Source organism: Lissotriton vulgaris, chromosome 6, assembly GCF_964263255.1.
Source record: "Lissotriton vulgaris chromosome 6, aLisVul1.2, whole genome shotgun sequence".
NCBI classification, from domain to species: Eukaryota; Metazoa; Chordata; class Amphibia; order Caudata; family Salamandridae; genus Lissotriton; species Lissotriton vulgaris.
In genome coordinates this window covers 1,855,350,327-1,855,422,415 of record NC_141694.1, presented here as the reverse complement: position 1 = coordinate 1,855,422,415, position 72,089 = coordinate 1,855,350,327, and positions in this window count along the sequence as shown.

The window sequence follows — 72,089 nt, the reverse complement described above, 5'->3', positions numbered from 1 at the left end:
AACTTAAACGTTGCTGGGTGGGACATGTCTTTCATTCTCCTGCTTTGGGTAAGAAAAATGGCACTGTTATTTTATGTCATAAAAAGTTAAATGTTTCAGTTGTATCCCATGAAAATGATGACAATGGTCGTTGGGTTATTACTAACCTTCTTATTGATAAAATTCCTATTGTTATCTTCAATATTTATGCTCCTACAGGTATTGATAAATTATTTTGGCCTGCTATTTCTGACAAATTAGTTACAATTAATGAGAAATATGTTATTTTTGGTGGTGACTGTAATCAAGTTCTGGACCCCTTTCTTGACAGGAATTCCAAGGTTAAGTTTGTTCCCTCTAAGATGCATTCTCAGTTTATTGCCTCTATTCGGAATTATGCTCTAGTGGACATTTGGAGACTATGTAACCCTGACCTTAAAGAGTACACGTTCTATTCCCCCACCCATCACTCCCAATCCCGTATTGATTACCTTTTCCTCAGCAAACCCCTAGCACAATTAGCCACACAATCAGACATTAGTTCCATTTTAATCTCAGACCATGCTCCCGTTTTTGTTGATATTGACCTTATTCCCTTCTCTCCTCACTCAGGACGTTGGAGATTTAATAACTCTTTACTCCTAGACCCCATATTCTCCACTAAATTTACAGCTTTTACCTCTGAATTCTTTTCACTAAATCATCTCCCTGGGTCTTCCTTTGTTACGGTGTGGGATTCCTTCAAAGCAGCTGCTAGAGGTTTTATCATCGATTTTGTTTCTCAAAAGAAAAAACAATCAATCACCAAATCAACTCAACTATTAGATAAAATAAAGAAACTTGAATACACCTATTATAACTCTTCCTCTGAATCCTCACTTCGCGAACTTATTTCAGCCAAAATTGAATTTAATAAATTTACCACTAATGCGGCATCAAACTCTCTCCTTAAATGTAATTCCCGTTATTACGGAGGACAAAACAAAATGGGCAAACTACTGGCTAATTACCTTAAAATACGCAAAGAAAAAACAAAGATTGAATCTTTACAAGGTCCAACCGGTATTTCCTTCTTCAAAGATAAAGATATATTAGCTCAATTTGTCTCTTTCTACCAAACTCTATACACTCCTGAATCTATCCCTGATCCTGATGATTTTTTGCTTATTTTCGAGATATTCCTTCCCCGCAATCTTCACATGTTGATTTTCAAGCGCTAAATCTAGATATCTCCCCCTCTGAAATCTCTCATGCCGTCTCAATCCTACGTAAAGGTAAAGCCCCGGGACCAGATGGTTTCACCATTGAATTCTATAATCATTTTTCTTCCCTTCTCCTCCCTAAACTTTTCCTGTTATTTCAGTCATTTGTTGATTCTGGTTCCTCTCGAGGGACTTTCCAAGAAGCATTAATCTGTTTAATACCCAAACCAGACAAAGATCATACCCTATGCAAAAACTATCGCCCTATCTCCCTGGTCAATACAGATTATAACATTTTTGCCAAAATTATAGCTCTTAGATTAGATCCTCTATTACCAGAACTTATCGGTCCGGAACAATCTGGATTCGTTAAAGGTCGTTTGTCAACAGATAATTCTCGTGTTTTCTTTAACATTTTGAGTAGAGCCTCTTCTCTTACTTCCCCATTGGCTGCCATTTCTCTCGATGCCGAGAAGGCTTTTGATAGAATTGGCTGGGATTTTATGTTCCAAGCTCTTCGTTGGTTCGGTTTCCCACCTAAATTAATTTCCCTTATCTCTTTACTTTACTCCAGTCCCCATGCCTCCATTTTTGCTAACGGCATCACTTCTGATTATTTTCCCCTCCAAGGAGGAGTTTGTCAAGGATGCCCTCTATCCCCCCTTTTGTTTATTCTAGCTTTAGAACCCTTTTTAACCAAAATTAGACGCGACGAGAATATTTCCGGCTTTCAATATGGTCCCCAACAACAACAAGTTAAATTATCGGTATACGCTGACGACATTTTATTTTACTGCTCAGACCCTCAAACAACTCTTCCTTCCTTCCTAAACCAAGTCTCCACTTTTTCTAATGTATCTGGCTATAGACTTAACACGGACAAATGTGAAATACTACCCCTGAATCCCTTATGTCTAAAACATCTATTTGACACCTCTGGATTCTCCTGGCAACCCTCTAAGATTAAATACCTAGGTGTTTGGTTCGCCCCTCGTATTTCTGACACCCTCAAATTTAACTCCGAATCCCTTTCTACTAAGCTCACTTCTTCCATCAATCGTTGGAACCCTCTCTTTCTTTCCTGGTGGGGTCGCCTGGATTCCATAAAAATGATGCTAGCTCCTTTGGTCCTATACACTATTTCTATGATTCCCATTCGCATCCCCAATCACCATTTCAAATCAATAGATTCTATTTTATTGAAGTTTTTATGGAAAGACAAAAAATCCAGAATGGCCCTCTCTGCTTTAAAGAAAGACAAATCTTTGGGTGGAGTCAAATTTCCCAATTTTAAATCATATCATACTGCTTTCTCCTTAAAACAAGCCTTACGTTGGCTTTCTTCGGATCTTCCGTATTATCCTCCGCTTTGGTTGACACTAGAATCATCTTTCCTTCACCCTTATGAATTTAACGAAGTTCTTTCCTTCTCATCTGACGTCACCTCTCTTCGATCTCCCATCATTTCTCATACACGTTCTCTTCTTCAACCATATTTGATATCCACTTATCCCTCTGCATCTTCTACTTCTTCCCAACCTATTTGGCATAATAAACTTATTAAAATTCATAATCGTTCAATCTATTGGAAATCCTGGCATTCCCGAGGTTTAAAATGGGTTTCTCAACTCGTCTCTGACTCTTCCCCTCTCCCTTTCCACTTACTCCAGACCCAATTTTCGTTACCTTCCTCTTCTCGCAAACAATACCTATCTCTTCTTCCCTCCCTTACCCAATATCTTTCCTCTCTCCCTACCACCAACACTATTCCTATACTTCACCTTTCCATCTCAAATGCTCTTGACCAATCCCCATCTGCATCTTTTCTTTATAAATCCCTTCAAACATCTGTTGAACGCACTAAATCCAAAGTTGAGTTGGCATGGGAGGATGATTTGTCTCAAAATTGGCCCCCTATTCTTTGGGATAAAGTTTGGTCTAAAATTCAGAGTACATCTAGAGCTGCCAATACTACCCAAACCTTATTTTTTATCTATAATCGTACGTTATACACTCCCGTAATTTTGTCTTCTTTCTCTCCAGACACTTCTCCCACTTGTTGGTCCTGTCCCTGCCCTTTGGCTGATTTGAAACACATGCTCTTTGAATGCCCTCCCATTCTCCATTTCTGGCATTTAGTTTGGTCTCAAATACAAAAACTTTTTAAACTCACTTTCCCCTTTTCTGCCCTTCATGTTTTCCTAGGCTCCCTTTCCCCTTACCTTTCTGGACCCCACCATAAACACAAACTACTTGATCTCCTGATAGCCATTGCTTTCCATCACATTACATCACATTGGAAACAGGCTAAGGATGTTTCTTTCTCTGCATGGTGGAATGCAGTTTGTTTTAATCACCTCCTAGACACCAATTTTGTTTCCCCTATTTCCCTAGCAATTAAACGCGATCTTCTATGGCTTCCCCTCACCGAGTATTTATCTAAAATTGCCAGACCATCTCCCCTTTCTCCACCACGTACTGTTGAAGTTCAAAAACCACCGTGAACTGTTTTTATCTTAGTATATGTAAATTTATTAATGCATCCTAATTTCTTTTTCTTTTTTATCACTTCTATGATGTATGCTTCTCATGTTTTTTCCCCCAACCCTCACTATTTCTGCAATTTTAAATTCCATTGTTTTTGTTTCACATTCTTTCTTTGATCAATATTATTCTGATGTAAGAGAGTTTTATTGTTTTTATAACTTCTGATTGTTTCTTCATGAACTGTCTTTTCTTCTTTATGCCTTAATAAACTTCAAACTTAAAAAAAAAAAAAACAATACCAAATCGATTGCATCTCATGGATCAATACCTCAGGGCAATCCTTGACATCGCATATCTGTCTCTGACACTAAAGATCGCACCCAATGGCTATTCATTGTATCTAGCTCCTAGAAACTGCATTGAAGGCGTGGAACGGTGCCCGCAGAGCACCTGGCTGATCCCAATAACGAACAATAACTACAAAAACACCCACTGACCATGGGACTTGGAGCAGCGAGCTGCCCAGCGTAGAAGCACAATGATACCCTCTAAGGGGGAATAAATTCTATGTAATACAATTACAGTACAATATATACGGTAACCTACTTAAAACTGATACCAGATCACTCAGCCGTCAGACAGTCGGTTGTAGTTCATACAGGCTGATGACAACCCCCTTGTACTGCTTGACGCTCTTACACTCACATAACACAAAACTGCTAAGGGTCATATCCGTCACCAAGGACTACAGAGGTCCCCAGCAATAGACCACCCATCACCCACTGCACAGGCACAGAATAGATGAAGAGATCTGCCACATACCCCTGGCCAACAGAGGACTCAACTTCAGCCACCTGTGCAGGTATGTATGTATGCATGTATGTATGTGTGTTCTTATATAGCGCTCGATTTTACCCTTGGGCATCTCGGCGCTTGCCTTGTGAACTCGTCCTGGTTTTTCCCTGTGAGATCACTCGTGCTGGGCATCCCCAAGGTGAAAGCCAGGCATCCCTCCGCAGTGGGGGGGGGGCCGTTGTGGAGATTAAGCAAGCTTGTTGCCCAGAGCTGCATAGAGTGAACCCGTGCTTAGAGTGGGCACCGAAGCGAGAATTATCGAGTCCATGGACAATTGGGTTCAGGACCCTGCCGCGTCGGGAATCGAACCCTGGTCCTGGGTCTGACCTCAGCTTCAGGGTATGCCTCCTCTAACCAGTGAGCCACACTTCTCCACAGGTCCCGCCTAGCAACATACTACGGCCAATCCTGGGCATCACACAATGAGAATGGGATGAGATTAACAAAGTCCACCCCAGAAGATTTATCCACTGTTTATCCCTTTAATCCCTTCACCGCAGGGGGTAATTCCCCCACAGCGCAGGGGGCGGGGGGCCGCGGCACCGCGGGGCTCGTGACGAGACCAGATCGTCATGAGGCACAGTGTTGCTGTGCTCCGCCCACTGATCGATTCTCCCACACAGGCGGGGAATCAATTGCGCGTGGGAGTGCCGCGGCCGTTATGGCGAGGCCAGCTCGTCATGAGCACAGCTCCACTGTGCCTCATGACGAGCTGGGCTCGTCATAAGCATGGAAGGGGTTAACCTATGCCGGCTCAGGACCACAAACTGCACACAATATGTTTCAGAATGGACAACGCAGTGAAGCAGCCAGCTCAGGGACTATGAACATCAGAAATACCTTAAAGGCACCTGCCAGGCTGGTCAATGCTGCCAGCTTCCTGAGAACCATAGACCATGCGTCTGCCTCTCACACTTCTTTATCATCGCACTGCTGAGGACTGCGTCCCCTAACACGATGACCACACCTCGGTGGTCGTTACGCACAACATGGAAACACTTTCCACACAGGTTCAAAACAAAAATAATACCTGTAAAACCTGCACAACCCAAGACCCTACGCCTGTAGTGTGCTACCCATGTAGACAAGTGCTTCAGCGCCCCTCACAGGGGTGGTAAGTGCGATATAAATGTTGCAATACAATACATTACTCAGGAGCAATATATTTATCCACAGCAGCAAATCATACATGGAGCCATAAGACTGGTATGTATTCAGTACCAGTGGCTGGCACGAACAAATGACCCCCCTAAAGATACCCTCACGCCTTTCCTCTCGCAGGCATGGGGTGGCCTTGTGCACAGTGGGGGAGGGGAGGGTTCCATTTGACAGGTGCGGGCCCCTAGAGAGACCTTGGGCACAGTGAGGGCGGGCAGGGGTACCTCTGACACGCACGGGCACCTAGAGAGACCTTGGCACAGTGGGGCGAGGAGGGGTCCATCTGACAGGCACGGGCACCTAGAGAGACCTTGGCACAGTGGGGCGAGGAGGGGTCCCTCGGACAGGCACGGGCACCTAGAGAGACCTTGGATCAGTGGGGCGAGGAGGGGTCCATCTGACAGGCACGGGCACCTAGAGAGACCTTGGCACAGTGGGGCGAGGAGGGGTCCATCTGACAGGCACGGGCACCTAGAGAGACCTTGGGCACAGTGAGGGCGGGGAGGGGTCCCTCTGACAGGCACGGGCACCTAGAGAGACCTTGGCACAGTGGGGCGAGGAGGGGTCCAGGTGACAGGCACGGGCACCTAGAGAGACCTTGGCACAGTGGGGTGGAGGCGTCCCTCTGACAGGCACGGTCACCAAGAGAGACCTTAGCACAGTGGGGCGAGGAGGGGTCCATCTGACAGGCACGGGCACCTAGAGAGACCTTGGCACAGTGGGGTGGAGGGGTCCCTCTGACAGGCACGGGGACCTAGAGAGACCTTGGCACAGTGGGGTGGAGGGGTCCCTCTGACAGGCGCGGGCACCTAGAGATACCTGGCACAGTGGGGTGGAGTCCAGGATATTTTTCTGGCTGGCGGTGAGAGAGGAAGTTGCCTTTTGGGGATGACCAGATGCTTTCGTGCCGCTCGGGAGGGCTCCTCCTCCTCCCTCCTTGCAGCAAACACAATCAACCTTTAAAACACATTTCTAAGTCCTTCTGCGCAGAGATTAAAGCAGGTTAAAAAACTGTGCCAAGACTTAATGGCTGCCACTTTTCCTGTGCCAGTTACTAGCTCACAGCCCTTCCGTGCCAGAAAATAAAAAAAAAACATCAAAATCGATGCCTTTATATGGAAGAATGCTGCGTTCCTGTGCTGGGGCATTCAGCACTGGTGCCATGAAGCTGTTTTTGCAGCAAATGAAAGGCTGACGATGGTGACCCTGCAGGGCACAGAAGGAGCAGGCTGGGGTGACTGGACGGAAAAACACCCCTCTCTGTGGGAAACCCTGGGATATTCCAGCGCCCCAACTAGACGGCAGAGTGTGGAGACCAGCTTTAAACACAGAGGCGACCAGCCAGGCCTCCTTTCACTATGAGGAAAGAGCAGAGCCATTCCTGGTTTTATTCCCTCACCACTAGAGGGTCCCAGTGAGCCAGGCGCTCTCAGACGCTGTTGGTTGGGCGTGCATGAAGAAATAGACAGGCGTACGTACGGCAGCCAAGCGGGCTCAGGCTCTATGCACTGGGCATGTATGAAGGAACAGACAGGGGTAAAACAACCACGCGCTCTCAGACTCTGTTAGCTGGGCGTGAAAGAAGAAGCAGACAGGAGTAAGTCAGGCAGGCGCACTCAGACTTTGTGGCTGGGTGTGTTTCAAATGCAGTTAGAAAAATCTTACTGCTACTGGGCTAAAATTAAAACTCCTAACAGGAAAAAATGGTATGCTAAAAATATATTGTTTAGAACAATGTGAGTAGCAGAGACACTATAAAGGGGAAACAAGCATTGGCAAAGCTAATAGGTTTCGTCTATGTATGATCTATTGGCTTTGTCAATGTTTTTTAAGACTGTTCGGGTTGCTGTGCAGCATGACAAAGTAATGAAAAAAGGTCTATGACACCACCTGCATTGACTGTGTCATAGCACAGTGCTGAAGACTGTAAAGTGTCTGTTTACACCTCACCAGTGCTGAAGACTGGAAAGTGTATCTACCATGACACCTCACCAGTGCTGAAGACTGTAAAGTGTCTGTTTACACCTCACCAGTGCTGAAGACTGAAAAGTGTATCTACCATGACACCTCACCAGTGCTGAAGACTGGAAAGTGTATCTACCATGACACCTCCCCAGTGCTGAAGACTGTAAAGTGTCTGTTTACACCTCACCAGTGCTGAAGACTGAAAAGTGTATCTACCATGACACCTCACCAGTGCTGAAGACTGTAAAGTGTCTGTACCATGACACCTCGCCAGTGCTGAAGAATGTAAAGTGTCTGTACAGTTACACCTCACCAGTGCTGAAGACTGGAAAGTGTATGTACCATTATACCTCACCAATGCTGAAGACTGGAAAGTGTATGTACCATGACACCTCACCAGTGCTGAAGACTGTAAAGTGTATGTACCATGACACCTTTAAAGTGCTGAAGACTGGAAAGTGTATGTACCATGACACCTCACCAGTGCTGAAGACTGGAAAGTGTATGTACCATGACAACTCACCAGTGCTGAAGACTGGAAAGTGCCTGTACCATTACACCTCACCAGTGCTGAAGACTGGAAAGTGTATGTACCATGACACCTTTAAAGTGCTGAAGACTGGAAAGTGTCTGTTCCATGACACCTCACCAATACTGAAGACTGAAAAGTGTATGTACCATGACACCTTTAAAGTGCTGAAGACTGGAAAGTGTCTGTACCATGACACCTCACCGGTACTGAAGACTGTAAAGTGTATGTACTGTGACACCTCACAAGTGCCATTCATCCCCTATGGCCTCCCTCTGACATCCATCAGAGGTGTTACAGAGTTCTAGGCAGACACTCTGAACACCTCTGGTAAGCACAAGCCTAGCTTCCAGCCTGCCCAGTGACTGGTTCATTACGCAGAGAGCAGCCTCCTGTTCTGCAAGTCAATCTATCCTGAGGATGAGCTGTCCTCCTGAAGGCGAGATGTCCCCTACTCGCTGGATGATCTTTGAGGTGAGGGAGGGGTAGGCCATCACTCACCATGAGCCCTTTTTAACACGGCTGCCCCCTGTTGAAGCCTGTAGTTCTCTGCAGTTGGGGGCATTGCGTGTCTACAAGATTTTTTAACCTTCCATGGGCATGTTTTGGACGGTGACTTGAAGGCCCTCATCTTTGGTGGATCTGGCTACATCTTTCAGCATGGTGGCTCTGGGAATGGCCACCACATGATGGTCCTAACAGGTTCTTCCATGTTCTAGTCTTTCTACTGCTGACTAGAGGTGGCCAGGCAAGGGTATCAGAGAGTATTCAGCTGGGTTTTAGGACAGCCCGGTATTTCACAGTGAACTGCTACATTTAAAACTACAAATGCACTTTTCCACTGGGAGCAAAACATATTATGAGTGGATTGCTTGAATTAATCTCAGCCACAGATATCCTGGACTTCTTTTGCTGCTATGCTACTTCAGGCATGAATGAGCCATATGTAAATCAGCGTTGATCCATCTCCAATTAAGAACAGTCCAGCCTGGACTGCCAGGGCAGGTCCCCTCTGACCAGGAACACAAGCAGCCCCAGGCAGGTTTTGGCCTGTAAGCGCCTCATCAGTGAGCTGCATCTTGACTCCTATGGCACAGTGAGCGCGGGACTCACATCTGAGGGTACCCGACGCACTTAGGGTGTCACACTGAGGTTTACAAAAAAGTGATGGGTGGAATGCTTGGATTCATCTCAGCTACTGGTAATTACTCGGGCAGCATTCCAGTCTATCATTTTCAGATGGGCTGTGTAGATGAGGAGGGATTCTGCTGAGTCGCAGGCCTCTGTCTTAGGTGCTCAAGGGATGAAAAACAGAGAGATGGATTACTTCTCAGAGTGATTGGCAGTTACTTAGACTACTTGCAAGCATTCGTCCCATCATATTTTGTGTAAACGAATCCACTTTTCAATGCACTGATAGTGATCAGAGCAGGGGCATTAAAACTGGCCTCGGGGCATACACCCTGAGCCTTCCCCCCCACCATTCGTCTCATAAATAGTACATATGGTTTTGTGGCTAAGCTTTATTTGCTGGACTGGTGGAGGGTGATGGGTGTAAGAAGGCCAAAGCTGTGCTGCAGACTGTAACACCTGCAGATCTCATGCAGACCCCCCGATGTGTCCTGGAGCAAGGGCTTACATACCCGTCCATCTTGCCCTGTGGCTGGAAGGACGTGTGGTGCTGCTCTGTGCTCCCCACCATGTGCTCAGCCACAGGGGCCAAGCAGTGTCCTTATCAGGGCAGCATCTGGCCTGTCAGGGTTCTTGAAGCTAAGAGTAGAAACCAACAGCTGGAACATACTCATTCTAGTGCTTGGCACTGGTGAGGTGTCACAGTACATACTCTTTAAACCCTTTGGCACTGGTAAGGTGTCACAGTACATACTTCTTCCAGGCCTCTTCACTGGTGAAGTGTCAGGATAAATACTCTTTCCAGACCTCAGTACTGGTGAGATGTCACAGTACATATTCTTTCTGGCCCTCTGCACTGGTGAGGGGTCACGATTCATATTCTTTTCAGTGTTTGGCACTGGTGAGGTGTCATGGTACGTACTTTTTCTGGTCTTCCACATTAGTGAGTTGTCGAGGTTCATACTCTTTTTGGTACTCCGTACTGGTGAGATGTCACAGTACATGTTCCTTCCGGTACTCGACAATGGTGGGCTGTCACCCTACATACTACTTCCTATCCTCGTCAGTCATGAGGTGTCACGTTACATACTCTTTCCGGTCTTCCGCAGCAGTGAGGTGTCACAGTACATACTTTTTCCAGTGCTCAGCACTGGTGAGCAGTCACTGTATATACTCTTTCCAGTCCACGGAACTGGTGAGGTGTCAAAGTACATACTCGTTCCAGTCCTCTTCACTGGTGAAGTGTCAGGATACATACTCTTTCCAATCATCTGTACTGGTGAGATGTCACGGTACATACTCCTTCCGGTTCTCTGCACTGCTGAGGTGTCAGGATACATACTCTTTCCAGTGCTTGGCACTGGTGAGGGAGTCATGGTTCATACTCTTTTCAGTCCTCTGCACTGGTGAGGTGTCACAATTCATACTCTTTCCAGTCCTCTGCACGGATGAGGTGTCACGGTACATACTCTTTCAATTGCTTGGCACTGGTGAGTTCCCATGGTACATACTGTTTCCAGTCCTTGGTACTAGAGGGGTGTCACTGTCCATACTCTTTCCAGTTCTATTTCCTGGTAAGGTGTCATGGTACATACTCTTTCCAGTGCTTGGCACTGATGAGGTGTCACGGTAAATGCTCTTTCCGGTCCTTGGCACTGGTGAGGTGTCACAGTACATACTCTTTCCAGTCCTCTGCACTGGTGAGGTGTCACGGTACATACTCTTTCCAGTCCGCTGCACTGGTGAGGTGTCACAGTACATACTCTTTCCAGTCCTCTGCACTGGTGAGGTGTCACGGTACGTACTCTTTCCAGTCCTCTGCACTGGTGAGGTTCCAGTCCTCTGCACTGGTGAGGTGTCACAGTACTCTTTCCAGTCCTCCTCACTGGTGAGGTGTCACAGAACATACTCTTTCCAGTTCTCTGCACTGGTGAGGTGTCATGGTAAATACTATTTCCGGTCCTCTGCACTGGTGAGATGTCATGGTACATGCTCTTTCCGGTGCTGGGCACTGGTGAGGTGTCATGGTTCATACTTTCTCTCGTGCTTGGCACTGTGGAGGTGTCACAGTACATACTCTTTCCAGTCCTCTGCATGGGTGAGGGTTCATGGTCCATACTCTTTCAATTGCTTGGCACTGGTGAGTTCTCATGGTACATACTCTTTCCAGTGCTTGGCACTGATGAGGTGTCACGTTAAATGCTCTTTATGGTCCTCTGCACTGGTGAGGTGTCACAGTACATACTCTTTCCAGTCCTCTGCACTGGTGAGGTGTCACTGTACATACTATTTCCGGTCCTCTGCACTGGTGAGGTATCATGGTACATACTATTTCCGGTCCTCTGCACTGGTGAGCTCTCACGGTACATACTCTTTCCAGTCCTCTGATCTGATGAGGTGTCACGGTACATACTTTTTCAATTGCTTGGCACTGGTGAGTTCTCATGGTACATACTCTTTCCAGTCCGCTGCACTGGTGAGGTGTCATGGTTCATACTCTTTCAATTGCTTGGCACTAGTGAGTTCTCATGGTACATACTCTTTCCAGTCCTCTGCAAGGGTGAGGTGTCACGGTACATACACTTTCCAGTATTCAGCACTGGTGAGTTCTCATGGTACATACTCTTTCCAGTCCTCTGCACTGGTGAGGTGTCACGGTACATACTCTATCAACTCTTTGGCACTGGTGAATGTGTCACAGTACATACTGTCTCCATTCCTCGCCACTGGGGAGGTGTCACAGTATCTTTCCAGTCCTTGGCACTGGTGAAGAGTCACAGCAGTAGTGGCTGGTGCTGTGAAAGAGTGGCATGCATCGGGGGTTGGACAAAATAAAGGTGTTTTTTATTTAAAAAAAACTACCTGCAGCCGGCAACGGGCCTCCCATCTGCTCCTCTTCCCCAGGCACAGGCTCTCAGACTCCACTGCATCCAATCCTGATGCTGCTCTCGTGTGATGGCCCTGAGCGTGGGGGATTTGTGGTCCCAGGGATACTGGGAGCCTGAGCGTGCTGTGCCCAGCAACGCAGCTGGGTTGGAGACAGCTTCAGTGGCCAAACCTTCATGTGCACTGATCACAGTGCACTCCCACTCCTCCTGCGCCTGTTGTCCACCGAGGCCCTGCCTCCAAAGACTCGGCAGGAAAGGAAAAATTAAAACAATAATTAAACGTGTTTATCGCTTTACTTTTACTTTCCTGCTGTTTTGAGGCAGGTGGGGGTGATGCTCCTCCCCCATAGTGGAGAGGTTGCTGCTGATTCACGGTACATACTCTTTCCAGTCACTAGTGAGGTGTCAGCGTACTTGCTCCTTCCAGTCTTCAGCACTGGTGAGGTGTCACGGTACATACTCTTTCCTGTGTTTGGCACTGGTGAGGTGTCACGGTTCATACTCCCTCCAGTCTTCAGCACTGGTGAGGTGCCACGGTACATACTCTTTCCAGTGATTGGTACTGGTGAGGTGTCACGGTACATACTCTTTCCTGTGTTTGACACTGGTGAGGTGTCACGGTACATACACCTTCTGGTCCTCTGCACTGGTGAGTGGTCACAGTACACACTCCTTCCTGTCCTCAGCAGTGATGAGGTGTCACGGTACATACACCTTCCGCTTTTTGTTTCTATATGGTGCCCTCTTGTGGTGGCCCCCTTAGACAATGTCCCCAATGCAGCACCTGCCCTGCCTCTAAGCGCTTTCTTTCACCACTGCCTCCCCAGGATTCTGGGTAGTTCCTCTCTGTAGTTCCTTCAGTTTCCCATCTGCTGCGGTCTGCGCGGTATTCAGACGGCCTGGTTCATCAGCGTGAAGCAGTGAGTGTCCCCGAGCCCTGCTAGAGGCTCTTCCACAGCCCCCATGGGCTCTCATCCGTCCTCCTTAACGCGCTGCCGTGGTGAGATGAGACCCCTGGGAGGCGGAGGGCGGTGCAGGAGAGCAGCTAGAAGAGGCCTTCACCGCACATTAACCAGATTACTCTGAGCCGGTCTGCAGCCCCTCTCCACCCAGAGGAGGGGCTTAGCGTCCCCCCTGGAAGGAGCCTGGCTCATCCCTCATCCATACAAGTGCATCCTGCGAGACGGTTCTGCACTCAGAAAGGGGTGTGCAATTTAAGCAGGCGGTCCATGTGTCATAGAGACAGGGCTCATCCCAGACAGGGCAGGAATTCCATCCATCCCTTGGATAGAAGCCATCCTTCCCAAGGCAGGCGCTCCATCTGTCACAGAGACAGGGTCATCCTTCCCTAGGCACAGGGTACATCGCTTACTAAGAGAGAGGTTGTTAGAAATCAGGCAGAAACAGAAATTATCTTGAAGGATTTATTTCAGGCAATGCAGCACAGCAACTCAGCATCTGGCTGGCAGGCAGGAACAGTGGCAACTGACCTGGTGCCTAGCAGCAGTACAGGTTCTAAGAATGGTGGTAAGAACACTGAAAGATGCAATGCATTTAAAGCGACATAACATACAATGAAAATATGTACAGAATGTAACACATCTCCCTTCCATAAAAGAAAAGAGACAATAAAATAAAAGCCTAAGTAACATAATCAGCCAATCTAGGAGGAGGACATCTAGAGCGAGACGATATCTTAACTCTTGAAGAAATGTCATCATTGGGATGCAATTGTACACAAGGCTCAGAATTATTTGGGAATGAGGGACATTTGGCAACACGTTTTATGTTCCATAACTTGCCATCCTGAGTGATAACACTGTTGGTAAAGACTTTAACAATCTTCATAGGCTTACCAAATTTGTTTGAACACTTGGTGATAAAACCAGGTTTTTTAATCCTGACCCAATCCCCAATGGACAAATTAGGTTCTTTGGTCTTCCATCTGTTGTCATACCATTCTTTAACCTTACGCTGTTTACATTCAACTTTTTGTGCAACATCTTTTAACAAATTCTCGGAAAAAGAAATATTTAAACATTTGTCTTTTAACCACCATGGACAAATTGAGGAAGCTGGATCCCGCCCTTTTAACAGACGGAAGGGACTGACTTCAGTTGTAGAATGGGGAGTTATTCTATATAACCACAATTTTTCTCTTAGTGAATTCTTCCAACTGGAACCAACTTTAATGACATCAGAGACAAAACCTTTCAAGACCCTGTTAAAACGTTCGACCAAACCATTTTCATGTGGTTCATAAACAGAAACTAAAGAATGCTTAATGTTGAGTTGTTTAAGAAAATTTTCCATCTCTACAGAAGTAAGTTGCACCCCGTTATCAGTAACCAGTATTGACGGAGTGCCCTCCCTGGAAAATACCTCCTTGAAGAAATCTATCACAACATTAGTGGAGACTGAAGAAACAAACCTGACCTCAGGCCATTTAGAGTGGTAGTCCACCAGAACCAAAGCATAGCGGGAATCAACTGGAAGACACATAAATGGACCAGAAATATCGAAAGAAATTTTCTTCCAAGGTTCACTTGGCCAAGTAGAACACTTCAAGGGAGGAACATTAACTTTTAACATTCTTTCACTTCCCATACAAACCTCACATTCTCTTACCTTGCGATCTGCCATTCTATCGATACCAGGCCACCAAAAGTAATTTCTTATGAGACGCTTCATAGCCGACATTCCTGGATGCATATTATGTGCCAAATCCAAAATTACCTTCTGTATACCCACAGGAGGAACACATTTGCCAGACTTGAAGATCAAATCATTTTCCAATTCTAGCTCATCCATGACAGAAAACATAGGTAAAACACTATCTGACAAATTCCTTTTTGTCAGGCCAACCTTCCAAAATAAACTTCTTAATACTCTGTAATGTAGCATCCTGTTCATAAGCAAGCTTCCAAGACTGTTCAGAAATGTCATTGAAAGAACCTGACAAAACATCTTGTAAACACATAACAATGTCAGCATCCTCAGCTTTCCCTAGACAACTACTCTTGCAAGGCATGCGAGACATAAAGTCCGCAATAACATTCTTCTTACCAGGAACAAACTCTGGAGTAAAACAGTATTCCTGCAATCTTGAAGTCAGTCTGGCTATGCGAGCAGTAGAACTCCAACCACCCCCGGTAGACAGAATGTTAACGAGGGGTTTATGGTCAGTCCTCAACAGAAACTTACTGCCCCAAATATAGTTGCGAAAATGTTCTATGGCCCAAACACAGGCCAACAATTCTTTTTCAATTACAGCATATCGCCGTTCCGTTTCATTGAGTGTACGTGAAGCAAAGCAAACATTCCACTCCTCCTTCCCAGAAATTTGAGATAAAACAGCACCTAACCCGTACATACTGGCATCCACAGTGATTATGCACATTTTGTTTATACAAAAGGGTCTAAGGGTAGGAGCTTGTAAGATGTCAGACTTAATAAGCTCGAAAGCTGTTTGTTGTTCTTGTCCCCAAACAAAAACTGCATTATTTCTGAGAAGTCGTCTTAAAGGTTCCATCTTAGATGCAAAGTTATATACAAATTTGCTGTAATACTCGCACATACCTGCGAACGAAAGTAATTGTTCCTTATTCTCAGGAGGAGGTGCATTAGTAATACCATCAACATTCGATTTTTTTGGAACTACCCCATCCCCGGATAATGTATGTCCCAGATATTCCACAGAATGTTGGAACATTTTACACTTGCTAGCCTTTAAAGTAAGATTGTAATACTTTATTCGATGAACATACATCATAAAAGTACAAACGTACAAACATATAAAACAAATGATCCATAGTACTGCAATTACATCTCATAAAACAGGAAAAAACAGAAATTATTTTAAGAAATTAACTTCCCCTTTCCCGAAATTTACACATTGTTCACCAATCTAGAGCGTAATATCCACGCACCCCCCAAATATTTGGCCACCCCACAAACAATGTACAAAGAAACCGTGTTGGTTGTAATAATACGTAAGGCTGACATACAATCTTTAACCCCCAACTCCCTACATACAGGTTTCAGCCATTTAGTTCTAACAACTTTATACGTTGGGCAAGCAAATAGGAAATGGGGAAGGGTTTCCTCAGGACATTGGCACCCTGGACATTTTAATTCAGTTCCCCCCTTAGAATTCCATTTTCCCACAAAACCATTAAGGGGCAGGGTGCCATACCTTAATTTCAAATATAATGTTCTATGGCTGGCTATTTGGATGAAATCTAGGAACGGTTCTAGCTTCATGTGTGGTTTATGAGCAAGAAAGTTCGTTGTTAGCGTTCCCAAGTTTGAACTGTTATTAATTTTGGACTCAACCCAATCCCAGTACAATTTTTTTACACTTTCTTTTGGGGGTGGATCCTGTGACGCCCAAAACTCCCCCAGTCCTACTGACACTACTAGTTTTTTGAGGTTGTTAAGCCATTTTATTTGTTTGGAAACATTGAGAGTAATTAGCTCATCCAACACTCGAGCGTACCCCCTTAATTCCTCGGTTCTTCTAAGGCGGACCCAAAATAACAAAGGCCGAAGCCGAACTTTGTCCGCAATTGACTTTTTACCCATGTCAAAAAATAGGGGTAACAAGGGTGAGGAGATCGGGAGTGACACTAAATCTCTGATAAACTTATTTTCAGCAATTACCAGTGGCCTAGTGTTTTCTGCCCCCCAAAGTTCGGCGCCATAAACTGCCGAAGATAAAGCCTTCCCTTCGTAGACTATTAGGGCCGGGGCTACCGGACGGCTTATGGAAAGTCGTTGATTTTTTGTTATTGCACCGGACACCCTTTTTAAATTCAGTACCATCTTAGAAATATGGGAGTCCCAAGTCATACGGTTAGACAGTCTCACCCCCAGGTAGTCAAACTCACTCACAACCTCCAAGGGTGAACCACACAGGGTAACATGTACCTTTCTCAACTTACTATTGGGGGTTAAGACCATTAGTTTAGTCTTCAAAGTGTTGACAGTTAACCCACGGTCCTCACAAAATAAAGAGAAACGGTCAAGAAGCGTTTGTAAACCTTTGGGGGTTTTAGACATCAAGAGGGTGTCGTCAGCAAAGAGGAGGGTCGGGGTTTTCTCCCCGGCAAGAATGGGGGCATCTGCCGGAACCTCCCTCAAATGGTCCACCACCCCATTTATAAAGAGGGAGAATAGTGTTGGCGCCATCACACATCCCTGCCGTACCCCCCTGCTGACTGGAACCCTCTCTGTCAGTTGGCCCTGCTTTCCCCAACGTATTCTTGCATAGGTGTTCTCATGCATTTTAATAACTAATTGGAGTAGAGGGCATGGAAACCCCATAGCTTCAAGAATTTCCCATAACTTAGCCCGAGGGATAACATCGAATGCCGTTTTTAGATCAATGAAAGCCAAGTACAGGCAACCCTTGGTGATTGATACTGACTTCCAGTATACGGCACAAAACCGGAAGACTTGGTCCATAGCACCAACATTCCGCCTAAAACCAGCCTGAAAATGCGTGAGGATGTCATTATCCATTAACCAGGTCTCTACTCGGTTTATGATGACCCTACCAACTACCTTCTGGATAGTGTCAATCAGACTAATGGGTCTGTAGTTAGCCGGGTCCTCTCTATCACCTTTTTTAAAGATTGTAATCACCTCCGCACCTTTCCATGATGCAGGGATTGGGTGGCCTAGCTGGATAAGAGCCAATAAAGTAGCTATATAGTTAGCCCAGAGTGGGGGGTCATGTAGTATAAGATCTCCCGGCAGGCCGTCTGGGCCAGCTGCTTTCCCTGGATACATCTTTAAAATCGCCGCTTTAACTTCTAACTCGGAGAAAGGTAATCCGTTAGTCAACATTTCCGAACCAGATGCAATTTTACTAAACTCCAACAAAGACGGGATGGGAGCCTGAATAACAGGATTACAGTATAGTTTTAAAAAATGGGCATACCATTGCTGATCAGTAATATGATTTACAATTGGGCTACCAGCCCTCCTGTCTAACTTGTTAATCAATTTCCAAATATAATGGAATTTTTACCACTGGCAGCAGTTTTAAGCTTCTGCCAGTGCTCTTCCTCCCAATTTTTTTTTGCCAAGGCAATGGCACCACGGTATTCTTTCCTTGCTAATCTAACTAACAGTGGATCCTTTAATTTTATTGCTGTGCCAATAGCTTTCCTCTTGGCTTTGCATTCTGCTGTAAACCACGGATTCTCTTTAGACAATCCGTTGGTCACTGCGGGTTTCCTTTGCGATGTTTTAACAAAATTTGCTCCTACTTTGTCAATGAAAGTTTGGTATTGGTCCAGAAGTTTTTGGCCCATAGGGGGAGTATTACTTCTTACCATTTCGACAAGGTTGGAAGTAAGACCATTCTCCTCCAACTTCCGACACACACTACGTAGATGTTGTAAATGCTCATCAGTTGTAGTTGAAAAAATTAAAATGTCGTCCTGGAAGCACTTTACAAAGTTATCAAAATCTCTAAACAAATTAAGCATCACCCTCTGAAATACTGAAGCCGCCGAAGCTAAGCCGAACGGCATTCTGGTATACTGGTATAAACCTTGAGGAGTAATAAATGCTGTTAAACATTTTGAGTCATCAGTCAGTGGAACCTGGTGATAGGCTGATCTTAAATCCAAAGTGGAGAAGACTTTCGCCCCCTCCAACATTGATACCACTTCATTTATATTGGGCAGTGGATGACAGTCTACTATAATATTAGCATTCAGGGCTCGAAGGTCCACACACATTCTCAAACTTTTATCCGATTTCCTAACTAAAACGATGGGCGAAACCCATTCTGCAGACTCTATCGGTTCAATAATTTTCTCTGAAACTAAATCATTAAGCATTTTCTTCAGCTCCTCTCTAACATTAATGGGAACGCCTCTCAATTTTTGTTTGAGGGGAATCACATCCAGTTTAAGTTTGATTCTGTGGGAGTAATCTTTAACCATACCCAATTTATCTGAAAAAACATCTTTAAACTCTGTTTTAATTAACGTAGTTAAATTGGTTAATTTATCCTTTTCAACTAAAGCAATGTTACATACTTCCGCATTCACATCCAACATCACTGGATCCACTGCACGAGGATTGAGAGTAATCCCAAACTTCCATTGGTCTCTCCAACCCAGTACATTAATACCTTTGAGAGCTATATACAACTTGACACTCACACATCTTCCTTTGAACGTGAGATCTACAACAAAAAAACCTAACATATCAATTTTGCTTTCATTGAAACTTAAAGCACAAATATCAGGTGGTAAAATGTTTTTAAGATAGAGAACTGCACTTAATTTGATATCAAAATATTCCTTGGTAATAATTGTCCATGGAGAACCTGAATTAGCCATAAGGTCCAATTTGATATTTAACACTTCAACTTCACATAGTGGTTTTTTAATACCAAAAGAATCAGTAGGATCATTAACATTCGACATAGCCTCCTTCAAAAACACAACAAAACCCTTATTATCACCACAATGGTTACCCGCACATTCACACTTACATGCTTTGGAAGTTTCTTCCAGAACAGATGCCATCTTTACCTGTGCATTCGGAACTGATCTTTTTATGTCCTTACACATGTTGGAAAAATGTCCCATCCTACCACATTTCCTACATTCTCTGTTAATAGCAGGGCAACCACCATATGAGGCTAGATGAGTTTTACTACCACATCTAAAACATATATATGTTTTATCAAATTTTCTTACAGTACCATGAAAATTTGTCCTGCTGGAATTAAAATTGGAACTGGGATGAGGCCCTACACTTGAATGGGGCTCTGTGCATTTGAGTGCACAGACTTCATCCACACACTCAGTTTTATGTTCAGTATGTTTTTTAACTGTACTCATCCACTTCTCGGACTGTTCTAACGATTTAGCAATGGCAATAGCTTCGGACAATTTAGGATCTCCTAACTCCCAAAGCCGCTCTTGTGTTTTCTTGTTCTTGACGTGAACAATAATTTGATCACGTAACATCTCATCACACATAGTACCAAAATTGCAATGAATGGATAAGGACCTGAGAGCAGTAATAAAATCATCAAATGATTCAGAATCATGTTGTGCTCTAGTATAAAACTTATATCTATTTAACGCAATATTTGTAACTGGTTTAAACCTTTTCTCTAGTCTCAATAAAGCTTCCTTGTATACATTAGTACCCTCACCCTCACCTTCAGCAGGTGGAATTTGTGGGAGAGCCCTAAAAACCATTTGCCCCTCTGATCCCAAACAGTGTAAAAGAATGCTTTTCTTCCTTTCAGCTCCCATGCGTTCCCCGTCGATTGCCTTCATATAATTAATGAACTCCTCCTTCCAACGTGTCCAAGGTAAAGGAGGGTCCCCTTTATTTTGCAAAAATTTGTCCGGTGGATCGAACTGCATGGCCATGACTTACAGTATGTATACCCTTATATATATACCATGTGAAATAATATTCACTAATATGAATAAATGAAGAAATGGATGGCAAAACACAATCAAAACAACAACAAAAAAAATAGTAAATACACACCAATAGGAATTCAGTGTTGTCTCTTAGTCAATAATACTGAAAAGTCAAATGTAAGCTGAAGAGAAAAAAAAATTGTAAGCGCCACCACTTACTTGAAGTCCATCCAAAAATAAAATTTGTGAAGCAAATCCTAAAAATAGCGTAAGCGCCACCACTTACTTGAAGTCTATCCAAAAATAAAATCTGTGAAGCAAAAACCTGGAAATAGCGGAGATCGAGTCGAAGAAACGAAAGTTAACACTGATCGACTCGGAAACTCGTTGCCGTGGTAACCGCAATAACAAAATGGCCGCACGTAGTTTCCAAAGCACGGAAAGGACGTAGGACGTTCCGTTTTCCTTGCGTCACGACGTCCTAATGAGCAGTGTTCTTCGCGTGAATGCGCGCATGCGTCTTGTTGCTGTTAGAAGTACTCACGCGGGTGATGCAAGCGGAGAGCGTCTTTGTTTACCTTTGAAATGTTCTCGAGTCCCGCGATGACGGAGAGGCTCGCGCTAAGGAAGGCACGCCGAGATCAGGTAAAACAACCTCGCGCTTAAATGCGCTGACGTTTCAAATGGTAACAATAATATTAAAGTACAAATACATATGAAAATGTATTTCTCCAGGATAAAAGATAGTAGCGTTACCGGATTTTCAGTGAAGTAGAAGGAACCGTCCTCTTAAATGGTTCTTCTGGGTTCCAAGTTGCTTGAAAGTTCACAAACGATTTTACTCCACACCTGTGCTGCTTTAAAAGTTGATGGAGTTGAATTAGTTTTCTTGTTGACCCTCGTCGCCAAATTTTGTTAGAAATCAGGCAGAAACAGAAATTATCTTGAAGGATTTATTTCAGGCAATGCAGCACAGCAACTCAGCATCTGGCTGGCAGGCAGGAACAGTGGCAACTGACCTGGTGCCTAGCAGCAGTACAGGTTCTAAGAATGGTGGTAAGAACACTGAAAGATGCAATGCATTTAAAGCGACATAACATACAATGAAAATATGTACAGAATGTAACAGAGGTAATCTCATACAGGGCAGGAGGTCCATTCCTCACTGAGGCAGGTTCATGCCATCAAAGGCAGAGGGTCCATTGCTCACTGAGAGAAAGTCATCACCCCCAAGGCAGAGGCACCATCTGTCACTGAGACAAGGTCATCCCACACAAAGCCAGGGGTCCGTCGCTCATCCAGACAGGATCAACCCTCCCAAGGCAGTGGATCAATCCCTCACTGAGACAGATTCATCCCCACCAAGGCAGATGTTCCATTCCTTTCTGAGAGAGAGTCATCCCTCCCAAGGCAGGGGTCCATCGGTCATTAACCCCTTTAGAGCGGCGTAGAATCCACCACAGTACGGATGTTTCCGTGTGCGGGCGGGGCCGCGTCAGCCAACGGACGTGCACAGCACTATGGAGGTAGTGCTTGCGATGGCCGTTGGCGGACGCAAGCAACGAATGGGTTAAGACTGGGCCATTCCAGCCAATTCTGGGGTCCATTGCTCACTGAGAGTTGTGTCATCCCTCCCAAGGCAGGGGTCTATCGGTCATTAAGACAGAGTCATTCCAGCCAATTCTGGGGTCCTTCACTCACTGAGAGAGGGGTCGTCTCTCCAATGACAGGGGTCCATCGTTCACTGAGGCACTCACTGGGACAAGGTCCTCCCATCCAAGGCAGGGGTGCCATCCCTCACTGAGACAAGGCAGGGGTCCACCGCTCACTGAGAGAGGGATCATCCCTCTCAAGCTAGAGCATCCACCGCTCACTGAAACAGGGTCATCCCATCCAAGGCCAGCGGTCCACAGCTCATTGAGACAGGGCATCACATCCAAAGCTAGCGGTTCAACACTCACTGGGACAGGATCATCCCACCCTGGACCTCTCTGAGAGTTTGACATCCAAACTAAGGCAGGAGTCCTTCACTCACCGAGAGAGAGTCATCTCTCCCAAGGTAGAGGGGATATAGCTCACTGAGAATCAATTGTCCATCCCAAGGTAGAATCCATCTCTCATTGAGACAGAGGCAGCCCATCCAGGATCGACGTTTGATCCTCACCATGACAGGGTCATCCCATCCAAGATCGAGGGTTAATCCTCACCATGACAGGGTCGGTCCATCCAAGATCGAGGGTTGATCCTCACCATGACAGGGTCGGCCCATCTAAGATTGAGGGTTGATCCTCACCATGACAGGGTCGGTCCATCCAAGATCGAGGGTTGATCCTCACCATGACAGGGTCGTCCCATCCAAGATCGAGGGTTGATCCTCACCATGACAGGGTAGGCCCATCCAAGATCGAGGGTTGATCCTCACCATATCAGGGTTGTCCCATCCAAGATCGAGGGTTGATCCTCACCATGACAGGATCGGCCCATCCAAGATCGAGGTTTGATCCTCACCATGACAGGGTCAGCCCATCCAAGATTGAGTGTTGATCCCCACCATGACAGGGTCGTCCCATCCAAGATCGAGGGTTAATCCTCACCATGACAGGGTCGGCCCATCCAAGATCGAGGGTTGATCCTCACCAAGACAGGGTCATCCCATCCAAGATCGAGGGTTGATCCTCACCATGACAGGGTCGGCCCAACCAAGATCGAGGTTTGATCCTCACCATGACAGGGTCAGCCCATCCAAGATCGAGGGTTGATCCTCACCATGACAGGGTCGGCCCATCCAAGATCGTGGGTTGATCCCATCCATGACAGGGTCGTCCCATCCAAGATCAAGGGTTGATCCTCACCATGACATGGTTGTCCCATCCAAGATCGAGGGTTGATCCTCGCCATGACAGGGTAGGCCCATCCAAGATCCGGGGTTGATCCTCACCATATCAGGGTCGTCCCATCCAAGATCGAGGGTTGATCCTCACCAAGACAGGGTCATCCCATCCAAGATCGAGGGCTGATCCTCACCATGACAAGGTCGACCCATCCAAGATCGAGGGTTGATCCTCACCATGACAGGATCTGCCCATCCAAGATCGAGGGTTGATCCTCACCATGACAGGATCGGCCCATCTAAGATCGAGGGTTGATCCCCACCATGACAGGGTCGTCCCATCCAAGATCGAGGGTTAATCCTCACCATGACAGGGTCGGTCCATCCAAGGTAGAGGGCAGTGACGTAACGCAAACTGATGGGGTGGCCCCTTCTGAATATGATAAGTGGCCTGCGTATCTAACATCGCAGAGATATACATTGGCCTAGGGCTCAATGGGGGCGCCCTGAAGGTTTGGGGCCCCCTTGAAGGGCTGGAGTACCCAATGTGCTGCAGACAGATAATTCCTTGATGAGAGCGGGGGCATGCCTCCCAAGGACGGGGGTCCATCGCTCATCGAGACAAGGTGACCCCAATCAATGCCGGGGTTCGTCAGTCACTGTGATGGGTCATCCTTCCCAAGACGGGGTGACCATCCCTAATTGAGACAGTGGTCACGCCTCCCAAAGACGGGGGTCATTCACTCATTTAGACAAGGTCAATCTAGCCAATGTTGGGGGTCATCTGTCACTAAGACTGGGGTCATTCTTCAACCATGCGTGTTGTTCATCTCTGACTGAGGGGTGGGATCATGATTCCCAGCCAATGCCGGGGTTCATCTGTCACTAAGACAAGGATCCTCCTTCCCCACGCGGGGTGTCCATCTCTCATGGAGGGGCCGATTCACAGAATTAACTTAAGACAAAATCCTAAACTTACTACTTTTGGTATTCACAAAAGGCATTTAGTAGTAGTAAAGTTAGGATTTTGTCTTAAGTTTACCTTAAGACAAACTTAAGACAAACGTAAGACAGACTTAAGACAGACTTAAGACAGACTTAAGACAAACTTAAGACAAATCCTAACTTAAGTCTGTCTTAAGTCTGTCTTAAGTCTGTCTTAATTTCGTCTTAAGTTTGTTTTAAGTCAAACTTAAGACAAAATCCTAACTTTACTACTACTAAATGCCTTCTGGAATACCAAGAGTAGTACGTTTAGGATTCTGTGAATCGGCCCTGAGAGAGTAGCATTCTCCCGGTACAAGTTCCTGCCTCCCTGATTTGTACATAACTAGCAGAACATTTGCCACTGAAAAGCAGGCACTTCTTGGACTTTGCTGTTTTTTCACAGAATATGAACATTAACAGAGAAGGGGACACTAAGTAGCACCTGACCCCCTCGAAGCCAATAGTCAATAGCGAACAGACTAGAGGTGCCGGACTAGCGCCATGAATGCTGAATACCGTTGGTTGGCGCTACAAGGGCCTTGGGCAGAGTCTGTTTCTATTGACTCAACCTGTAGGTTTTGAAAGCGGTGACGTGTTCTAATCATCTTGCTGCCTGAGCGGATCGTTTGTTGGGACCTCGGACTTTACACCTCGCGGTACACGCTTCGCGGGTCCCGCATCGCCTGTATTGCCCCTCGCCATCTGGAAGCTGCTGTGGGCGTGGGCAAGGACTGCAGGGCTGCGAGCAACGGGACCGGGACTCTGTTTCCCAGGAGTCCCGGTAAACCTGCGCCCGAGCCACCTGGGCTGCTCTCCCTGACTGCCCCGCCCTCCTCTCCCACAAGGACCAGCCCTACATAAACAAGCTGCACTTACCGCTGTGCGGTAGCGTTCTGGAGCGCCCGGGGCGAAGCCCGGGCAAAGGGCGGGCCCTCTGTGGCCCTCAGAGGCCCGAAGAGACTGGACTGGGCATAGCCCCCTGGCCACCAGCCATTCCCGTTTTATTGCAAAAGAGACCACATTGCTCCATTATTTATAGCGGGTAGTTTTTGATAAATGTCATTCTCACCGTTAAGCTCAGACCTAGCCATGCCAGATAAGCAAGGGGGTTTTCTAAACAGAACTTTGGACAATTATTTTACTAAGTCTGCTGCTGACATCCCTAAGGAAACTGCTTTAGCAGAGCGACGAGCTGAACGTCGCCGCTCTGTAGAAAGTATGAAGAACAGGTCAGTGATTTTATCACCTTTACCTGTCACTTCTATTGATGAGGGCAGTCAGAAATGCAAAGATAGTGTACCTCTGCTGGAAAGCCAGCCCCTGGCATTGAGAGATACCCCGCTCACACCAAATACTTGCCCTAAGCCGGATACGAATGGCCCTCCCTCTATTAATCATACTAGTACTCCTAGCATAACGAAGGCATCGACTGCCTCTGCCCCTATGCTAGGTAAAACAACACGACATAGGGTTAAAAAAATAACGCCTCTGCCTAGAATATATGGTCCACCCCCGAATAAAAAACGGCGGAAAAGGGGGGAATTACTGTTGCGTGCTTATCTAGGTTCCTGATCGATACTGTGACCTTATGCCCCTATTCGGCTATAAATCCATTTATTCCCTATATTGGCATAACCGTTCAAGTGCGATTTTCTGAAAAGTCATCTCTGGCCTCACACGAACAGAGCCACATTCCAGCATGACTCTCTGCTACTTCCTTTGCGACCAATTAGTGCAATGACAGAGCAGCAGTCACTATCTGATATTCCTAGATAACACTCCGAGTTCTTCAACAAGATAAAAACTTAGCAAACTTGGAAATCCCCGCTTGCTATGTTTTGATTAGTAATGGAACTCTAATGAGCAACTGATAACTATCACTTCCTAGTGACATCTTTAATTGACGTCTTATGTCCAGCAAACTTGCGTCAAACCCGGCACCTGTCAGGTATAAATATTACCAACGTTGCCTTAAGCAATGCGAGCGAGAACCTGTTGCTGATGCCAGCTGCCTGCAAGACCCCGTGTTGGTAAAAACTAGCACTCTGTCGCTGCAGCCTGCTATCCTGTGGTGGTGAAGCTGCTGATTACCATTATCGCCGCTACAGCGCGAACTATGGTGCAGTACGCTTAAGGAGCTGAAACAGCCGTCCTCTGCGAAGACATCCAGCCCAGCTGCCCGCGGACGCTGTCCCCCGCCTCCTTCCTCGACGCGCTGAAGAGAAGCCGCTGCCTTTCTCGTGCAGAGAAATCCAGTCCCGGCGCTTCCGGTTTACCCTCGCGGGTGACTGGGATATCAAGAGAGACCCCTGAAGGAGATACCAATCCTCCATCATTCTATTCAGAGGTATGGTGTTGACTAAACCCTTAGACGAGAATTCTTGAAACAAACCTTGGCAAAACCAACTTAACTTAAGCTACTTACTTACTCCCCTTTTCACGTGTTAGGCTTAGGTCAGGCACACTGGGGTAGGCTTAGTTAGAAGCACCAGTTGAGTATGTTAGCCTAATGTATATATGACTGTATATATGTTTTATTACTTTTAAACCATTGTATGGCTAAGAAACCATATCAATGCTTTTACAGTTCTATTTCGCAATACTTATCTTACTGTACGTACTTTTTATAATAACAGTTATTGCAATTGTGGCAATACATTTCTCTTGTACGAGAAGAAAGACTGTTCAATAAATGTTAACCTTTATTGATACACGCCCGTCTCTCTATTCTCTACATACCGTGAAAGTAAACTGCACTAGACTGACTGAGTGAAATCTATGTCTATTGTTTCACACGACCCTAGAGATTGACTCTTGATCTGAGGAGCAAAGTTGTCATGTTGCACGGTTGTTGGAAAACTGAATCCCTTCTTGTCTGTGCCAAGGAAGCTGATCACTTCCTATGCAGAGAAGAAAGTTTCCAGTGACCTCTGAGCTAGTTGGTAACACAACCTAATTAAGTTTAGCATAGTCAGTGGAGGCCTGGAATATCCGCAGTTCCACGTCGATACTACTGTTTATGTTATTCCAATGCGCAGGGCCTAGTGGGAAACTAGGAACTACACTACATGGCGCCCAACGTTTGGTAAGGCGATAAACTAACGCAAGACTTGTAGAGTAACTCAGTCGTGCATATTTCACAGACCCCTTTCTCCCGTAAAAACTCCAATAGACGTCTGGAGTGGGTGAAAGGTTAAAATCCGCCCGACCTTAGTAGGAAGAGATTCCTATGTAAAGCTCCGGTTTATTCAACGTTGAAGGATACAGTGTTCCAAAATATTGTGCACCTAATCTTTGTCTCCTTGGAGACCTACTCTGCAAACCTGCATTTTTTAAAATGTCAGTGGAAACCAACGGAACCTCTGGGACCGCAGTAGATGCGACTCAGCGAGGTCCCGAATACACAGACCCGGGTGCTATTATCATCCCGGTCCAGTTAAGAAAATCTATAACTTTAAAACTTATAGAAAACGGACTGACACCTCAGGGTGGTACAGTAATTTTCGTGATAGAGGCTCACGAGTATCGGCAGACAGAGGTATTCTATTCATGGATAAACTTTCCAGCGGCAAACGCTGCAACACAAGAGTTTCACTATTACAAAATAGAGGAACCTCCGGGAGAGTACGCTCCTTTCGAGGAGATTGAAATCCCACTTAAATTTCAAGAGCACCTTCTCTGGTTTAATGGCGCCCTAAAACACAATGATCACATAACTAGGCTCGGTCCTCTAGGTAGACCAGGAGCCACGTGGCCGGTTCTAGCCAGCTACACACCACATCCTGACATTGCAAAAATGTCTAAGGAAGAGCTGTTAGCACAGCTAAACACACTAATTAAAATACATAGGCAATTAGTCCAATATGTAATGCGGACTGCAACAGTCCAACCAGCTGTTAATTCACACCAGCTGACCCCTCACCAGGGGAACACAAATAAAATTACACCACAGAACATACAGTCATGTCTGGGTAAAACACCCGTAAAACGGGAACAAATTCCTTTCTGGTTAGCCCAGAAAATCACTCAAATAGAGGCAGTATTTCCTGATACTACCCCTATTGAGAAACACAGAATCTTGACCATCTGCCTTCCTATGGGAATCGCACCACACGTGGAGGACTGTGACACTTGGGGTACAGTCTTTGCTTCCATTTACACAAAAACACACGGTGTTCCGTCTATGGCGGTAATACCAGAAGTGCTAAAACAGATTCAAAATGAATTCGGTCCAGAGCCCGCTTTAAATCTAGGTATGAAATTACTGAAAGACTTCAAGCAGGTCACGGCTATATTATTAGCCAACATAAGAGGAGAAGCAGCATCTGTGGCGATCCGCCAGAAGTTGAGGGAAACAGATATAAAAGATCCTGTTGAGCTTGCAAAAATCATAGAAAAATGCTATGAAGAATTAGGTAGAGACAGCTTGGGTGGAAAACCAGTAAAACCCCAACCGCTCGAAAATCCTGAAAAATTATTTATTAAAAATAATTTAAATACTCCTAAAAAGAGCTGGGATGGGAATAAACAATCCTCTCCCAAGGAAAAAGTTTTCCAGACCAGAGGAAGGTCTCCTCGACGGAGGGAAAGAACTCCGACTCGAGAACGCCAGTCTCCCCAGAGGGAGCCCTCTGAGAAAAGATATAACCTTAGAAATAGGGATAATATAAAAAAACCTGATAGATATCAAAGTATTGATACACGTCCCTCTCGATCTTTTCCACAGAATTCGGAAAGAAGAGGACGGTCAGACCCAGGAGAGCACACCAAGTCCAAAGACAAGGAACCTGCTCAAAATAAGAAATCTCAATTTCAGAAAAAGAAGGTAGCCAGTATTAGAGTAATCAACCATGCCGAGAATACTGAGGACACAGTTGAAAAACGGGGAGTGGGCATTGACAATGTTGGACAGTGCAGCAGAAATCAGTATAGCGCGCAAGAACTTGATGAGTCATCTGGAGACAGTGGACACGAATGAATACATTCAGGTTGAAACTGCCGACTCCAGACTTAGCGAGCCCCATAAAATATACGAAATAACATTACGTATGGAGGGTGATAAGACTAGGAAAATTAAGGGTCTATTTTGGGATAAGCTCTCAAAAGGCTATGATATTCTGTTAGCTGAAAAAGATTGGCCCCCGGAGTTTGTCAGGGAGTGCCCTCGTGGCGAAGAAGTGATTATGCCTGCCTTCTCGAATCACATTCCGATTCATAAAAAATATACATATGCACGGAAATGGGCAGTAGCCCAGGCACCTGCATTATATAAAAATCATGTAGGATGGGATGAGGATTCACCGCCTCACAAAATCCAATTAAAAAGTGAACCAACTGCCCAACGGCAGTATCCCATAAAGCAAGAAGCTAAAAAACAGGTCAGGGAGATCTTAGATCAACTTGAGTACCAGGGGGTGATTGAAACATGCACCTCTCAAATGAACAATCCTTTGTTTCCTGTCTCCAAGCCAGACAATTCATATCGTCTAGTTTTGGACAACAGACATCTTAATACATGTTGCAAAACTTTTGCAGTACAAAACTCGCATAGTGCAGCCCTAATGAATAACATAGTTAGGAAAAAATATAAAACGACATTAGACATATCTAACGGTTTCTTTTGTCAAAACATTGCACCAGAAAGCAGATATTTGACCGCTTTCTCCGCATTTGGGTCGCAGAAAAAATTCTGTCGACTCCCACAGGGGTTCAAGAACAGCCCAGGACTATTCTCAGCTAGGGTAACAGAGTTACTACAAATCTATGATGATGAAGCATTATCTTACGTAGATGATATTTATCTCACAGACGACGACTTGGATACTCACTTGAAAAGAGTGAACACCATTATACTTGGGTTCGCAGCAGAGGGTTACAAATTCAACTTTAAAAAGTCCCGAATTGCCCATCTGACAGTACTGTTTTTAGGGTACGAATTATCAAGTGAAGGGAAAAGCCTAGCGGAAAACTTCTTAGAGAAGTGCGCTGTACTCCAAGCTCCAAAAACGCTGAAGAATTTACAATCCATACTAGGTTTTCTAAATTTCGGAAGAACTTACATCCTAAACTACGCAGAGAGGGTTAACCCTCTCTACGAACTAATAAAACCTGATTTTAAACAAATCAATTGGACTCAAAAACACACAGAAATTTTGAGATCGTTGCAAACAGACATGTTAGCAAAAACAAAATTAGATACACGTGACAACACGATCGATCTTGTAATCCGAGTCATCCCAGGAAGATGCGGATTCACATACCTAACCTCTAATGAGGGAGAAAAGGTACCAATTTCAATTAAATCTCACTTGTACACACAAGCAGAAAAAACATTCAGTCACACAGAAAGAACTGTGAACGCAGTGCAAATCGCATTGGCAAATGAACGAGAACTAGCACACGGCAAAAGGATTAACATCCTCACAGCGGAATCCGCCTTCGAATCGCTATTCAGCCCAGTAAACCTGCCTACAGTGTCACTGGATCCGAAATGGATACAGTACATAGATTCTCTAGGAGCGGAAGACGTGAAATACTATTTCGCCCCGCAATACGAAGAACTGAATGATTTAGAGTATGAAGAAGAATATCCTCTGCCAATCGAAATTCTGCCTCTCCCACTATATGCCTGTATAATCTATACAGATAGCTCTGTACAGCATTTCAACGTAGAGAGAAAATCCTACGATGCAGCATGTGCGATCATTAAATGTCGTTGGCTGTGCGGTAAAATCAAACCGAAAATAACCAAAACTGAATCAGTAAAGTACTGTTCGGCTAAAAGAACTGAAATCAGATGTTTAAAGATGGCGCTCGAAAATGCAGAACGCGAATTCCCCACACTTATAGTGTGTGATTCTCATTTTTGCGTCAATTCTTACAACAATAAACTGCAGAGTTGGATCGAAAACGACTACAAAGATAACACAGGTGCCACAATAAAGCATAAAAAGCTCTGGAACGAGGTAGCTCTTTTACACAAAGAACTACAAAAGACTCACGTGATTCACGCACAGAGTCTTCAACGTGATGGCGTTCACGTTGCAGGGAATTCATTGGCTAAACAGCCACCGCGGAAGCAACTAACCCGGCTTCCGTAGCCACAAAAAAGCGTACAGATAAATACATAAACGGGGAAACCATGCTGGCAGTAAAAACGACCGTAAAAGGCGACTGTGCAGCACTACCCGTAAACTATCCACTCAATTATGCATACATAATCGATGCAAACTCCGTTCCTTTTGCTCGAATCCCTGGAGTGGGGGATAGAGTAATTCCAAACACGAACAGGAGAATATTTTTAATAGCAGATGCACATATGGGTTTGGGTTTGAGACACCAAACAATTAAGGTTTCTCTGACTGAATTACAATCAGTATACTGGTGGCCGGGAATGAGTGTAGAACACCAAATATATGCAAACAACTGTGAAAACTGCAATAGGGATCGCAGTAGCGAACCTTGCTACCGGCTACCAGTCAGAAAGAGCGTAACGCTGCCTGCACCCCAACCTGCGTCCTATTAATTAGTTAAGACGAAAAGCACTTTTTAAAAAATGAGTCCTCCAGCGCTCGGCTGACGCTAGAACGGTTATAAAAGATTTGCGAGTCTTTATCGGCACATACGCAATTACCACGTTCCATTCTGACCAGGGTCCTGCTTTCAGCTCTCGAGCTTATAAGGAGGCCATGGCCAGCATGGGAATTGGGTTGCGGTATTCTTGTCCGTCGCATCCCGAAGGGAATAGTGTGGTAGAAAGAAAAAACCGTGACATAAAGCAATCTATAACAGCGAAGGTATTAGGTTCAGGCGCTGGGTGGGTCAAACATTTAATAAGTGTCCAGACTAGTCTTAACAACATGCCAAGAAATTCTCTAAAAGGTTTCAGCCCATACGAACTATTGTTCGGAATTAGAATGAAAGTTCAGGACCTCGATAGTCAGATGTCAGTGGTACAAGAAGAAACAAAGCACTTTGATGTAAAAGACCGTTTGGCTGTTTTACAGGAACTGAATGAAACAAGAAAATCATTAAGCAACATAAAGTTAAAGCAACAGCCAAGTACCACTGACGAGGCACCACCCACAACAGCCCCAGCAAGGCCTGTCTGGATTCCAAAGATTGGGGATCTAGTCAGAGAAAAGATCGCGGTTAAGAAGGAATTTGGGCCTTCTTACAGAAAAGCAGTACCTGTCTTAGCAGTCACCGGAACAAGATCAGTTGTGCTACCGCCCCTTGCTGGTAAAAAGGAGAACAGAGTCGTGTCTATCGATCTGGTAAAACCACAAGCATGTGGCCTATAATCAACAGTAGGCCCAGTGGACTCCCAAGAAACAACAGAATACCCAAACTTGCAACAATCCAAGAGGTTCAAACTGAAAGACTAATCACATTCGATCAGCCTGCAGTGCACAATGAAGGACTATGCAATAATGCCATGGAACTCGTGCCTCTTGAAACACAGATTAAAACAGTTCGTCAAGAAACAACACCAGTCTACAATGATGTGGCATCAGAAAGTGCTACCGAGAGACAGATTGAAAGAACAATCCCATCAATTGACAGAACTGCCTCTGGTTATTTCATCAACTTCGACAACTTCTCTGAAGATCTGAACGACCCCGAAGTGATGCCAGAAACAAAAAAGTATTCTAAAGAAAAAGTAACAGAACTCTTTCATCAACTGAAGAAAATCTACCTTGTTTCCCCTTGGCTAGAGTTCTGGTTCGGTCTAGGTGTATTTTTCCTCCTGCTTTGGCTCATCATGGTACTGTGTTTGGGAAAATTCATTGAAGGAAAATATATTACAATGGACACAGCAAGTCAGAACATCAACCTAGTCCTGAAACCACACAGATCATCCCATGTGAAGAAAAGAGAACTGTCAACAGTAAATGTCACAGCAATTCCAATACCTGGTGGGGTAGTATGGGAGAAAACAGACTATGAGATATATGGTCCGGTCGAAATCCTGAAGTATCCTCATCAACTAAAGGTTTCCTTAAGTGACTTTGTGACTCCTAGTACATTCTCTGATGATTGGGACTTTAACAGTATTAATGACATGATGTCTGATTTAGTAATGTCAGCTAGATTCACAGATCATGATTATTTACAAGGTTCATCTAGTTATGAGCAGTTATTCTGTTACACCCACTATGGGGATCATTACTTGCATAAATCTGCACAGCCTAGAAATGTTTTTATGTATAATCAATGGGAACATTGTTCTACACCACCTAAAAGCAGTTCTAAAGCATTTTTTGAGAAATTCAAATACTTCTCAGGGTTTAACACCAGTGATGCAGAAACGTTTTATTATAAACTGTTAGAGAAAACAGGAATGAAAACAATGCTGACAAATTCTAAATTGATATATTCAGAAGCATTTTATGACAAAATGATGACATTTGGTTTTGATTATTGGAAAAATAATATTGAAACGAAAACAATTTGGGGTACAAAAGATTGGCAGGTGCAAGGCATAGAAGCACTATTTAGAACCTGCATGATACGAGAACAAATGTTATTTTTAAATGACACAATACACCAAACATCTTGTCTTGGCCTAGCTAAGAACAAAGACCTTAAAACACCGTCTATACCAAAGCCAATACCTGAGAATACATCCGCAGATATTGAATTAGACGTGTCACAAATTTTAAATTTCAACAGAACACATCCTGATTGGAAAAAGTGGTTAATCTGGCCTACAGACACAAATAGCTGTCAAGATAGGTTCCTGAATAAAACACAGGGTTTAAAAATGACCAGATTAGACCCTAGATACTCCCAGAGACAACATCCAGGGATTATAACAACATACAGTGTAGGGAAACTCTGCCTAGAATGGCTAACTACATCCACACTGGCTGAAATTAAGCAACACTTGTCTTTACTAAAAGATGGTGCTGATTTGCGCGATTTCATTCTTGGACCACGCAAACAGCGTCAAAAGCGTTTCATAGCGACCAGCATCTATGCTGCTTACAACGAGGCTTGGAAAGTAAAGCAAATTGAAACTGCTGAAAAGATACGAGAAATTGATCGTATTAATTTGGAGAAATCACTTTCTGTGGTAGACAATGGGTTAACGACTCTGTCTTCCAGAATATATTCTTTGGACAATATTGTATCCTCTGCCTTTGATGTGATAGACAGAGATTTGCTAATGTTACAACATGGCCAGTCTCAATTACGCTCTATTATAGAACTAGGCTGGACGCTGCAAAACCTTCGTTCAGGCTATGTGCCTTGGCGTTTAATCAACACAACGTCATTATTTTCCAGTTTTAACCTTACTGATAAACAGATCAGTTTGGCACAGAAAGGAGCAGACTATACAATCCTGAGCATCGAAAGACTCGAGAGATTACCATTGACAATGTCAGAGAGTCCTGTCATTGAATGGATAATACACGGAATTATCACAATTCCGATAACAACTTTCCGATTTAAAAAGTGCCTTGAGTACATACCTGCTGGCCAGTATGAACAATTGGGTAAAGGATATGTAAAATCCATATGGAAATTACCATACACTCATTCTTGCTATAGTGACAGCGACAAAAATGTATTTCTTAGTGGTGAGAATTGTAAACATTCACTAAGCGGTATACTTTTGTGTCAGGGTATTAATTTACACGGAGCATGTGATGGAAATTCAAACAACCTTTCATGCCACCAGCTAGTCACACCTGCAACTCAGATAGAGCCCTTCTTTATGCAACTCGCAAACGGGAGTTACATTCTTAGAACGGATCACAGGTGTTGTGGCCTCGCGCCAGGGACAAGTTATCTAGTACAAGTTACGTCCATGGTCAAATGCTGTATGCAAGCATTGTTCCCGAGCGGGCCACCAGACATAGTGACTCCCCTCTGGCCTCGTCTGAATCTCTATTCTATACGAATTGATACTTTAAGCAAAGTGAAATCTGTGCTTTTACAGACAACAGTGCCTATAACGTCATCTAAAGAGACGTATGATCTTCTAGTCGCAAGGACGGCTACTGAAGTCCATGACCTTTTATCAACAAATTGCCCCGTGCATTTCGTAGAAATGTGCAGCCAACTCCTTAACATGTCTAGTGCAACAAGCATCCCAGGCATATTTAAGACAGTCTTTACGGGACTGCTAACACCCTTCCAGGCAATTTTGGGAATCTTTCCTAATTTTGTACACTCCATTTTTGGCGGCATACCACTATTTTTGGGACTCATCGCAGGGATTCTATTTTTGACCATCCTGCTACGTTATGGCAAGCCTCGGCTCAGACATAGCTCCCATGGGAATGGAAGAGACAATCCTAGCAATGCGCTACAGGGACAGGATAACTGACGTCCTCGGATTGGCCAGGCTGAGAGATCTAAACATGACCTGGTTCCTTTCATTCAGACCGATATGGCAAAATTGCATTTTACCTGTGCTACGGTGTATGCTTTGCGGAGATGAATGCGTGTTGGACATCTGTCTTTCACTTCCATCAGCAGTACCAATGGACGTCGATACTTTGCTCAGTCCAATAACGGCTCACGCATTGTGTTGTCCCCAGCGGCTACCAATCCTGATGACGGCATTTGTGGAGACTCCTGTACTACAGCCAAGTGGTAACAGTGGAGCGAGTGACAAAAGCAACATCATCCAGGTACAACGTTCTGTGAGCATTGCTGATCCCGAATATGATGAGAGCAATCATTCTCACACCTGCCAAGTTACAGCGCTATCTAATTTGGTTGAACTATCACCTGATTTTGTAGACCAATTCTTTGAGAGCCTGTCTGATACGATGTTCTCACCCATAGAGAAACAATAACTTTTTAGAAGCTTTCCGACACACAGCGTTCCCATGAACTCTGAATTCGGCCTTCAGTTTTGATCAACAAAAACTGCCAGGAGCTTTGGAAATCTATTTTCTTTGAATTGGACAATTTTTCTAATATTGACCCTTTTTGGCATGAACAATTCTTTGCTTAACGTAAAAACTATTCTTAGAGAACAGAAGCTTCACACTTCTATTTCTAAACACATCTAGAGACATAACAACGTAACAACATTACACCAGCCTCTAGCACACATGTTATTACAATGCATTTTTATGTGATGATTTATCTCGCATTTCTTCTGTCAGAGATACTTCATGTGTAATTCTTTATGCATAATCGTTCATTGATTTCATATGCAATAATTTTTGAATGATTACTATGCTTTTAAAAAAAAAAAACGTACAGTACCTAAATTCCATGTATTACAAGTACGCCTATTTCGAATGCATTTATGTATTTTGGGGTGGGCAATGTTACACATGCATCTAATTGCTTAGTTTTAGTAATTTTGATGGACATTACCCGTGGAGTGGGTGTTGCGTGCTTATCTAGGTTCCTGATCGATACTGTGACCTTATGCCCCTATTCGGCTATAAATCCATTTATTCCCTATATTGGCATAACCGTTCAAGTGCGATTTTCTGAAAAGTCATCTCTGGCCTCACACGAACAGAGCCACATTCCAGCATGACTCTCTGCTACTTCCTTTGCGACCAATTAGTGCAATGACAGAGCAGCAGTCACTATCTGATATTCCTAGATAACACTCCGAGTTCTTCAACAAGATAAAAACTTAGCAAACTTGGAAATCCCCGCTTGCTATGTTTTGATTAGTAATGGAACTCTAATGAGCAACTGATAACTATCACTTCCTAGTGACATCTTTAATTGACGTCTTATGTCCAGCAAACTTGCGTCAAACCCGGCACCTGTCAGGTATAAATATTACCAACGTTGCCTTAAGCAATGCGAGCGAGAACCTGTTGCTGATGCCAGCTGCCTGCAAGACCCCGTGTTGGTAAAAACTAGCACTCTGTCGCTGCAGCCTGCTATCCTGTGGTGGTGAAGCTGCTGATTACCATTATCGCCGCTACAGCGCGAACTATGGTGCAGTACGCTTAAGGAGCTGAAACAGCCGTCCTCTGCGAAGACATCCAGCCCAGCTGCCCGCGGACGCTGTCCCCCGCCTCCTTCCTCGACGCGCTGAAGAGAAGCCGCTGCCTTTCTCGTGCAGAGAAATCCAGTCCCGGCGCTTCCGGTTTACCCTCGCGGGTGACTGGGATATCGAGAGAGACCCCTGAAGGAGATACCAATCCTCCATCATTCTATTCAGAGGTATGGTGTTGACTAAACCCTTAGACGAGAATTCTTGAAACAAACCTTGGCAAAACCAACTTAACTTAAGCTACTTACTTACTCCCCTTTTCACGTGTTAGGCTTAGGTCAGGCACACTGGGGTAGGCTTAGTTAGAAGCACCAGTTGAGTATGTTAGCCTAATGTATATATGACTGTATATATGTTTTATTACTTTTAAACCATTGTATGGCTAAGAAACCATATCAATGCTTTTACAGTTCTATTTCGCAATACTTATCTTACTGTACGTACTTTTTATAATAACAGTTATTGCAATTGTGGCAATACATTTCTCTTGTACGAGAAGAAAGACTGTTCAATAAATGTTAACCTTTATTGATACACGCCCGTCTCTCTATTCTCTACATACCGTGAAAGTAAACTGCACTAGACTGACTGAGTGAAATCTATGTCTATTGTTTCACACGACCCTAGAGATTGACTCTTGATCTGAGGAGCAAAGTTGTCATGTTGCACGGTTGTTGGAAAACTGAATCCCTTCTTGTCTGTGCCAAGGAAGCTGATCACTTCCTATGCAGAGAAGAAAGTTTCCAGTGACCTCTGAGCTAGTTGGTAACACAACCTAATTAAGTTTAGCATAGTCAGTGGAGGCCTGGAATATCCGCAGTTCCACGTCGATACTACTGTTTATGTTATTCCAATGCGCAGGGCCTAGTGGGAAACTAGGAACTACACTACATGGCGCCCAACGTTTGGTAAGGCGATAAACTAACGCAAGACTTGTAGAGTAACTCAGTCGTGCATATTTCACAGACCCCTTTCTCCCGTAAAAACTCCAATAGACGTCTGGAGTGGGTGAAAGGTTAAAATCCGCCCGACCTTAGTAGGAAGAGATTCCTATGTAAAGCTCCGGTTTATTCAACGTTGAAGGATACAGTGTTCCAAAATATTGTGCACCTAATCTTTGTCTCCTTGGAGACCTACTCTGCAAACCTGCATTTTTTAAAATGTCAGTGGAAACCAACGGAACCTCTGGGACCGCAGTAGATGCGACTCAGCGAGGTCCCGAATACACAGACCCGGGTGCTATTATCATCCCGGTCCAGTTAAGAAAATCTATAACTTTAAAACTTATAGAAAACGGACTGACACCTCAGGGTGGTACAGTAATTTTCGTGATAGAGGCTCACGAGTATCGGCAGACAGAGGTATTCTATTCATGGATAAACTTTCCAGCGGCAAACGCTGCAACACAAGAGTTTCACTATTACAAAATAGAGGAACCTCCGGGAGAGTACGCTCCTTTCGAGGAGATTGAAATCCCACTTAAATTTCAAGAGCACCTTCTCTGGTTTAATGGCGCCCTAAAACACAATGATCACATAACTAGGCTCGGTCCTCTAGGTAGACCAGGAGCCACGTGGCCGGTTCTAGCCAGCTACACACCACATCCTGACATTGCAAAAATGTCTAAGGAAGAGCTGTTAGCACAGCTAAACACACTAATTAAAATACATAGGCAATTAGTCCAATATGTAATGCGGACTGCAACAGTCCAACCAGCTGTTAATTCACACCAGCTGACCCCTCACCAGGGGAACACAAATAAAATTACACCACAGAACATACAGTCATGTCTGGGTAAAACACCCGTAAAACGGGAACAAATTCCTTTCTGGTTAGCCCAGAAAATCACTCAAATAGAGGCAGTATTTCCTGATACTACCCCTATTGAGAAACACAGAATCTTGACCATCTGCCTTCCTATGGGAATCGCACCACACGTGGAGGACTGTGACACTTGGGGTACAGTCTTTGCTTCCATTTACACAAAAACACACGGTGTTCCGTCTATGGCGGTAATACCAGAAGTGCTAAAACAGATTCAAAATGAATTCGGTCCAGAGCCCGCTTTAAATCTAGGTATGAAATTACTGAAAGACTTCAAGCAGGTCACGGCTATATTATTAGCCAACATAAGAGGAGAAGCAGCATCTGTGGCGATCCGCCAGAAGTTGAGGGAAACAGATATAAAAGATCCTGTTGAGCTTGCAAAAATCATAGAAAAATGCTATGAAGAATTAGGTAGAGACAGCTTGGGTGGAAAACCAGTAAAACCCCAACCGCTCGAAAATCCTGAAAAATTATTTATTAAAAATAATTTAAATACTCCTAAAAAGAGCTGGGATGGGAATAAACAATCCTCTCCCAAGGAAAAAGTTTTCCAGACCAGAGGAAGGTCTCCTCGACGGAGGGAAAGAACTCCGACTCGAGAACGCCAGTCTCCCCAGAGGGAGCCCTCTGAGAAAAGATATAACCTTAGAAATAGGGATAATATAAAAAAACCTGATAGATATCAAAGTATTGATACACGTCCCTCTCGATCTTTTCCACAGAATTCGGAAAGAAGAGGACGGTCAGACCCAGGAGAGCACACCAAGTCCAAAGACAAGGAACCTGCTCAAAATAAGAAATCTCAATTTCAGAAAAAGAAGGTAGCCAGTATTAGAGTAATCAACCATGCCGAGAATACTGAGGACACAGTTGAAAAACGGGGAGTGGGCATTGACAATGTTGGACAGTGCAGCAGAAATCAGTATAGCGCGCAAGAACTTGATGAGTCATCTGGAGACAGTGGACACGAATGAATACATTCAGGTTGAAACTGCCGACTCCAGACTTAGCGAGCCCCATAAAATATACGAAATAACATTACGTATGGAGGGTGATAAGACTAGGAAAATTAAGGGTCTATTTTGGGATAAGCTCTCAAAAGGCTATGATATTCTGTTAGCTGAAAAAGATTGGCCCCCGGAGTTTGTCAGGGAGTGCCCTCGTGGCGAAGAAGTGATTATGCCTGCCTTCTCGAATCACATTCCGATTCATAAAAAATATACATATGCACGGAAATGGGCAGTAGCCCAGGCACCTGCATTATATAAAAATCATGTAGGATGGGATGAGGATTCACCGCCTCACAAAATCCAATTAAAAAGTGAACCAACTGCCCAACGGCAGTATCCCATAAAGCAAGAAGCTAAAAAACAGGTCAGGGAGATCTTAGATCAACTTGAGTACCAGGGGGTGATTGAAACATGCACCTCTCAAATGAACAATCCTTTGTTTCCTGTCTCCAAGCCAGACAATTCATATCGTCTAGTTTTGGACAACAGACATCTTAATACATGTTGCAAAACTTTTGCAGTACAAAACTCGCATAGTGCAGCCCTAATGAATAACATAGTTAGGAAAAAATATAAAACGACATTAGACATATCTAACGGTTTCTTTTGTCAAAACATTGCACCAGAAAGCAGATATTTGACCGCTTTCTCCGCATTTGGGTCGCAGAAAAAATTCTGTCGACTCCCACAGGGGTTCAAGAACAGCCCAGGACTATTCTCAGCTAGGGTAACAGAGTTACTACAAATCTATGATGATGAAGCATTATCTTACGTAGATGATATTTATCTCACAGACGACGACTTGGATACTCACTTGAAAAGAGTGAACACCATTATACTTGGGTTCGCAGCAGAGGGTTACAAATTCAACTTTAAAAAGTCCCGAATTGCCCATCTGACAGTACTGTTTTTAGGGTACGAATTATCAAGTGAAGGGAAAAGCCTAGCGGAAAACTTCTTAGAGAAGTGCGCTGTACTCCAAGCTCCAAAAACGCTGAAGAATTTACAATCCATACTAGGTTTTCTAAATTTCGGAAGAACTTACATCCTAAACTACGCAGAGAGGGTTAACCCTCTCTACGAACTAATAAAACCTGATTTTAAACAAATCAATTGGACTCAAAAACACACAGAAATTTTGAGATCGTTGCAAACAGACATGTTAGCAAAAACAAAATTAGATACACGTGACAACACGATCGATCTTGTAATCCGAGTCATCCCAGGAAGATGCGGATTCACATACCTAACCTCTAATGAGGGAGAAAAGGTACCAATTTCAATTAAATCTCACTTGTACACACAAGCAGAAAAAACATTCAGTCACACAGAAAGAACTGTGAACGCAGTGCAAATCGCATTGGCAAATGAACGAGAACTAGCACACGGCAAAAGGATTAACATCCTCACAGCGGAATCCGCCTTCGAATCGCTATTCAGCCCAGTAAACCTGCCTACAGTGTCACTGGATCCGAAATGGATACAGTACATAGATTCTCTAGGAGCGGAAGACGTGAAATACTATTTCGCCCCGCAATACGAAGAACTGAATGATTTAGAGTATGAAGAAGAATATCCTCTGCCAATCGAAATTCTGCCTCTCCCACTATATGCCTGTATAATCTATACAGATAGCTCTGTACAGCATTTCAACGTAGAGAGAAAATCCTACGATGCAGCATGTGCGATCATTAAATGTCGTTGGCTGTGCGGTAAAATCAAACCGAAAATAACCAAAACTGAATCAGTAAAGTACTGTTCGGCTAAAAGAACTGAAATCAGATGTTTAAAGATGGCGCTCGAAAATGCAGAACGCGAATTCCCCACACTTATAGTGTGTGATTCTCATTTTTGCGTCAATTCTTACAACAATAAACTGCAGAGTTGGATCGAAAACGACTACAAAGATAACACAGGTGCCACAATAAAGCATAAAAAGCTCTGGAACGAGGTAGCTCTTTTACACAAAGAACTACAAAAGACTCACGTGATTCACGCACAGAGTCTTCAACGTGATGGCGTTCACGTTGCAGGGAATTCATTGGCTAAACAGCCACCGCGGAAGCAACTAACCCGGCTTCCGTAGCCACAAAAAAGCGTACAGATAAATACATAAACGGGGAAACCATGCTGGCAGTAAAAACGACCGTAAAAGGCGACTGTGCAGCACTACCCGTAAACTATCCACTCAATTATGCATACATAATCGATGCAAACTCCGTTCCTTTTGCTCGAATCCCTGGAGTGGGGGATAGAGTAATTCCAAACACGAACAGGAGAATATTTTTAATAGCAGATGCACATATGGGTTTGGGTTTGAGACACCAAACAATTAAGGTTTCTCTGACTGAATTACAATCAGTATACTGGTGGCCGGGAATGAGTGTAGAACACCAAATATATGCAAACAACTGTGAAAACTGCAATAGGGATCGCAGTAGCGAACCTTGCTACCGGCTACCAGTCAGAAAGAGCGTAACGCTGCCTGCACCCCAACCTGCGTCCTATTAATTAGTTAAGACGAAAAGCACTTTTTAAAAAATGAGTCCTCCAGCGCTCGGCTGACGCTAGAACGGTTATAAAAGATTTGCGAGTCTTTATCGGCACATACGCAATTACCACGTTCCATTCTGACCAGGGTCCTGCTTTCAGCTCTCGAGCTTATAAGGAGGCCATGGCCAGCATGGGAATTGGGTTGCGGTATTCTTGTCCGTCGCATCCCGAAGGGAATAGTGTGGTAGAAAGAAAAAACCGTGACATAAAGCAATCTATAACAGCGAAGGTATTAGGTTCAGGCGCTGGGTGGGTCAAACATTTAATAAGTGTCCAGACTAGTCTTAACAACATGCCAAGAAATTCTCTAAAAGGTTTCAGCCCATACGAACTATTGTTCGGAATTAGAATGAAAGTTCAGGACCTCGATAGTCAGATGTCAGTGGTACAAGAAGAAACAAAGCACTTTGATGTAAAAGACCGTTTGGCTGTTTTACAGGAACTGAATGAAACAAGAAAATCATTAAGCAACATAAAGTTAAAGCAACAGCCAAGTACCACTGACGAGGCACCACCCACAACAGCCCCAGCAAGGCCTGTCTGGATTCCAAAGATTGGGGATCTAGTCAGAGAAAAGATCGCGGTTAAGAAGGAATTTGGGCCTTCTTACAGAAAAGCAGTACCTGTCTTAGCAGTCACCGGAACAAGATCAGTTGTGCTACCGCCCCTTGCTGGTAAAAAGGAGAACAGAGTCGTGTCTATCGATCTGGTAAAACCACAAGCATGTGGCCTATAATCAACAGTAGGCCCAGTGGACTCCCAAGAAACAACAGAATACCCAAACTTGCAACAATCCAAGAGGTTCAAACTGAAAGACTAATCACATTCGATCAGCCTGCAGTGCACAATGAAGGACTATGCAATAATGCCATGGAACTCGTGCCTCTTGAAACACAGATTAAAACAGTTCGTCAAGAAACAACACCAGTCTACAATGATGTGGCATCAGAAAGTGCTACCGAGAGACAGATTGAAAGAACAATCCCATCAATTGACAGAACTGCCTCTGGTTATTTCATCAACTTCGACAACTTCTCTGAAGATCTGAACGACCCCGAAGTGATGCCAGAAACAAAAAAGTATTCTAAAGAAAAAGTAACAGAACTCTTTCATCAACTGAAGAAAATCTACCTTGTTTCCCCTTGGCTAGAGTTCTGGTTCGGTCTAGGTGTATTTTTCCTCCTGCTTTGGCTCATCATGGTACTGTGTTTGGGAAAATTCATTGAAGGAAAATATATTACAATGGACACAGCAAGTCAGAACATCAACCTAGTCCTGAAACCACACAGATCATCCCATGTGAAGAAAAGAGAACTGTCAACAGTAAATGTCACAGCAATTCCAATACCTGGTGGGGTAGTATGGGAGAAAACAGACTATGAGATATATGGTCCGGTCGAAATCCTGAAGTATCCTCATCAACTAAAGGTTTCCTTAAGTGACTTTGTGACTCCTAGTACATTCTCTGATGATTGGGACTTTAACAGTATTAATGACATGATGTCTGATTTAGTAATGTCAGCTAGATTCACAGATCATGATTATTTACAAGGTTCATCTAGTTATGAGCAGTTATTCTGTTACACCCACTATGGGGATCATTACTTGCATAAATCTGCACAGCCTAGAAATGTTTTTATGTATAATCAATGGGAACATTGTTCTACACCACCTAAAAGCAGTTCTAAAGCATTTTTTGAGAAATTCAAATACTTCTCAGGGTTTAACACCAGTGATGCAGAAACGTTTTATTATAAACTGTTAGAGAAAACAGGAATGAAAACAATGCTGACAAATTCTAAATTGATATATTCAGAAGCATTTTATGACAAAATGATGACATTTGGTTTTGATTATTGGAAAAATAATATTGAAACAAAAACAATTTGGGGTACAAAAGATTGGCAGGTGCAAGGCATAGAAGCACTATTTAGAACCTGCATGATACGAGAACAAATGTTATTTTTAAATGACACAATACACCAAACATCTTGTCTTGGCCTAGCTAAGAACAAAGACCTTAAAACACCGTCTATACCAAAGCCAATACCTGAGAATACATCCGCAGATATTGAATTAGACGTGTCACAAATTTTAAATTTCAACAGAACACATCCTGATTGGAAAAAGTGGTTAATCTGGCCTACAGACACAAATAGCTGTCAAGATAGGTTCCTGAATAAAACACAGGGTTTAAAAATGACCAGATTAGACCCTAGATACTCCCAGAGACAACATCCAGGGATTATAACAACATACAGTGTAGGGAAACTCTGCCTAGAATGGCTAACTACATCCACACTGGCTGAAATTAAGCAACACTTGTCTTTACTAAAAGATGGTGCTGATTTGCGCGATTTCATTCTTGGACCACGCAAACAGCGTCAAAAGCGTTTCATAGCGACCAGCATCTATGCTGCTTACAACGAGGCTTGGAAAGTAAAGCAAATTGAAACTGCTGAAAAGATACGAGAAATTGATCGTATTAATTTGGAGAAATCACTTTCTGTGGTAGACAATGGGTTAACGACTCTGTCTTCCAGAATATATTCTTTGGACAATATTGTATCCTCTGCCTTTGATGTGATAGACAGAGATTTGCTAATGTTACAACATGGCCAGTCTCAATTACGCTCTATTATAGAACTAGGCTGGACGCTGCAAAACCTTCGTTCAGGCTATGTGCCTTGGCGTTTAATCAACACAACGTCATTATTTTCCAGTTTTAACCTTACTGATAAACAGATCAGTTTGGCACAGAAAGGAGCAGACTATACAATCCTGAGCATCGAAAGACTCGAGAGATTACCATTGACAATGTCAGAGAGTCCTGTCATTGAATGGATAATACACGGAATTATCACAATTCCGATAACAACTTTCCGATTTAAAAAGTGCCTTGAGTACATACCTGCTGGCCAGTATGAACAATTGGGTAAAGGATATGTAAAATCCATATGGAAATTACCATACACTCATTCTTGCTATAGTGACAGCGACAAAAATGTATTTCTTAGTGGTGAGAATTGTAAACATTCACTAAGCGGTATACTTTTGTGTCAGGGTATTAATTTACACGGAGCATGTGATGGAAATTCAAACAACCTTTCATGCCACCAGCTAGTCACACCTGCAACTCAGATAGAGCCCTTCTTTATGCAACTCGCAAACGGGAGTTACATTCTTAGAACGGATCACAGGTGTTGTGGCCTCGCGCCAGGGACAAGTTATCTAGTACAAGTTACGTCCATGGTCAAATGCTGTATGCAAGCATTGTTCCCGAGCGGGCCACCAGACATAGTGACTCCCCTCTGGCCTCGTCTGAATCTCTATTCTATACGAATTGATACTTTAAGCAAAGTGAAATCTGTGCTTTTACAGACAACAGTGCCTATAACGTCATCTAAAGAGACGTATGATCTTCTAGTCGCAAGGACGGCTACTGAAGTCCATGACCTTTTATCAACAAATTGCCCCGTGCATTTCGTAGAAATGTGCAGCCAACTCCTTAACATGTCTAGTGCAACAAGCATCCCAGGCATATTTAAGACAGTCTTTACGGGACTGCTAACACCCTTCCAGGCAATTTTGGGAATCTTTCCTAATTTTGTACACTCCATTTTTGGCGGCATACCACTATTTTTGGGACTCATCGCAGGGATTCTATTTTTGACCATCCTGCTACGTTATGGCAAGCCTCGGCTCAGACATAGCTCCCATGGGAATGGAAGAGACAATCCTAGCAATGCGCTACAGGGACAGGATAACTGACGTCCTCGGATTGGCCAGGCTGAGAGATCTAAACATGACCTGGTTCCTTTCATTCAGACCGATATGGCAAAATTGCATTTTACCTGTGCTACGGTGTATGCTTTGCGGAGATGAATGCGTGTTGGACATCTGTCTTTCACTTCCATCAGCAGTACCAATGGACGTCGATACTTTGCTCAGTCCAATAACGGCTCACGCATTGTGTTGTCCCCAGCGGCTACCAATCCTGATGACGGCATTTGTGGAGACTCCTGTACTACAGCCAAGTGGTAACAGTGGAGCGAGTGACAAAAGCAACATCATCCAGGTACAACGTTCTGTGAGCATTGCTGCTCCCGAATATGATGAGAGCAATCATTCTCACACCTGCCAAGTTACAGCGCTATCTAATTTGGTTGAACTATCACCTGATTTTGTAGACCAATTCTTTGAGAGCCTGTCTGATACGATGTTCTCACCCATAGAGAAACAATAACTTTTTAGAAGCTTTCCGACACACAGCGTTCCCATGAACTCTGAATTCGGCCTTCAGTTTTGATCAACAAAAACTGCCAGGAGCTTTGGAAATCTATTTTCTTTGAATTGGACAATTTTTCTAATATTGACCCTTTTTGGCATGAACAATTCTTTGCTTAACGTAAAAACTATTCTTAGAGAACAGAAGCTTCACACTTCTATTTCTAAACACATCTAGAGACATAACAACGTAACAACATTACACCAGCCTCTAGCACACATGTTATTACAATGCATTTTTATGTGATGATTTATCTCGCATTTCTTCTGTCAGAGATACTTCATGTGTAATTCTTTATGCATAATCGTTCATTGATTTCATATGCAATAATTTTTGAATGATTACTATGCTTTTAAAAAAAAAAAAACGTACAGTACCTAAATTCCATGTATTACAAGTACGCCTATTTCGAATGCATTTATGTATTTTGGGGTGGGCAATGTTACACATGCATCTAATTGCTTAGTTTTAGTAATTTTGATGGACATTACCCGTGGAGTGGGTGTTGCGTGCTTATCTAGGTTCCTGATCGATACTGTGACCTTATGCCCCTATTCGGCTATAAATCCATTTATTCCCTATATTGGCATAACCGTTCAAGTGCGATTTTCTGAAAAGTCATCTCTGGCCTCACACGAACAGAGCCACATTCCAGCATGACTCTCTGCTACTTCCTTTGCGACCAATTAGTGCAATGACAGAGCAGCAGTCACTATCTGATATTCCTAGATAACACTCCGAGTTCTTCAACAAGATAAAAACTTAGCAAACTTGGAAATCCCCGCTTGCTATGTTTTGATTAGTAATGGAACTCTAATGAGCAACTGATAACTATCACTTCCTAGTGACATCTTTAATTGACGTCTTATGTCCAGCAAACTTGCGTCAAACCCGGCACCTGTCAGGTATAAATATTACCAACGTTGCCTTAAGCAATGCGAGCGAGAACCTGTTGCTGATGCCAGCTGCCTGCAAGACCCCGTGTTGGTAAAAACTAGCACTCTGTCGCTGCAGCCTGCTATCCTGTGGTGGTGAAGCTGCTGATTACCATTATCGCCGCTACAGCGCGAACTATGGTGCAGTACGCTTAAGGAGCTGAAACAGCCGTCCTCTGCGAAGACATCCAGCCCAGCTGCCCGCGGACGCTGTCCCCCGCCTCCTTCCTCGACGCGCTGAAGAGAAGCCGCTGCCTTTCTCGTGCAGAGAAATCCAGTCCCGGCGCTTCCGGTTTACCCTCGCGGGTGACTGGGATATCGAGAGAGACCCCTGAAGGAGATACCAATCCTCCATCATTCTATTCAGAGGTATGGTGTTGACTAAACCCTTAGACGAGAATTCTTGAAACAAACCTTGGCAAAACCAACTTAACTTAAGCTACTTACTTACTCCCCTTTTCACGTGTTAGGCTTAGGTCAGGCACACTGGGGTAGGCTTAGTTAGAAGCACCAGTTGAGTATGTTAGCCTAATGTATATATGACTGTATATATGTTTTATTACTTTTAAACCATTGTATGGCTAAGAAACCATATCAATGCTTTTACAGTTCTATTTCGCAATACTTATCTTACTGTACGTACTTTTTATAATAACAGTTATTGCAATTGTGGCAATACATTTCTCTTGTACGAGAAGAAAGACTGTTCAATAAATGTTAACCTTTATTGATACACGCCCGTCTCTCTATTCTCTACATACCGTGAAAGTAAACTGCACTAGACTGACTGAGTGAAATCTATGTCTATTGTTTCACACGACCCTAGAGATTGACTCTTGATCTGAGGAGCAAAGTTGTCATGTTGCACGGTTGTTGGAAAACTGAATCCCTTCTTGTCTGTGCCAAGGAAGCTGATCACTTCCTATGCAGAGAAGAAAGTTTCCAGTGACCTCTGAGCTAGTTGGTAACACAACCTAATTAAGTTTAGCATAGTCAGTGGAGGCCTGGAATATCCGCAGTTCCACGTCGATACTACTGTTTATGTTATTCCAATGCGCAGGGCCTAGTGGGAAACTAGGAACTACACTACATTACAACAACTAAAGTTGAGCCATTCTGATTTTGGAAAAAAGGCAAAGATTTCCGTTGAAAGTGCTAAGGCCCCAATAGCCGCAATAGAGGGAATTAATACTACAACTCTACCCTCACCTAACATGCTTATATATAAGGAGGTTAGCCTAGATACCAGCGTGGCTGACAATGTGCCCCAAGCAGTACAGGGCCTTGTTACATTGTATAGCATAGAGAGCTTAACTAGAAGCTACTCCGTAGCAATTTTAGAGAGATTGAAACAAGTGGAAGACAGACTAGGGAAAATCGAGCAGGAATTGGGAAGTAAGGGAGTTGCCATTAAGTCAGTTGCAAGTAATGCTACACAAAATACTACATTGCCAACCCAACCTATTACAACTGCCCCAATTTCTGCTCCAAACATGAACCCAACCACTTCGAAGCATCCTGAAAATAAAATTACTAAACAACACAATCCACCTTCCAATTTGCCACAAGATAAACCCGATCAGATCCCGGCTATTCCAGCCAGCAAACCATCTAAGGGCATGGCGAACACATTATTGGGGAGACCAACAAGGGAGGTGGAAGGTACTAGGCATATCTGGGGGAGACCTAAACGGGCTCCACTCCCAGAACTCCCGCCGGAGGCAGTACCTTTTGTTGTAGTCCTTACAGGGGTGCCTGTGTTGGAACCGAATAAGCGGGAGGGTTTTGCACAACTGAAGAATAAGATTATGCATTGGCTGAGTTTATTCAGGCCAATTGCAAACCACATCAGTGGCGAAATCGTTCACGTTCGCCGTCTTCAGTGGTTGGGGGGTAGACCCAAGGACATTGAGAGTGATGTGGTGGTAGTGAACTTTAGGGACCCAAATGCTGTCCAATTTATATTAAATTGGCCACCAGGTAGTACCAATAACTGCATAATTCCCAGACCACTGACGTACTTTTACCCAAGATCAATGGTGTTTCCAACTCAGCACCAACCACCACAGCATATGACAACACAAACTCATCCGAACATCTATCCTCCGACCACACAGAGTGCTAGGAACCCTCAATACGTGCCCTATCCTATGTTGATCCCAGATCCCCATGGGTGGAATTATGTACCAGCTAGACCCAACAACGCCAACAACAGGAGAATGGATCATTTAAAACCATTCACACCTCTGGAGACCACAAATAGATTTGACATATTTAGTGGCCTAGACGATTGTGATTGATGTTTTTTGAGACCGGGGGGTGAGGAAAGTGGAATACACACCCCCAGTGTAGAGGGTGTTGACAATGGAGTTGAAGTGATGGGGAACTCCGGGTTTTCACCTTTGGTCAATTTGGTAGCAAGGGATGGAATTATTCAGGGGGAGAGCCGTAAATGTCCAAATGTATTAGGAGCAGCTCAAAACAACCCGATAAGAATGTTAACAACTGAGGAAGCACCTTTGGTGGCTCAACCCGAGACCCTAGCTAGAATAAGGGAGCCACTAAAATTAGTCCCCGAGATCCTAGCTAGAACAAGGGAGCCAGTAAAATTAGTCTCCTGGAACATAGCCGGAGTCTCAAAAAATTTAAGGGACCCAGAATGGGCAAGTTTCATTGATACTTTTGACTTTTGTCTGTTACAGGAAACTTGGGCAGTAGTCACAGCTCACAGACTAGGGTATAAGTCTTTTGGAATAGGTGCTATCCCATCCAGAAGTGGAAGGCCCTCGGGTGGCCTAATAATCTGGGTGAAAGTAAATCTAAGGGTACAAATTGAGGTGGTGGATACAAATTCTTTTGACATATTAGCGTTAAAAATTACTTCACGCGAAGGGAAAAATGTTCTTCTAATAAAGGTCTATAATAGACCAACACCCTCATCAAGAGAATCACTAACATTAACCAAACTAGACTGTTTTTTAAGTAGACTAGATGGTAAGGAGGATCATGTAATTTTGGCTGGCGACTTAAATTGTAATTACGAACCAGTCTTGGGCCTTAGCGATATTTTTGAAGGGGAAGACCAAGCCAACAAAATCCCCGCCCTGGAGATTGCCAAACCAGTAAAATGTTCGGTTTTGGCACTCCAAATAACAAAATTATGTACGGAGTATTGCCTCAGGGCTTGCAATGGACGTTTTCCGTCTGACAGCTTGAAAAGACCAACCTTTAGTAGAAAAAATTGCAGAAGTAATTTAGATTTTGTGATTGCTTCTATATCCATCTGGCCTAATATTCTAGACCTTGAGGTAAAGGACAGGCTAGAAAGTGACCACTTTCCTTTAAGTCTCTCGATGGAAGCTTCCTTGTTTGAGGGAGCAGTTTCCTCACCCCCAGCAGATGGAAGAAATGGTGACAATATTGAAATCCATATCAGTAACAACAGACGAGCACTCAAATGGCCATTTATACTGGACCATGGTGAGATTCTCGCAGAAATATACACACTCTTTGCAGGGACCTTTGGTCCATACATAGGTTTTACGGCAGACGAGGAAAATGTAATCCATTTCATGTCACTACACAAAAACTTTTTTAATGAATTAAAAATGTTAGTTACCAAAATGCCCAAGAAGAACCAACAAAAGATACAGAATCTGTCCCATAGTAAACCTTGGTATGACAGAACCTGTAGAGAATCTAAAAGGGCTCTTTTATCAGCAATTAAATCTAAGCCACCATCTGACATACAAATAGCAAGGAATAACTGCAAGTTAGTACAAAAGACTTCTAAAATAGCCTGGGAGGAAGAAAAATGGGCTGATATGCTGCTGGCTGCCAAAACACGTGATAACGCAGGCTTTTGGAGGCTAGTAGCCAATGGAAACCATGCAGGGAGAGTGGCTAAGGACATCTATCTGGACGAGCTAACATGGATTAACCACTTCACTAACCTTTACAAAAAGTATGATGATGCTCAACTGGATACGGATGTCCCATGCTATGAACATCCCACAGATTGTCTGGACTTTACACTAGGCGAAACTGAGTTGGCAATTAGCCAAATAAAGACTGGCAAAGCCCCAGGCCTAGATATGATTCTGGGGGATTTATATAAGCATGATCTAAAAGTATGGGCACCATATATAAATTATTTGTGTAACAAGTTATCCCTTACCTTAGATTTCCCCGAAAGCTGGAGGGGAGCTGAAATTGTTTTCATTTTCAAAAAAGGGGATAGGATGGATCCCTCTAATTACCGGCCAATCAGCCTGATGGATATCCTCCAGAAAATCTATTCACGACACATCTTAACTAGTGTCAGTGACTGGATGGAGGAAAATGCAATTTTAACCAAATTCCAAGCTGGTTTCCGATGTAAAGTAAGCACAATAGACCAGATATTTAGATTTTGTTGCCTTTATTGGAAATATGTACAAATTAAAAAGGGACATTTATATGTTGCTTTCGTTGATTTGAGGGCAGCATTTGATTTAGTGCCACGCAATCGTTTATGGAAAACGTTGAGTGTAGTAGGGTTGCCAAACAGTTTATTAGTTCAGATAAAAGAGCTACACGAAGGGAATTTTGCGAAAATCCGATGGGGCCCAAGTGGGGAACTAACCCAAATAATTCCTATCGAGCGTGGCGTTCGCCAAGGCTGTGTACTGGCCCCCACGCTCTTTTCCCTTTTCGGGAATGACATCCCGTCACACTTAGAGGGATGTAAAAACGATTCACCAAAATTGAACGGAGAAAGGGTAACATCCTTATTATTTGCTAACGACACTATTCTGATTTCCCAAACTAAGAAAGGTCTCCAGGCACTATTGAATTCTTTTAGCGAATACTGTAGCAAGAAAGGACTGGAGATAAATGGGAAAAAGACCAAATGTATGGCCCTAAATCCAACAAAAATCGATAAAGGCTGTCTAATATTGAAAGGAGTAAAACTAGAATCGGTCCCCCAATTCTCATACTTAGGGGTTACATTAGATTCCAAATTTTCCTGGAGAGCACAAATGGAAAAGAGCAAGTTGGCATTCACCCAGAATGCAAAGCCAATCCTTAGGGAACAAAGTCTGAGTACTAGAAAAGCTGTGTTCCCGGCGATTGAACTTTTCAAATTTAAGGTACAACCAGCAGTACTATATGGTGCAGAAATCTGGGGACCAGGGTCTAAGGATACTTTTAGTGTGCTGGACAATAATTTTATGAGAAGCCTGGTAAGGGTCCCAAGAGGCACTCCTTTAGTGCCCCTTCAACTAGATCTAAACATTAAAAGAACTGATCACTACACTATAATTCGCCCACTGATGTTATGGGTTAGATTATGGCGGGTGCCTGAATTACACGATTACAGAGACGGGCTAAAAGAAATCATGGAGTTAGACAATTCAAAAACCATCCCATGGTTAAAGCACGTTAAAAATTGGTTCAGTAAAATAGGCTTAAAACACTTTTGGGAGAACCCAGAGCAACTACCGTCCAACCCGAAACTAATTTTAAAATGGGCCTTTTGGAGCTTTATTGTTAATATGACAACAAACGTCTCAACTGCTGGGACCTTAGTAACAAATTTCCTTAGCTTTAAGGATGAGCCACTATTTGAGACCTTTATGGATGAGATAGAGCCCCCTCTTGCCAAAACCCTATTCTTAAAATTAAGGTATGGGAATCTCTTAATAAAAACAACTTTGGCGCGTTGGGCAAGGAGGCCTAATACCCCATCCCTAGTGATAGAGGCAATTTGTTCCATGTGTGAATGCCACCAGATTGAAAATGAGTCTCATATTTTCTTTTTCTGTCCCGCTTATGTATTGGCCAGAAAAAGATGGATTAAACCACTATGCCTATTGTTGGGCGTGAGAACATGTACACAGGCTTTGAGAATTCTTACAACTAACACAAACCAATCAATACTATTTAGTGTTAGTAGATTCTTACATTCAAACTTTTTCCTAAGGAAAAAAAGGAGCAACAGTTGTAAATGAAGACTATCCTTAAAAACAGAATTAGTCTACCTTCTAGTAATTAGTGGGGGTTTTTCTAGTATCTCATTGATGCTTGTGCTTCGATTTATTCTTATTATGAAATGTATTTTAGCTGATGGTTTTTTAAAGTTCTATGCCAAAATGTCTTTTTAATGTAATGAATGTGTTGTGACTCTTTTATGGCAACTAAGCCGAAATAAAGAAATTTGACTTGACTTGAAAGTGGTATGCATGTGTTTGCATGTTTGTTTTCTCCACTTATTCTGCTTGTGTGACCCTGGGCACACTGCTTTAAATCCATGCACCTCAGTTACAGCCGGAAAGAAGAGAATGCCGGGAGGGAATTCAGTTTCCCTCTGTCCTATACAAGCGGGTATATGTTGTCCTTCATGCCACATCATTTTACAGCTCCTGACTCCGCTGTGCATAGAGGGGTCTTTCTTCCTCACTCACTGGGCATCCCTGAACCTCAAAACTGTCACATCTGTAAACAGAGCCTTCACACAATAAAAGGCACAGAACAAAGAAGATGAATCTGAGAGACATTTCAGGAAGCAAATCAAGGTGCAAATAATAAAGAAAAGAGACTGGAGCTATTTTCATGAGAGTTTCTCAGTCCAGCCCAGTTTTTGAATAGCACTTAGTACTGACAGAGGTATGTGGTGGAAGAGGCTGTGGCCCCCCACACTTTTTGATAGAGTGCTGAATCCTCTGGCATATTTACAAGCCCCTTGTGCTGCTGGAGTGTCCCTTTTTGTCACGCTGCGGCAGTGCAAATCACTCTGCGTGGCTTTGAGCGGCCTCATAGATACGGAGTAAGGCAAGGCAGCGCAAACCGCTGCGTTGCCTTACGCTGCGCTCTGAAGGCGTTCCATTGGCGTTGCATTGGTGTTCCATGGGCGTTGCATTGGTGTTCCATTGGCGTTGCATTGGTGTTCCATGGGCGTTGCATTGGTGTTCCATTGGCGTTGCATTGGCGTTCCCATGCAGCACCCATGGATTTTGACACTTCCTCAGATCTAAGAGAGTATGTAAACCTTGGGAAACTCCCAAACCATATGCTTTCTGAAGTGAAGCAGAATAAGGAGAAATAACAGCGGGGCTTATTTATGAGATCCCTGCATCACTTTTGCACAACAAGTGGTGCGTGCGCGACGCCGGGCTCTCAATCGGATTTATGAAGTCATCTGAGTGGCTTTGTGTGGCCTCATAAATCTTTTTTTTATATTTAAGAATGCTTTATTAGAATAATGTAATAGAAAGTACATATTGACCATGACTTAACATGATACAATCTTATTTGAAAATACAATGTATTGGAACAAAACACAGCACTGAACCAAGAGAATGCATAACTCCAATGCATTGCAAAAGTCTAGATAGATAATAAAATATAGTCATCCGTATCTAAAACCGCAGCATTTTATATTTTATGGAGAGAGGAAGGAAAAGGAAAGGCAAAAGGAATAAAAGGAGGAAAATGGAAAGGTAGCAATAAAATCATCGAACCTTACATGAGGCTAATAAGTAATGTGTTGCAAATATATATTACCCAAATATCAAGATGGCTATTATGAAACAACAACGAAAAAGCTCATGGTGGCTGGAATGTAAAGGAATTGTCTTGAATCCGATCACATTTGTTGTTTAAATAACTTGTAGGGGTGGCCAAAATAAATCCTTTTTAAGTAGATGTTGCGTACAAGCGGCAGACGCTGCCTCCGTCTAGTTTGTGATGATGGAGTAAGTTCCACCATAAGGTTCAATCAATCAATCAATCAAAGACATTTATAGAGCGCACCACTTACCCGTAGGGTCTCAGGGCGCTTGGGGGGGGGGGTGCCGTTACTGCTCGAACAGCCAGGTCTTGAGCTTCTTCCTGAAGGAGAGGTGGTCTTGGGTCAGGCGCAGGTCGGGAGGGAGGGAGTTCCAGGTCTTGGCGGCCAGGTAGGAGAAGGACCTTCCTCCTGTTGTCGCTCTGCGGATGCGTGGGACGGCGGCGAGGGCGTGGCTGGCTGATCGAAGGTGGCGTTTGGGAGCGTAGAAGTTGATTTGGTTGTTGAGGTAGCTCGGGCCTTGATCGTGAAGGGCTTTGTGTGCGTGGGTGAGGAGACGGAAGGTGATTCTTTTGTTGACGGGGAGCCAATGCAGGTCTTTCAGGTGTCCGGAGATGTGGCTGTCGAGGATGAGTCTGGCTGAGGCGTTCTGGATCCGCTGAAGTCTCTTCTGGAGCTTGGCGGTGGTTCCGGCGTAGAGGGCGTTGCCGTAGTCCAGGCGGCTGGTGACAAGGGCCTGGGTCACGGTCTTCCTGGTCTCCGTGGGGATCCACCAGAAGATCTTCCGTAGCATGCGCAGGGTGTTGAAGCACGCTGAGGAGACGGCGTTGACTTGCTTGGTCATGGAGAGGGAGGAGTCCAGGATGAAGCCCAGGTTGCGTGCGTGGGTAGTCGGTTTGGGTGCGGTGCCCAGAGCGGGGGGCCACCAGGAGTCGTCCCATGCGGTGGGCGTGGAGCCCAGGATGAGGACCTCCGTCTTGTCTGAGTTCAGTTTCAGGCGGCTGGTCGTCATCCACTCGGCTACCTCCTTCATCCCTTCGTGCAGGTTGGCTCTGGTGGCGGCGGGGTCGTTGGTCAGGGAGAGGATCAGCTGGGTGTCGTCGGCGTAGGAGATTATGTTGAGGTTGTGTTGGCGTGCGATGGCCGCGAGGGGGCTCATGTAGACGTTGAAGAGGGTAGGGCTCAGCGAGGATCCTTGAGGGACGCCGCAGATGACTTCGGTGGCTTCTGACTTGTACGGTGGTAGGCGGACTCTCTGTGTTCTTCCGTCGAGGAAGGAGACGATCCATTCCAGTGCCTTCTCCTGGATTCCGGCGTTGCTGAGGCGTTGCACTAGGGTGCGGTGGCAGACAGTGTCGAAGGCCGCGGAGAGGTCTAGGAGGATGAGGGCCGCTGTTTCTCCGTTGTCCATCAGGGCTCGAATGTCGTCGGTGGCGGCGATGAGGGCGGTCTCGGTGCTGTGGTTGGCTCGGAAGCCGGACTGCGAGGGGTCGAGGGATCCGTTCGTCTCGAGGAAGGCGGCCAGCTGTTTGTTGACGGTCTTCTCGATGACTTTGGCTAGAAACGGGAGGAGCGAGATGGGGCGGTAATTCTTGAGTTTGGTGGGGTCTGCTGTAGGTTTCTTGAGAAGAGCGCTGAGCTCGGCGTGCTTCCAGCTCTCGGGGAAGGTGGCGGTGTCGAAGGAGGTGTTAATGATGTCCCGCAGGTGGGGTGCGATGACAGCGTCGGCCTTGTTGAAGACGTGGTGAGGGCAGGGGTCGGTCGGAGATCCGGAGTGGACGGAGTTCATCATGCGGACGGTGTCTTCGGTGCTGATCGGGGTCCAGGCTCGGAGGGCGGCGGTGGGCGGCGTAGCTGTGGTTGTGGCGTGCGGCGGTTGGGTGCTGAAGCTGTTGTGTATGTCCGCGATCTTGTTGTGGAAGTAGGAGGCGAGGGCATTGTAGAGATCTTGCGAGGGGGTGATGTCGTTGTTTCCGGCGTTGGGGTTGGAGAGCTCTTTGACGATGTTGAAGAGTTCCTTGCAGTTGTGTGCGTTGTTGTCCAGCCGGTCCTTGAAAGCAGTTTTCTTGGCGGCTCGGATCAGTTGGTGGTGTTTCCGGGTGGCGAGTTTGAGGGTGGTCTTGTTGTCCGGTGTGGGTTCCTTTCTCCAGGCTTTCTCGAGGGCTCGGCAGTTCTTCTTGGAGCACTTGAGTTCGTCGGTGAACCATGGGGCTTTCTTGCTGCCGGGTCTGCTGGGCGGGGTCCTCAGAGGGGCGAGTTCGTCTGCGCAGTTGCTGATCCACTTCGTGAGGTTGTCGGCGGCCTGGCTGGGGTTCCCTGAGCTGGCAGGAGGGTGCTGGCTCAGGGAAGCGGCGAGCTGGTCGGCTGTGATCTTGTTCCAGCTTCTGCGGGCAACCTGTTGCTGGTGGTGATGGATCGTCGTTCTTTTGAAGGTGAAATGTACGCAGCTGTGGTCCGTCCAGTGGAGTTCTGTGGCGTGGCTGAAGGCGATGTCTTTGCTGGATGAGAAGACGGCGTCGAGTGTGTGTCCGGCGAGGTGGGTGGGGGTGCTCACCAGTTGCTTCAGTCCCAGGTTGGCGAGGTTGTCGAGCAGGGTGCTGGTGTTGCGGTCGTTGTTGTTCTCCAGGTGAAAGTTGAGGTCCCCCAGGAGGATGTAGTCCGCGGAGGGGAGGGCATGCGGGCTGACGAAGTCGGCGATGTCCTCGCTGAATTGAGTGCGTGGTCCCGGGGGTCGGTAGATCAGGGTGCCTCTGAGGGTGGTCTTCGGGTCGGTGTGGATCTGGAAGTGCAGGTGTTCGGCGGTGGTTAGGGTGTTGTCGGTGCTGGTCGTGATACGGATGGTGTTCCTGTGGATGATGGCGATGCCTCCTCCCATCTGGTTGGCGGTGCGGTCCCTCCGGGTGATCTTGAATCCCTCTGGGATGGCGATGGCGATGTCGGGCGCTGAAGAGGCGTTCATCCAGGTCTCCGTGATGAAGGCAACGTCAGGGGCTGTGGCGTCTAGGAGGTTCCAGAGTTCGACGGCGGGTCTGTGGACGGAGCTGGTGTTGAGCAGGATGCACTTGAGGTGTTTGCTGCTGGTGTTCGGCTTGGCAGGTGCTGGTGCCGGGCAGGTCCGGATGCAGGTGAACTTGCAGGCGTGGCAGCTGAAGGGTCCGTGGGAGCGACGTGGGGTGGCTCGGTAGCATCCTGGGAATCGGCCGGTGTTGAGTGCGATCAGGGTGGCGGCGGTGTACGTCAGGCGGGTTGGTCGGGGTCCTCGTGGGCCAGGGGTCCTGGCGCTGGGCGCGGTCCGGTCGCGGACGGGCGCAGACGGGCTTACCTTTGGCGCGCCTTCGGCGCACAATTGGCGCGCCCGCTGCGCGTGACCGCTGCGCGTGACCGCTGCGCGTTCGCACGGTCGCCATATATGGCGAAGTGCGCGGGGGCGGAGCAGCTGGGAGGCGGGAGCGGGGAGGGTACAGAAGGCAAAAAGGGGTGGGGCTAGCGGCGGTGGCGGGAAGCGGGGAGGGGGGACGAACGGCGGCAAAAAGGAAGGAAAATACAGTAACAGTACGAGCGGCGGCAAAAAGGAAGGAAAATACAGTAACAGTAATACAGGCAATCTAAAATGACAAAATGACAAAAAAAACAATCTCAAAGCAGCAAAACAGTAGGGGCAGGTCAGCCGAGCACAGACCACGCCGCTCGGGGGCAGGGGGCGTGGTCTCGCGGCGTGAGCGAGGCAGTCAGGCAAGGGAAGGCACACACAGCAGCTGGTGGCCGTGCGGCGCGGGGGTGTCCTAGAACTAGGTCACACTCACCTGCGTCGCACGGTCGCCATATATGGCCAAGTGCGCGGGGGCGGAGCAGCTGGGAGGCGGGAGCGGGGAGGGTACAGAAGGCAAAAAGGGGCGGGGCTAGCGGCGGTGGCGGGAAGTGGGGAGGGGGGACGAACGGCGGCAAAAAGGAAGGAAAATACAGTAACAGTACGAGCGGCGGCAAAAAGGAAGGAAAATACAGTAACAGTAATACAGGCAATCTAAAATGACAAAATGACAAAAAAAACAATCTCAAAGCAGCAAAACAGTAGGGGCAGGTCAGCCGAGCACAGACCACGCCGCTCGGGGGCAGGGGGCGTGGTCTCGCGGCGTGAGCGAGGCAGTCAGGCAAGGGAAGGCACACGCAGCAGCTGGTGGCCGTGCGGCGCGGGGGTGTCCTAGAACTAGGTAACCATAGTGATTGTTTTCTAGTTGGAGGTTATTATTTGTAAAGCTATGGCAATTAGACAAACATAAATTTACCCAATCTGCGAGTGCCAGTCCAATGCTGAGAACTTCCCCAAAAAATAAATTGAATATCTAATAGAAAGGTAATCGAACAAATTGTTGATATTACTTTACACACTGCAATCCAGAAATGTTGTATCGATGGGCATTGAAAAAACATTTGTACATAGGTACTAAGAGTAGTTTTACAAGACCAACATACATTTGGTACGGTTGGATTGTATTTATGTAGAATCGTTGGGGTTAAAAACACCCTATCATAAAAAACAATATGCTGTTTGTGTAGTACACCAAGTGGGTTGCTGAACTGTTCCTAGGGAAAAGGGGGATTAAGTGTATCTGGCGTGACCGGAGGTGTAGATGAAACACCTTTAGGCATCCATTTTGTTGGATGTATTTGCCTCACACACCCATACATGTGTCATGCTTCATTTTAGGCGTTGCTCCTCGTCGGGGAGGCGGTGCAATCCCCGACGGGCTCACCTCTGAGAGGGGCTCTTTGGCGGAGATCTTTTGTATCCAACTGCCTTATGGTGAAGTGCGGGTGTGTGGGTGGAGTACGAAGTTGCCTAGGGGAGTGATTTAAAATGTAGTGGGGGATACCGGAAACTACTTTATTCTGGGGGTCCCCCACTGCAATTAAAAACGTGAATCTAACTCGCTATGTGCCAATCAGTTAGGTATAGTGGCCCTAGATGAGATTAGAGAAGGATTTGGTCGACATGTTTCTCGCGTGTGGCATTTGGCCCGCGATTCATCAGGACCTATAAATGATAAAAACTACATTCAATCAACAACATGCTAGTGTCATGTGTGTGGTGTGGGTGTAGTTTACCTCTGTGGCTTTATCCTATGCCTAATGGTCAGGGATTAAATGCCACATGAACGTTCGGCGGGTTGGTACATCGAGGTTGAACCTTCAAGTATGGCTCATACTTCCCGTGTCCTCGCGGATTCACCTACCCATCACCACCGAGCTCGGATAGGTTTGTGTAGTACTGCCATTGCAAGAAATGTGGTGTATTTTGGACCATATTAAATTCCATGTTTTGAAGTGAAACGAGAATTACATATCAGATTCCTACAATGATTCAACTTTATATTTAGATATAGTGTGAGATTGATGACATATATGTTTAAATATATGAGACGCTTTGAAACCTGGGGAAGGGTTAAAATGCTTGGAACACTGAAGACCAATGGTAGAGGATGTATGTTTAAGTGTGGAAACAGTTTTATAAATAACAAAAACTGCATCCTTTAGCAAGCTATGATTAAAATGCCATCTACTAGACTTTGCAGTGTCAAGTAAAATATCCAAATCTATTATAATTTGTGTGTGATCAGAGATGAGAATAGAACCAATTTCTGAATTAATTCATGTGAAGACTAAATGAGGTATGAGAAATATATTATCTATACTGGAGTGGGACTGATGAGCAGGAGAGTGAGAGGTAAATTCTAAAGTGTTTGGGCTACATACCCTGCAATCATCAACGATCCCTCTAGAATGAATAGAAAGTTTGAATGTTTTTTGCATTGTATCAGGAATGCATTTAACTAGTGATTTCCTGTCAATGAAAGGATCCATAACCTTATTACAATCTCCCCCACTATAAAATTTGTGTTTGTGGCACCCAAATTCTTCCAAAATTGGACATCAACTCCTGTTGGACCACAAATGTTGAGAATTGAAATTGGTATATGATTTATAGAGAGGTGAAGAAGAAGCCATCTACCCATGACATCTCTTTCCTCTTTCTGAAACACCAGAGGGAGTGATTTATGACAAAAAAGTTCAATCCCATTCTTATTGTTGCAGGCAGGAGAACAGAATACTTGACCCACCAATGCTTCTTCAATGAATTAATATCCTTATCTAAAAGGTGCATTTCTTTTATCAGGTCAATTTTGCATTTTATTCACAATACGAAGATCATTTGTCATCTAAAAAATAATGTATATATATATATATATATATATATATATATATATATATATATATATATATATATATATATATATATATGTATATATATGCAGCCCGTCCCGACGTTGTCCGGGCGTGAATTGCTGCCGGCCAGTAGTATATTGTTTTGTAGGATTTCGTTTTGATAGCATTTCTAATCTGTGACAGGTCTGTGAAACGCTCCGATTCACAGTGCACTGCTGATGGACTTAAGAGTGCACGTTCAGTAGTGTGTGAACTCGAGTTTCCCTACTTTATTTTTCCTTGCAATATTACATAGCGCGAACTCGACAACATGGCATGAGCACAATTTACATTACAGAAGAAGACATTCATTTGTGGTAGGCGGAGACAAAGAGATTTGCCTGGAATCACAGGATGTTGAGCTGATGCTGAGATTCAAACGTAGCTCCCTAGCTCTAAAGTTCGAAATTCCAGAACTTGTGGCGGGAGGTGTGTTTAAAAGTGTATGTCGGTGCTGGCCATCAATAAGAGAGACCTGTGCATTTTTCAAATCGGTGGTGAAAAAATATGAGTATGTTGCTGGAGATGTGGTCTGCCGTGCCATCAATGTACATACCGGGGGAGGGTAAACACCCATTATTCCGCAACTTTCTTTCCGCATACCATCTCTCCGCATACTTTCATTACGAAAGTTCCATGACTCTGCAATGCCATTATAACGCATGGCATTACATTTTATATGCTTTTACTACACATACATTTACAGCGAAATTCGTTGTAAATGCATGAATGGTAAAAGCATGTTTTTTTAAAATGTTTGGATAAGGTATGTATGGGTATAGGGGTATATGTTTTGGGGTACTGAGGTATATGTTTTAGGGTGTTTGGGTGTTTTAAGGGCTCAGATATAGTTTTGGGTTATGGGGTACAGGGGTAGTTTTAGGGTTTAGGGATAGGTATGGGTTTTGGGGTACAGGGGTTTTTTGCTCCTCGTCGGGGAGGCGGTGCAATCCCCGACGGGCTCACCTCTGAGAGGGGCTCTTTGGCGGAGATCTTTTGTATCCAACTGCCTTATGGTGAAGTGCGGGTGTGTGGGTGGAGTAGGAAGTTGCCTAGGGGAGTGATTTAAAATGTAGTGGGGGATACCGGAAACTACTTTATTCTGGGGGTCCCCCACTGCAATTAAAAACGTGAATCTAACTCGCTATGTGCCAATCAGTTAGGTATAGTGGCCCTAGATGAGATTAGAGAAGGATTTGGTCGACATGTTTCTCGCGTGTGGCATTTGGCCCGCGATTCATCAGGACCTATAAATGATAAAAACTACATTCAATCAACAACATGCTAGTGTCATGTGTGTGGTGTGGGTGTAGTTTACCTCTGTGGCTTTATCCTATGCCTAATGGTCAGGGATTAAATGCCACATGAACGTTCGGCGGGTTGGTACATCGAGGTTGAACCTTCAAGTATGGCTCATACTTCCCGTGTCCTCGCGGATTCACCTACCCATCACCACCGAGCTCGGATAGGTTTGTGTAGTACTGCCATTGCAAGAAATGTGGTGTATTTTGGACCATATTAAATTCCATGTTTTGAAGTGAAACGAGAATTACATATCAGATTCCTACAATGATTCAACTTTATATTTAGATATAGTGTGAGATTGATGACATATATGTTTAAATATATGAGACGCTTTGAAACCTGGGGAAGGGTTAAAATGCTTGGAACACTGAAGACCAATGGTAGAGGATGTATGTTTAAGTGTGGAAACAGTTTTATAAATAACAAAAACTGCATCCTTTAGCAAGCTATGATTAAAATGCCATCTACTAGACTTTGCAGTGTCAAGTAAAATATCCAAATCTATTATAATTTGTGTGTGATCAGAGATGAGAATAGAACCAATTTCTGAATTAATTCATGTGAAGACTAAATGAGGTATGAGAAATATATTATCTATACTGGAGTGGGACTGATGAGCAGGAGAGTGAGAGGTAAATTCTAAAGTGTTTGGGCTACATACCCTGCAATCATCAACGATCCCTCTAGAATGAATAGAAAGTTTGAATGTTTTTTGCATTGTATCAGGAATGCATTTAACTAGTGATTTCCTGTCAATGAAAGGATCCATAACCTTATTACAATCTCCCCCACTATAAAATTTGTGTTTGTGGCACCCAAATTCTTCCAAAATTGGACATCAACTCCTGTTGGACCACAAATGTTGAGAATTGAAATTGGTATATGATTTATAGAGAGGTGAAGAAGAAGCCATCTACCCATGACATCTCTTTCCTCTTTCTGAAACACCAGAGGGAGTGATTTATGACAAAAAAGTTCAATCCCATTCTTATTGTTGCAGGCAGGAGAACAGAATACTTGACCCACCAATGCTTCTTCAATGAATTAATATCCTTATCTAAAAGGTGCATTTCTTTTATCAGGTCAATTTTGCATTTTATTCACAATACGAAGATCATTTGTCATCTAAAAAATAATGTATATATATATATATATATATATATATATATATATATATATATATATATATATATATATATGTATATATATGCAGCCCGTCCCGACGTTGTCCGGGCGTGAATTGCTGCCGGCCAGTAGTATATTGTTTTGTAGGATTTCGTTTTGATAGCATTTCTAATCTGTGACAGGTCTGTGAAACGCTCCGATTCACAGTGCACTGCTGATGGACTTAAGAGTGCACGTTCAGTAGTGTGTGAACTCGAGTTTCCCTACTTTATTTTTCCTTGCAATATTACATAGCGCGAACTCGACAACATGGCATGAGCACAATTTACATTACAGAAGAAGACATTCATTTGTGGTAGGCGGAGACAAAGAGATTTGCCTGGAATCACAGGATGTTGAGCTGATGCTGAGATTCAAACGTAGCTCCCTAGCTCTAAAGTTCGAAATTCCAGAACTTGTGGCGGGAGGTGTGTTTAAAAGTGTATGTCGGTGCTGGCCATCAATAAGAGAGACCTGTGCATTTTTCAAATCGGTGGTGAAAAAATATGAGTATGTTGCTGGAGATGTGGTCTGCCGTGCCATCAATGTACATACCGGGGGAGGGTAAACACCCATTATTCCGCAACTTTCTTTCCGCATACCATCTCTCCGCATACTTTCATTACGAAAGTTCCATGACTCTGCAATGCCATTATAACGCATGGCATTACATTTTATATGCTTTTACTACACATACATTTACAGCGAAATTCGTTGTAAATGCATGAATGGTAAAAGCATGTTTTTTTAAAATGTTTGGATAAGGTATGTATGGGTATAGGGGTATATGTTTTGGGGTACTGAGGTATATGTTTTAGGGTGTTTGGGTGTTTTAAGGGCTCAGATATAGTTTTGGGTTATGGGGTACAGGGGTAGTTTTAGGGTTTAGGGATAGGTATGGGTTTTGGGGTACAGGGGTTTTTTAGGGTTCGGGGCTAGGTTTGGGTTTTGGGGTATAGGGGTACTTTTAGGGTTCAGGGGTAGGTTTTGGTTTTGGAGTACAGGGGTATTTTTAGGGTTCAGGGCTAGGTTAGGATTTTGGGGTACAGGGTTATTTTAGGGTTCAGGGGTAGGTTTGGGTTTTGGGGTTCAGGGTTATTTTTATGGTTCAGGGCTAGGTTTGGGTTTTAGGGTACAGTGGTATTTTAGGGTTCAGGGGTAGGTTTGGGTTTTGGAGTACATGGGTATTTTTAGGGTTCAGGGCTAGGTTTGGGTTTTGGGGTACAGGGTACTTTTAGGGTTATGGGGTAGGTTTGGGTTTTAATGTACAGGGGTATTTATAGGATTCAGGGCTAGGTTTGGGTTTTGGGGTACAGGGTTATTTTAATGGTTCAGGGCTAGGTTTGGGTTTTGGGGTACAGGGTTATTTTAATGGTTCAGGGCTAGGTTTGGGTTTTGGGGTACAGGGGTATTTTAGGGTTCAGGGGTAGGTTTGGGTTTTGGAGTACATGGGTATTTTTAGGATTCAGGGCTAGGTTTGGGTTTTGGGGTACAGGGTTATTTTAATGGTTCAGGGCTAGGTTTGGGTTTTGGGGTACAGGGGTATTTTAGGGTTCAGGGGTAGGTTTGGGTTTTGGGGTATAGCAGTATTTTAAGGGTTCAGGGCTAGGTTTGGGTTTTGAAATACAGGGGTATTTTAGGGTTCAGGGGTAGGTTTGGGTTTTGGGGCACAGGGGTATTTTTAGGGTTCAGGGCTAGGTTTGCGTTTTGGGGTATGGGGGTATTTTTAGGGTTCAGGGGTAGGTTTGGGTTTTGAGGTACAGGGGTATTTATAGGGTTCAGGGCTAGGTTTGTGTTTTGGGGTACAAGGGTATTTTTAGGGTTTAGGGATAGGTTTGGGTTTTGGCGTACAGGGTATATTTATAGGGTTAAGATCGGTTAGGGTTTAAGGGTGTTGGGGTATTTTAAGGAGTAAGGGTGGGTTATGATTATGGGGTGCAGGGGAATTTGAAGGAAGCAGGGTGGACACCCGGAGCTGGAATGTACAGAGCCTGGGATGAAAAAACAATGAAATATTGGGCACAAGGCTCGCTTTTTTTCCGTAATCCCGCTCCCCGCACACGCCCATGCCCCCAGCACATGCCCACAGCACACGATATGAGACATGGCATGAAGGGCGGAACATACCACACGCCCCCAGCGTTTGTCATGCCCCCAGCACACGCCCACAGCACAACGCAGACACGCCCACAAGGGACTACTTTGCTGGCACGGTTCTTTTACCTTTTAAATGTATATGGTGGGCGTCTCTATAGCCTATGTCCTTCTGCTGCAACTGCCCTTTCCAACGCTGTATTGGGTGTTGTGATAGGTGCTGTGGGTCCTGAGATTACCCGCCTCAAAGGTTTGGGGTCTTTCTTTATTATATTAGTATAGATACATATATATGTGCAAAAGTTGACCAATAATACAACAAAATTAGACTTAAGCATATATTTATTGAAATCAACCAAAGAATAAAAGAATAAGAGAAAGAACCAGAGGAGAGAAAATTGGAAAAAGAGGAAGGAGAGACAAGAAATAGTTGCTGAAGAAGAAGATGGTAAGAAGCCAAAAAAAGTGTTAACCATACTTATCAGGAAGACTTAAATGTCAACATAAATGCAAAGTAGGGTTGGTGAAATGCAAAATGGAAGACAGACAAATGGACACAGAGTCTACTGGGAACTAGCAGGGAGACCTGTAAATAACTATAAATGAACCAAAAACAATGATATCATAAAGGATAGTAAGACAAACATATTATGAATATTATTATACAATTTTAGGACCACTTACCAATATATGGGGAACATGATGGACACACAAAGTCGTGGGGAGCGAACATGAGGAAAAGAAGACAGCTCAGAGACATGGCCTGGTACAACAAATGACACCCCTGAAGGAAGAGAAGAGCATAACAATGATGGAATAAGAGAGACCTCAGACAGAAGACTGATGAAAAGCAAACATATCCAAAAACATTATCCTTAAGAGACCAAGTTTTCCCAAGATCCATTTCTTCTCCTTTATGTTGAAATATGAGTTCTTCAAGTCCTCCAGTGAGTCAAAGAAAGACGTTTGTTCTTTGTACATGACTTTAAACATACATGGGTAAATCAGACCATAAGGAGCATTCATGGATCTGAGCTCAGGACAAAGTGATAATTATTTCCATCGTAGAGTAGTAGCACAAGCCATGTTCTGTGAAAAGAAGACTTTCTGACCTGGCCGAAAAATCATTTTTTTCTGTTTTTCTGCCATCATAGCCTTCATCAAGTCTGTATACTGTAAGAAAAGGATTATTATGCCTCTTGAACGTGCTGTTATAGAAGCATTGGAGAGTTTAGGACCTACTCAATGAGCTCTTTGTATATTGAGGGTAGTTCTTTCTTAAGGCCAACTTTTTTTGGACCATGTGAAGTAAGAAATGCCATCATATGTGAACCTTCAGATCCCTCTGGGATTCTATTCATTTACAGGTTATTACGCAGATTACGATTTTCCAAATCTTCAGTTTGTTGTTTTAGAGGAGAAATGTCCTTAGACCTGACTTCCACCTTAGGAACTGTATCCTAGACATCGCTCATCCTTTGCTCCACATCAGAAACTCTAGAATCAAGATTTGACCATTTCTAGTCAATCTTTTGAAGTGTGGCATTAGCCCATTATCGGCCTCTACCTGTGGACCCCACTAAACGCTTGACAACCACTATCATGAGCCTAGTCATCGAGGCGGAAACCAACGAATGGATCTCCAAAAAGGAGGCGGACTTCCTGATTACTCCAGAACCCATTACACCATACTTCTACACCTTACCGAAGATTCACAAAGGCACCACACCTGTACCCGGTAGACCAATAGTCTCTGGTATCGGTTCGCTCCTTGAGCCCCTGTCTCAGTTCTGCGATGTCTTTTTACAACCGGTAGTGAAAAAGATACCCTCCTACCTCCAAGATACCAGAGATGTCCTACGACTGATTAATGATGTGGACGGAAGAACAGATGTGGATCTCCTGCTGACGTTGGATGTTGAATCCCTTTATACGAATATCCCCCAACAGGCTACCTTGGAAGCAGTGGAGTCCACTCTGAGACTTGAGGAATGGACATCGCCTACCCCTATCTCCTTCATCATGGAGCTAGCAAATATAGCCTTAACAGAGAACTTCTTCAAATTTGAATCTGAACTGTTCCATCAAATCCGTGGTACCTCTATGGGTTCAACCTTCGCGCCCAGTGTAGCATGTATCTACATGGCTGCATTCGAGAAGACCTACATCTACCCTCCAGAAAAAAATCCATTGCGTGAAAATCTCACCCTTTGGCGTCGCTACATAGACGACATCCTGATTTTCTGGAAGGGCAACCGGACCAGCTGTGAGGCGTTTTGTTCCTGGATCAACCATCAAGATCCCTACCTGAAATTCACAGGAACCATCTCGGAAACCTCCATACCCTTTCTAGACCTGACAATTGTACTGGGCCCTTCGGAGATCTCAACCACTCTGTATAAAAAGGAAACCGACAGAAACAGCCTTCTGCTCTATGGTAGCCATCATACGAGAGCATTAAGGGATAACCTCCCCTTTTGGTCAGTTTTTAAGACTCCGCAGGAACTGCACGACCACCAGTGATTACCATCGGGAAGCTAACATCCTGCAAAACAAACTACAGGAGAGGGGCTACCCTACAAGACTACTTCAACGTTCAGCGAAGAGAGCCCTGAATAACAATAGGGAATCCCTGCTGGAAACTCACACAAAGGAAAAGGAGGATATAATCACTTGCGTAACATCCTACACCAAGAACTCTTCCTTTATCAAAAAAACGGTAAACTCTCACTGGGGCATACTGAACTCTGTCAATCTAGACATCCCACGTCCACGGTTTGCATTCAAAAGAACTTGCAATTTGAAAGATCAATTGGTCCATACCCGTCCGAAAAAGAACAGTATCCGCCCACATAACACCCTTTGGGATCTGCCTCCAGTAACAGGACATTACCGCTGCGGCAACTGTGTCGTCTGCCCACAAACTATTCAAACCAAAACTGTCCAACTTTCACATGATTTCACTTGGCACCTGAACAGACATACGAACTGTAATAGTAGCAAGTGCATCTACATGTTGACGTGCCCATGCGATCTGAAATATGTCGGAATGACAACTCGCACAGTTAAGACACGCATCATGGAACACAACAGCAATGTTCGCTGCCACAAGACTCACACTCGTCTGTATGAACACTGCCACCAACAGAATCATGCTGCAGAAGACATACATTGGGTAGTTTTAGAATGGCATCCCTCATCAAACCAACAGGCCCTGTTCAAAATCGAACAGAGATGGGTTCATCGCCTACGCCTAGACACTGAAGGTCTCAATGACTCTGTTCCATGGAACACCCTGACCCGATAAACCCCCACTGGATAGAGTGTCTCTCTTTAGTAATGGGGTGAGTGGTTACACCACACAGTCAGTATAAGTATTAGATATCCTCTACCCCACATGTTTCCTAAATGAGACCGCACTATTACAGTCTATGATGCTATCGGAATGGACAGAATGGCATCAGCCCGCTTCCATGCCTGCAGTCCATGTCCCATATATACCTCCTCACAAAGATACCCCCTCATGAATGTGACACACAAAGATACCCTCTTACGAGTGTGACACACTAACATACTAGCAAGCTTAATGCATTACTGTGACAACATAAGGTACATTATTAATAAATAGCGTCTTTACTACTTAACATCTAGTCACCATAAACTATGAACAATCCTTGATTAACCAGTCAGCCCTGACCTCCCCATCTGGATTCTTAATAGCGCATCTTGCAGCGCAAGGCTGTCCCGACTCCACTCTAAGATGGCGCCCAGTTTGGCATAGAGACAAGCTCATTCCGCCTTCCATCTAGACGGACCCTGTGCGCATGCCCAGACACAGGTCACCAAACAACGTCCTACTTTTATTTTTCTTTTTATTTTTCACCGCCCAAACGAGAGACTTAAGGACGTCCGGCAACCTGGTTAACTCACCGGCTGCTTGACCGGCCGAGATTCGCCGGCCGGACGGACGTAGGTTTAGAGGCTCCTTCAGATCGTGATGAAGGTAAGGGGCTGACTTAGCCCGCGGCTGACTCCGTGACGCTGCAGGGGCGTTGTGGGCTCCTGGACTCTACCCGCGGACACACTATCTCCGGGGGCTTCGCCGTGGGTAAGTGACCCTCCATTGGATTGTAGATGCGGTTGCGGGGAGTCTTTAGGGTTTCGGGACCTGGGAGCCATGCCACCTTGCTTGTCGCCCCCCAATCCGTTATGGACTGGCGGCCCGCTACCCACACTAACGAGGCTCCAGCATTCTGACGCTATGTGTGTGGAAGGTTTGGCAAGCTTGGGCGTGCCCCCCTTATGGCACTACGGACCCCCCGCGGGGGTGACAGCATATGGACAATGGCTATACCTTACTCAGCCCTCCCGTCTCCGCGCTGCAGTACTTTTCGAGTGGCACGCCAACGCGGACTTCTTTGGCTGGTATGCGAGATCCCGGAGGGGGCTCCTAGGTGTACACAGTGTTCTAGCACCTTTATGGGCACAGCTAGCTATTAAATTGAGATCGCAACCACCATCCTTTCTTTCCTTAATTATCCCACATCCCTGCAGGCTACTTACTGATCACGCAGGTCCTACTAAAGCAGCCCGGGGACAACTATCTCCAACGACTGTGGGTAAGTGCAGAGCCTTTTTAGAGTCTTCCTTTGTAGCCTTCTTGAAATCTTTTTAGGCCCAAATGAGATTGCCCTCGGCACACTACCTCTCTAGGTTCTTGAGTGGAATATTACTCTTACTCTTTCACTGTACTCGGGAGGTTGAGCGGGAGGAAACGCGCATGTTATGCTTTTAACAAATTCTCCCTCAGACCTCAGTCTGCCAATAAGATACTCACCATCCTGGTGAAAGTATAGACAACGTTGCCCTAATATAGATCAGCAGCTATGAACTTCTGTTGTTATATATACCCTTTTTTCCCATTCCCCCGCAGGGCGGAGAACAACACAGGAACTCTTCCTGGTTCCAGATCCTGACCCCACAGGTTGTATCTATTTAACCCCGCAGCCCACAATGGGCTTCTCTTTAAGTTTATGAGCACTTCCTTTGGTCCTGATGAATTGCCTTGATGGCACGAAACATGTCGACCAGATCACTTGTTGAGGGTTGAATGGGCTTCCCACACATAGGTTGGCTGAAATCCCATACCCCTCTTAGTTTTAATAAAGTAGGTAGCTACAGGAATAAAATACCCAGAGTAGACTACACTAACTTTTTTTAGAATCACCACATGTCACGCTCACTACTTCACGATTAGGGCCCCTCACACCCACTCAAACATCGGCTTTGGAATAAAAGATCTCCGACAAAAGTGCAGCACTAAGTGCCGCCCGTCAGGCATTGCAGTGCCGGCTTGACGCAGGAGCAGGAAGCCGATGATGACACGAAGCGACCGGTTGGGAATGCGACAGTAGTCATAGAACCAACCTGTTGTGTGAGGTTTCCCTAAATTCCGAAAAGGGACAATCGCCCCTGACTTCCAGATACAACCTCCCTTTCAGAGAGAGGAAGCTAGTCCACTCTCCTTAACACAGTTATCACCCCCAGGGGAACTTTGTGCAATCAGTTGGGTATTAGTTTCCATGACAAAAGTTTGTAAAAGCTTTATTTCTTCCATTAGGTCTTCAAGTGTTAGAAGTGATGGAGATTTTTTTTGGCGAGTCAACTCTTTCTTTTGCCGTTTATTTGTATTAATA